Raw genomic sequence first — 72,089 nt, 5'->3', positions numbered from 1 at the left:
CATTGGCGGTACACACCGCCGCGCTCAAAATACACATACATCTCCAAAACACCACCACATTGGACAATTCGAAATACACACACCTGATACACATACACACACCACACCCACACACTCAATACAATATAAAACACACACCCACAAACCCTTACGTCAACAATTGCAACAGAAGGCCGGAGAGAGATACCACCAGAAAGAACAATAGCATCCACAGGCACACAATACCATCACCCACATAACTTCCACGCACCTCACACAACACACCACTACATATCACCCCACTTATCACTACACACACCACCCCACACATCACCCACACCACCCCATGGCACGGCAAAGACACCCCAGGTTCTCGGAGGAGGAGCTCAGGGTCATAGTGGAGGAAATCGTCCGGGTAGAGCCACAGCTATTCGGATCACAGGTGCAGCACACCTCTATAGCTAGGAAGATGGAGCTATGGCGAAGAATAGTGGACAGGGTCAATGCAGTGGGGCAGCACCCAAGAAATAGGGATCACATCAGGAAGAGGTGGAACGACCTATGGGGAAGGTGCGTTCCGTGGTCTCAAGACACCACCTTTCGGTTCAGCGGACTGGCGGCAGACCCCCACCTCCTCACCCACAACTAACAACATGGGAGGAGCAGGTCTTGGCGATTCTGCATCCTGAGGGCCTCGTAGGAGTAGATGGAGGAATGGACTCTGGTAAGTCAAATCTTAACTATTACATCCTCCACCCTACCTGCATGCTATCACATACCCCCACCCTCACCCCCACCCCCATCACTCCAACTCCTCACAAATGTCCCACTATCACAACCCACCCATCCCAACACCAAGCCCTGCATGCAACTACAAAGTATGGACACCCATCACCAATGCATGGCCACTGCACATACCCACACACACCCCTAAAAAATATCACACAAGGTCCCACACAAGAATGCAAGCACTGGGGTACACGGTCACCCACCCATTGCACACCATGCCACACACAGATGTAATAAACATCCTTTTATACCCCTGCAGGACCCCTACCCAACGTCACCGGACAGGAGGGTCCACACATGTCCACACCACCAACAGAAGAGGCCCACAGTGATGACAGCAGCTCTGTCCAACTGGATCTAGATGACCAGCCCGTCCCAGCGGGGACCTCTGGACAGTCGGTTCCCCTGACACAGTCACAGGCCACCACAGAGCTCCCCCCCTCTGGAAACACCAGCACAGCACCCACCCAGCGGGCCCATACCTCTGTCCCCAGGACACGTCAATCAGCAGTGTGTCCACCACTACAGGGAACCCAGGCTAACCCACCACCCCAACAACAACAGGGACCTGGGGGCAGTGGGCACATGGTCCAGGGGACGGAGGCCCAGGAACACAAGGGAACTGGGAGGGCTGCTGTGCGACAGGGGGAGGGCAGGCCATGGGAACCCACTCTCCACGAGGCCCTCTCCAACATTATGGGAGCCTACCACCATTCCCAGGAGACGATGGCAACGGTACTGGCCAAATTTCAGGAGTCCCAGCGCCTTCAGGAGGAACTGTATTTGGGCTTCAGGGAGGAACTCAGATCCATCAATTCCACCCTGGGCACCATCGTAGGGGTGCTGAAGGAAGTACTCAATACCAGGAGGGACACTGTGGCAGAACAAGGGGCCCCTGACACTAGCCTGGACGATGAACTGCCCACCACCTCCGCCGGCGCAAGTGGACAGGAGGCACTGCCACAGGACCACCACACCAGCACCCCACCCCCTGCAGAGGGTGAACCACCCCGCAAACGGTCCCTGAGATCCAGGACAAAGACAGAGAACGATGTCAAGACCCCCGCCAAGAAATGAGACCACCCTGAATGTCATCCTTCTGTCCCATTTTGACACCCTGTCCATCCTCAAACTGCCCCAGCTCCACTTCTTATGCCCATTTGGGCAATGCACCTGTGAGACTAATAGACTGGACTCTGCCATGGACGTTACTCCACCATCACCCCTCACCAATTTACATCCCCCTCCAATATTGAGCACTTAAATAAACACCCTTGAAGCACAAAACAATCTGGAGTCAGTCTGTGAAGTTGAAATAGTGTATTAGCAATTACAGTGTCAAAATGCTCTTTCAAATGTAATGTCAACATACCTATGTCACACAGCTCTAGTCCATGAGGAAACAAAGCAGATGTCACACAGTGGGACCCACATCTGTGAAATTGTAAGGGAAAGTGACAACTCAGTGACCATACACTGGGTGAAAAGGACAGACAGTAGAGAGGTAGTAGTGTAAAGTACATGTAGTAAGCATGTTTGTATTCCTTCCTGTGTCTCACTGGAAATATTGCAGGATCACCGAGTTCCTGTTGTCCATGTCCTCTTCTTCTGCTTCCTCATCTTCACTGTCCACAGGCTCCACAGCTGCAACAACACCACCATCTGGACCATCCTCCTGCAGAAAAGTCACCTGTCGTCGCAAAGCTAAGTTGTGAAGCATACAGCAGGCCACGATGATCTGGCACACCTTCTTTGGTGAGTAGAATAGGGATCCACCTGTCATGTGGAGGCACCGGAACCTGGCCTTCAGGAGGCCGAAGGTCCGCTCTATAATCCGCAGAGTATGACCATGGGCCTCATTGTAGTGTTCCTCTGCTCTTGTCCTGGGATTCCTCACTGGGGTCAGTAGCCATGACAGGTTGGGGTAACCAGAGTCACCTGCAAATGGCGAGGGACAACTGTTAGACACACACTAACCTGTAGGGATATCCCCAGACCCAGACAACCATTCCCACAGACTTGCTTCCAGGTGCTCACCTAATAGCCACACACAGTGCCTCTGGAGTTGACTCATCACATAAGGGATGCTGCTATTCCGCAGGATGTAAGCATCATGCACTGAGCCAGGGAATTTGGCATTCACATGGGAGATGTACTGGTCGGCCAAACACACCATCTGCACATTCATGGAATGATAACTCTTCCGGTTTCTGTACACCTGTTCACTCCTGCGGGGGGGACCAAGGCCACATGTGTCCCATCAATGGCACCTATGATGTTGGGGATATGTCCCAGGGCATAGAAGTCACCTTTCACTGTAAGCAAATCCTCCACCTGAGTGAAAACGACGTAGCTCCGCATGTGTTTCAGCAGGGCAGACAACACTCTGGACAACACGTTGGAAAACATAGGCTGGGACATCCCTGATGCTATGGCCACTGTTGTTTGAAGTGACCCACTTGCAAGGAAATGGAGTACTGACAGCACCTGCACTTGAGGGGGGATTCCTGTGGGATGGCGGATAGCTGATGTGAGGTCTGGCTTCAGCTGGGCACACAGTTCCTGGATTGTGGCACGATCAAGCCTGTCGGTGATGATCACGTCTTTCCTCCATTGTCGACAGGTCCACCAGCGGTCTGTACACCAGAGGATGCCGCAATCTCCTCACATGTCCCAGCAGACGGTGCCTATGAAGGACAACAGCGAGCACAGACTCAACCAACTCAGAGGTACGTACCCACAGCTTACACAGAACACAAATCCTAATCAGAAATGTGCCCTGTATGAGTGTTGAGGCAAGGCCTAGGTATGTGTGACGCAGTTAGAAACTAAGCCATGTGGGCCCCTGAAATGGCGGCTGCCTGACCTGTAAAGTGGGACAATGGGATGTGAGGTAACTGCGCTGGCGTTGTACACCGTTGCGGTAGGCGGTCGCAGACCGCGGCACAATTCTGCATTGGTTAACATTGGACCGTATGGGTCCCAGGGGCACCGCCGCGGACGTGACCGCCATTTTCTATCTGTTCAATCACTCGATACCTGATCTTCGACAGGAGAGGACCTACACTGCAAGTGCTGCTTTGACCTCGGTCTGGAAGAGACAATGGCTCGTGCGTCTGGGGAAAGGGCCCCTGCTTTCACATCGGAGGAGTTGGAGAAACTCGTGGATGGGGTCCTCCCCCAGTACACGCTACTCTACGGTCCTCCAGACAAACAGGTAAGTACACTGGGAGCATGCTGTGTGTGGAGTGGGGTGGATGAAAGTTGGGGGGGGAGATTGAGGCGTGCATGAAACGACAGTGAGTACTTGTACCACATAGCAAGGGTAGGGATGGGGGCCAATGACTTTGACGGTGCAGTTGGTAATAACTTTTCTTTTCTCCCTGTACAATTCATGTAGGTCAGCGCCCACCAGAAAAAGGATATTTGGCGTGCCATCGCCAAGGACGTCCGGACCCTGTGGGTCTACCACAGACGGAGCACCCACTGCCGTAAGAGATGGGAGGACATTCGCAGCTGGAGCAAGAAGACGGCGGAGGCCCAGCTGGGGATGGCCTCCCAACGTGGGAAGGGTGCCCATCGCACCATGACCCCCCTGATGTTCAGGATCCTGGTGGTGACATACCCGGAGTTGGATGGGCGCTTGAGGGCATCACAGCAGCCACAAGGGGGTGAGTACACTCTCATTCTGCTGATTTTGCGCGCAGTGGAGGTGTCTGGGTGGGGGAGGTGGGCTGTGGGGTTCCCTAGGCCAGGGCGAGTTTAGTATGCTAGGTCCCCTTCTTCTGGCAGACCCTGTGGCACCCCACCCCACCCCACCCCACCCCACCCCACCTGTGTACAGTGCCAAGTACACCTAGTCAGGCTCCTGTGTCATCCATGTGTGCAGATGTCGGCCATAGCCTTGTAGGCCATGTCCCAGGGATTGAACAGTGGACTCCAAGTGCGCGGCGTAGTGCAGGGGGCTTCTGTGTCTGTCGTGTCCGCCAACGGTAGCGGTAATGAATGCACTCAACATGTCTTTCTTCTATCGTCCCACCCTTTTTGTGGTCTCCCTGTTCTTGTGTGCATTAGCATCATCAGGCGGAGGAGCAATGGCACCGGAGCAGGAGGGAGCTGCATCCCACATGGCCCTGGAGGGCGAGACAATGGACTCGGAGTTCACCAGGGGGACGGGGGCGAGGGGAACTCCACGGCGGGGACAGGAGCTGAGTCCAGTGCTCCCTTGTGGTGGCAGCAACATCTGTGCCCCCCGCATCTACAGACACAGCCGCCACCCCCCCACTAGCAGCGCCCTCCCAGCAGCCCCTCAGCCTTTGCCCTGTGCCCGCTCACGTAGGAGGGTGGGCATCACCTTCGCCCCAGGCACCTCAGGCCCTGCCCCAGTCACCCCTGCTGCCCTCAGTGAGGAGGCCACTGACCTCCTCAGGTCCCTCACTGTTGGGCAGTCTACCATTCTGAATGCCATCCAGGGTGTAGAGAGGCAGTTGCAACAAACAAATGCATTCCTGGAGGGCATTCATTCTGGTCAGGCGGCCTTTCAGCGAGCTTTTCAGACTCTGGCCGCAGCACTGATGGCAGCCATTGTCCCTGTGTCTAGCCTCCCCCCTCCAACTTCCTCCACCCAGACCCAATCCCCTCTACCTCAGCCTATCCCAAGCACACCTTCAGACCAGCATGCACACACCTCAACACACAAGGGAAGCTCTGGCAAACATAAGCACCACACATCCCACAGGCACTCACGCAAGCATCACACACATGCAGACACACCAACATCCACTGCCTCCACTGTGTCCCCCTCCTCCTCGTCTCCCTCCTCCCTCCCAGTCTCGTCTACACTCACACCTGCATGCATTACATCTACAGCCCCTACTTCCATCACCAACACACATACCACCACACCCCACTCACGTGCAGTCACCACCCCCACTGCCATTCACACGTCCCCTGTGTCTTCTCCCAGTGTGTCTGTGACGCCATCTCCCAAGATACACAAACGCAGGCACACACCCACCCAACAGCCATTCACCTCACGACAGCCTCCAGCGCATGCACCTTCACCCAAAGTCACCAAACGAACACCTCCTACAACCATAACCTCTTCCTCCACTCCCAAACCCCCTCCAGCTACCCGTCCCGGTGTCCCGAAGAAACTTTTCCTCTCCAACCTTGACCTCTTTCCCTCACCTCCCCTACCCCGTCAGTCTCCTAGGGCCCAGCTCTCCAGGTCCCAACCTAGCACCTCAGCCACAACATCTCCGGGACCAGTGGTGCCTGTAGTCACCGGAATCTGGAGTGCACCGGCCACCAGCCAGTGTGGCAAGGAGCCACAGCACGGACAGTCCCCCACCTGTCAAACATCAAAAGTTGGCCAGTGCCCGGCGGGAGAGGGGGAAGACTCCAGCCACCAAAGCCGCTCCCAGGGGCACAGGTGGGAGTGTGGAGTCAGCTGCGACACCTTCCAAGGTGTGGAAGGGCCACAACAAAGTCTGCAAGTCTGGGAAGAGCAGCACGGCGGAGAAGACCGCCATCATCCCCGCTGCCCAGGAGGCCACCGCCATCATCCCCGCTGCCCAGGAGGCCACTACCAGCACCAGCCCAGCTGCCCAGGAGGCCACCGCCAGCACCAGCCCTGCTGCCCTGGAGGCCACCGCCATCATCCCCGCTGCCCAGGAGGCCACCGCCATCATCCTCGCTGCCCAGGAGGCCACCACCATCATCCCCGCTGCCCAGGAGGCCACCGCCCGCACCAGCCCAGCTGCCCAGGAGGCCACCACCAGCACCAGCCCTGCTGCCCAGGAGGCCACCACCAGCACCAACCCTGCTGCCCAGGAGGCCACCGCCAGCACCAGCCCTGCTGCCCAGGAGGCCACCGCCAGCACCTGCCCCGCTGGGACAGACAGGACCACCAGCACCAGCCCCGCTGGGCCAGACAGGACCGCCAGCACCTGACCCGCTGGGACAGACAGGACCGCCAGCACCAGCCTCGCTGGGACAGACAGGACCGCCAGCACCAGCCCCGCTGGGACAGACAGGACCGCCAGCACAAGCCCCTCTGGGACAGACAGGACCGCCAGCACCAGCCCCGCTGGGACAGACAGGACCGCCAGCACCAGCCCCGCTGGGACAGACAGGACCGCCAGCACCAGACCCGCTGGGACAGACAGGACCGCCAGCAGCTGAGTCACTGGCAAGGACACCGCCGCCACAAGCACCGCTGAATAGGACACCGCTGCCACAAGCACCGCTGAACAGGACACCGCCGCAACAAGCACCGCTGCCAAGGACACCGCCACAACAGCAGGATGAAGCACTCTGGGCACAAAGCCCCCTCCAGAACCAGTGGAGAGATCCATCCACTACCTCTGTCCTTGGCAGGATGAAGCACTCTGGCCACAAAGCCCCCTCCAGGACCAGTGGAGAGATCTATCCACTACCTCTGTCCTTGGCAGGATGAAGCACTCTGGGCACAAAGCCCCCTCTAGAACCAGTGGTGATATCCATCCACTACCTCTGTCCTTGGCAGGATGAAGCACTCTGCACAAAGCCCTCTCCAGAACCAGTGGAGAGATACATCCACTACCTCTGTCTTTGGCAGGATGTAGCACTCTGGGCACAAGGACCCCTCCAGAACCAGTGGAGAAAGGCATCCACTACCTCTGTCCTTGGCAGGATGAAGCACTCTGGGCACAAAGCCCCCTCCAGAACCAGTGGAGAGATACATCCACTACCTCTATCCTTGGCAGGATGAAGCACTCTGGGCACAAGGCCCCCTCCAGAACCAGTGGAGAAAGGCATCCACTACCTCTGTCCTTGGCAGGATGAAGCACTCTGGGCACAAGGCCCCCTCCAGAACCAGTGGAGTAAGGCATCCACATGAGAGACTGTGGCTTTGCAATCCCCAGGATATTGCAGTGGGCAACCCACCCACTGTAGAGACTTGTGAGACTGTGGCTTTGCACTACCCAGGATATGGCAGTGGGCAACCCACCCACTGTAGAGACTTGAGAGACTGTGCCTTTGCACTCCCCAGGATTGAACAGTGGGCATGTGGCCCCCTCGTGGATTTGGCGTTGTGCACTCAACCGGCTGAGGTGCCCCCCCTTTCCCTTCCCCCTGAGGTGTCTGTTTTATTGCTATCTGATGCCCCTGCAGTGTTCTCTCCGTCATGGTCGGGGATTGAGTGTGGGCCTCGCCCATGCAGTGTGGGCCCAGTGTTCCACGGACTTCAATGGAGCACTAACTGGACTACTATTCTTGGTGTAAATATTTGTTAATGGTGTATATATATTTTTGCGTCCTGGATTTTAATAGATTACATTGGTTACACTCATTAGCTTTTGTCTTTGCATTCTTCTGGGGGGTTTGGGGGGTGTAACTGTATTGTATGATGCTGTATTAGTGTGTGTGTTGTAGTGGGTGAGGGTGGGGGTGTTGCGTGTGTGTGTCCCTGTTTTTTCCCTCCCCTCCCCTGTGTCGTAGGTGCAGTACTCACCGTTGTCTTCGCCGCCGGCGTTCGTGCTCCTGGTAGAGGAGCCAGAAGATGAGGGCTGGCAGGATGTGGAGCTCATGGCGACCGGATTCCTCGTAGGGTGTGTAGAGGTGAGCGTTTTCCCTTCGGAGTCCTGTTTCCGCCGTGTTTTTGTCCACAGTGAATCCGCCCCGGAAAAGGTGGCGGATTGGTAGGTTGTGATACTGTGGGCGGTACATTGTCCTCCGCCTGTATGTTGGCGGTGACCGCCAAGCTGTTTGTTTGTACCGCCGTGGCGGTCGGAGTGTTAAAGTGGCTGTCTTTGTTGGCTGTTTCCGCCACGGTCGTAATTCCTTTTTTTTTTTACCGCCGGCCTGTTGGCGGTCTTACCGCCGCTTTACACCGTCCGCCAGGGTTGTAATGACCACCTTAGTCTTTCTGTGCGTAATTACGCACCATTGGAATCAATGCACAGTCACCTTTAAAAATGCATTAAAAGTCACACAGTTAAGTTACCAGTCTCTTTTGTTACAGGGTGGCTGGAGCAATCGTGGGCACACTGTGCCAGCTGGAGAGTCTCGGGCGGCTCTCATTTCCGGCAGGAGCAGCGTTGGAGAGGTTCTTGGCACAGGGCCACTTGGAGGGGCCTCTAGGAAAAGGGGCTGGTTTGCAGCTTCAAAGATGGTGCCTTGGGGTTCCCTTGGGCTGTCGAGGTCGCAAGGGGTTGGGGACCCAGGGCACACAGCAGATCCCGCGATACAAGGCCAAGGTTGGCCAGGAGCAGGGCGATTTGGTGGTCCAGGACCTGTGTGCAACGGAGTCCTTTGGAGCTGGAGGTGAGTCACTTTGAGGGCTGCTTACAGGACAACGGTCTGGTCGGAGGTCAGGGGTGTTCCTGAAGTCCCACAACTGGGGCTTCCTCCTGATCCTTTTTCAGCTCTGGGGGAGGTGGTTTTCTATTTGTCCAACGTCAGCTGACCAGTACCCATGGTATTGGCATAACTCGCCCACTTGAGGGCGCAGTGCCACCAAATTTGGCACAATTGTGTATTACATCCGGGCGGTCGTCCGTGTGTCATCGGGTCCGGCTGTGACTTCCGGCCGCGGAGATATTGGTGATTCAGTGAAGTGACTCTCACTGGTTTGTTGGACCTTTGCAGGTTTCTTGATTTTCTTGAGTGGTGCCTCCACTCAGGAGGGATATCTGGGATGATTCTTGAAGCCTATAATTCCCCTGAGTTTCTTGGGGTCGGTCCAGTGTTCAGTTCCTCTGCAGCTGCGATTTTCAGGTCGTGGGTGCAGCAGGGAGGGTTTTGCGCCTTTTCTTGTGCAGCAGATCCTCAGTTCTCTTGCTGTGGTCTTCTTTTGGTGCTGGTCTTCTTTTCTTCTTTGAATCCTTTTCGAATCTAATTTCTTGGTCTAGGGGAACCCACTAAATACCGAATTTAGTGGGCATTTTAGGGAGAACCTGGGAATGTCTAATGGGACACTTACCCTTGGGTGGCTACACCCACTACAGTGACCACTTCCTGTGGGAAGGGTCACTTCCCTAAACCTCATTGGCTATTTTCCTCCATTCCAAAATGGAGAAAAATTAAACAAAGGGTCCACTTCGCCTGCAAGCCCCTTAGGGGTGGTGTAGGCTAGGTGAGGCCACTCCTCCTACCCTTTGTGTGGGTTCCCGTCTTTGTTCCCTTCAGAAATGGGGATTTGCAAAGAGGGTGGGCATCTGCTGCCAGCAGCAGGCCTGGGGGTTGAGTTTCAAGGGCGGTAGCCCTAAGCTCACTGCCAGGGCAGTGCATATTCTTGAGAGAGGGGGTGTTAGCTCCTCCACCCAGGAAGGGCTTTGTTTCACAAACCAGAGAGACAGGGCTCTCCCCTGGGGTTTGTGTATTGGGTGTCTGGATGTGGTGGGCTTGCTGGAACCAGTCAGCAACCATGCCAGGATATTTCGTTTTTGCAGGGACACCTCTAAAGTGACACCTGGGTACATTTTATAATAAATCCAGTACTGGTACCAATTTGGATGTATTATTCTGAGTTGTTTGATACCAAATAACCCATGGTTCAGAGTAGCCATTATGTAGCTGGGAAGCTCCTATTGACCAGTGTCCAGCACTGTCATGCCGCGGGCCTCCGTGGCATCTCCTGCTCGGGCCGCAGTGGGGGCCGCGGTCCCTTTTCTGGAACGCGGGGCCTGCTGCAGCCCTTTTTTCCGGCCCGCTCTGTTTCCTTTACCGTGGCGAGGCCGGAGGCCCAGAATTGGATGTCGGTCCTCGCTGCGCATAATGCATGGCACGGGTGTTGTCGCTGGGTGCCCTCGCCCCCCTCCTCGGTCCTTTCACTTACCTAGTGCCCCATTCTAGGGCCTTCTCTTTTTCCTTCTTCTTCCTGAAGGAGCCATGATTTCTCTTTCCCAGCATACCATTCTCCTTCACCTTCCCTGCATTCATCTGTTCCCCTTACTATAATGATGTCTTTTCCTATCTTGTTCTATAGCCCCTTTCCCAATCCAAGATGGCAGTCGTATTTCTTCCTGTATGTCACTTCCTGTCAAGGGGTATCTCCATAAGGAGATAGATTCTTCTTCTCTTTGCGTTGCAACACTTCTCCTGTGGTGGTCACGCTCTGGCTGGTCTTCTATTTGGACTCCAGTTTTTGCTCCTTTTTTTCATCGGTCTTTCCAGTGATTTTCTAGGCATCGAAGTTCTGATTCTCTTGTGTCCTCCTTTCTGTTCTAGGGAGTTCCTGTCTAAGAGGTTTTTTCCTCTGGGACTCCTTCTGGAGGGCACGGACTGTGGTGGCGTACAACTGTCAGCAGCACCGTGGCTACCCGAAGGGGTCGCCCCTACCTAGGCCAGAGTAGGACTTGCAAGAACCAAGGCTGCACGCCATCCCCATCTGATCTGGGCGGTAAGCCAAAGGTAATACGTGACAAGTACATATATTAAAATGGCTCCTCTGTTCACTCACTATGCCCCAAGTTTGGCAAGGACACAGTGGGGGCATATTGCTCATGCAATTATGCCCTCACATATAGCATGGTGCACCCTGCCTTAGGGTTGGAAGGCCTGCTAGAGGGGTGACTTACCCATAACCTATGCAGTGTAGGGTGGACAGGGTACATGTTGAGTTTTTATTTTAGGTCTACACCAGGACACTCAGCCTGCTATGGCAGTGCTGGGTGCATCTGGATGCATCACCCTTGAGGGTGGCACAGTCAGTGCTGCTGCCCCCAGGGGCTTACCCATAGTACCCCATGCCCTCGGTACCTAAGTACCTTTTACCAGGGACTTATAGTGGTAGCTAAAGGTGTACCCAATCACCTTTACCATGTTTAGGGGAAAGAACACTGGCACCGGGAACCTGGCTAGCAGGATCCCAGTGCAGTCCAGTCCAAGCTGAACCCAGAAACCAGGAAAAAAGTGGGGGTTTACTGCAACAAGATGCCAGTTTCTCACAGGCCAGGAGACTCAGCCAATATCTGGGAGAGGCGTCCTAGTCTGTCAGGCGAGGAAAAGAAGGGAGACTGGCTAGTCAGTTGTAGGGCCTACACTGCCTTACATTCTACTGTTCAGGTCATTACCTCTGGGGATCTGAACTACCTCAACAGTTATAGGACACAATCAGAAATGTCTTATACCTGTACCACAAGTGTCTGTACTTTTCTCTTCTGTCTTGGGGTCAGAGGTGTCCACCTCTGCTATCCTTATTTTAGCCAGGGCAACCCCTAGCATACCCAAAGAGGCTACCCATAACTGGAGTAACCCCACCAGGACCAACAGGGTCAAGGGGCCTAACTTACTATTTGGTATAGGGTCAGACGACCATGCCAAGGACAGTGCAGCCATAAAGGCTAACACCCAGCAGAGGCCACTGACAGCTGTCAGTGCCCAGAACCACACCTTTAGCTCCATACCCAGAGGGGACAGGGCTAACCTACAGGCTTTTTTGGGTTCAGGGTGCCTGTCTCCTGCAAGGGAGTGGGGGATCTCTACATCCTGCCGAGAACACCCTCCTTCCACTCTCTTTTCTGCCAGCTGAGGAGCTACCAACTCAGGCTGAGCAGGTACCTGACTAGTCAGGTTTTCTTGGGTGTCAAGCTGGGCTTCACGAGTTCCAACAGTGGAGTTCTTCCCTAATGGAGTAGAAACCCCTTGGCTTTCTGGTGCCTTAGTTGAAGGTTGCCCACCTTTCCTTTTCTTTTGTTTTCCCTTTTTCTTCTGGGGCCTACTTGCTCTTACTACAGGGGCAGAACCTCCAGAATCCTTGGAAGATGACTGGCACTGGACCAGTTCCTCTTTCGAGCTCTGATCAACCTCTGGATGGTCATTTCCAAGGAGACAGTCAAGGGGAAGGTCTGTACTGTCTACCACCCTTCTCCAGCTAAGGGAGCCATCTATCTCTATAGGCACTACAGCTACTGCCCTAACATTGACTTTCCCTGGGATAACCATTACCCTGGCATTCTCTCCTGGGATGTACTGGTTTAAGAGCACCAGCCTCTCAAGCACAATTGTGTGACTAGAACAGGTGTCTCTCAGGGCAGTGGTTGGGATTCCATTCACCAGTAGGTGGTGGAAGTGGCGACTCCCCTCTGGAATCTGCAACTCACTGGTGGGGCCCACTCTCCAGTTAAAGGCTATGAGGACCTCCTCATCTGAGGAGTCATCCTCAATGGCTGCACTGGCTACCCCTAGGGGCTTACTAGTGGGTCTGTTTTTGGACAAGATGTGTCATTGGTGTGGTGTTCTGTCTTTTGACAGTTGTGGCATTATGCCTTAGTGGCATCCCAATTTTTACCTTTGTACCCACTTTTGTTTTGTGAGGTGTCTTTGGGCCCACCCTCCTGGTCAGATTTGTGGGAGCCTAAGGAGTCCTTTATTTATAGGGTGCTCCATCCTTTTCTTTTGGAGGGGCTTCCCTGACTCTTTCTTTTAGTCACCCCCTCCAGTTCTAGTTTTGGACACCCTTGTTCTCACCCAATGATCAGCCTTCCTCCCAAACTCTTGGGGGAGACTGGCCCCAAATCTACTAGGTACTGGTGCAACTTTTCATGGACACATTCACTCAAAAGGTGTTCTTTCATCATTAAATTGCCCTTCATAATCATGTACCTTCTTGCCTTCTAACAACCACCCAGCATTTTTACTGAGAAGTCCACAAATTCTAACCAGGATTGACTCTGGGATTTTTGAGTTTCCCTGAATTGTATGCAGTATTCCTCAGTGGTAAATCCAAACCCCTCAATTAATGTACCCTTCATGAGGTCATAGGATTTAGCATCTGTTTCACTCAGTGTTAGGAGCCTATCCCTGCACTTTCCTGAGATTAATTCCCATAATAGAGTGTTCCAATTCTTCTTTTGGACATCCCTCCAAATGCAGGCTCTCTCAAAGGAAATGAACCACTCCTGAATATCATCTATTTCTTGGTAGAGGGGAACAACTCCTTTTGGGAGTCTTAGGTTGAAAGGTTTCTCTTCCTCCGTATTTATTAGTATGCTGCCACCAGAGATGGGTCCTAGGCCCAATTCTTTTCTTTGTTTTTCTATTTCCAAAAGCTGTTGTTTTAAAATCAGTCTTTTGGTCAGCCTGTCAAGTTCCAGGTCTGTGAGTGCTCTAGACCTGCTGAGTGAAGAGGAGCTACCCTCATCCCCATTCTCCACACGATCTTCATCCACCTCAGAGGTATCCTCATCACCTGGGGGATGATCTTGTTCATATTGGGCCACCAGAAACCTATGTTTTTCTGTTTTGGGGCTTTTTCCAGTCTGAATTTTGTATAGTCTGCAGAGTCCCCATAATGGTCATAGGTATATGCCTCATAAAGTTCCAGGTTGAGCTCCTGGGTTCTGGACTGTACTTCTGACGTGTTTATCTTAATAAAGTTGGGACCTTTTTGGAATTTAGAGCTCCCCTTTTTGGATAACCAACTGAAGTAAGGACTTTCAAACTTTTTCTAAAATTGTAGGGACCTAACCAGGGCCCTAACAATTACTTTTAGAAATTTTTAAAAATGGTAGTCAATTAGAAAAATCAAAAACAATTAATGAAAAGACAATTTGGAGAGTTATTTGTATGTTAACACAATTGAAAGAGAGGTATCAGCAAACATAAAGCCTTTATCCCACAGCTGCCACAAAATGTTGGAGGCTGGCCCTCTATGCTGTGTACAAAAAAAAGCACACTATGCAGAGGGTTCAGGCAACCTCACGTTGGTTTCCAGAGGTAAAAATCAGACCACCTAATGCTCCAGTTTTTAAGGTAGCTGGTCGAGCAGTTAGGCTAATCCAGGAGATGTGCTAAGCATTTGCTGTACTGACAAATCCAATCATGCACCGCACACACTCAATGACCCGAATTTATAAAAATACTTCAGACTTTTACATAAATTTTAAGACCAAGACCTTTCGAATACATTAAGTACTTTTCAAGTTATGACTTTTTGAAGTTTTAGCAAAGTTAGTGTTTCTGTGCGTAATTACGCACCATTGGAATCAATGCGCAGTCACCTTTAAAAATGCATTAAAAATCATGCAGTTGAGTTACCAGTCTCTTGTCTTGCAGGGTGGTTGGAGCAATGGGTGGGCACACTGTGCCAGCTGGAGAGTCTCGGGCGGCTCCCATTTCCGGCGGGAGCAGCGTTGGAGAGGTTCTTGGCACAGGCACAGGACCACCTGGAGGGGCCTCTAGGAAAAGGGGCTGGTTTGCAGGTTTAAAGATGGTGCCTTGGGGTTCCCTTGGGCTGTTGAGGTTGCAAGGGGTTGGGGACCCAGGACACACAGCAGATCCTGCGATACAAGGCCCAGGGTGGCCAGGTGCAGGGCGATTTGGAGGTCCAAGAGCTGTGTGCAACGGAGTCCTTTGGAGCTGGAGTTGAGTCACTTTGAGGGCTGCTTACAGGACAACGAGGGAACTCTGGTCAGAAGTCCAGGGTGTTCCTGAAGTCCCTCAACTGGGGCTTCCTCCTGATCCTTTTTCAGAACTGATTTTCTACTTGTCCGCTGTTAGCTGACCAGTACCCCAGGGTATTGGCATAACTCGGCCACTAGAGGGCGCAGTGCCACCAAACTTGGCACCTATGTGAGTTACATCCGGGTGGTCGTCCGTGTGTCATCGGGTCCAGCTGTGACATCCGGTCGTGGAGATATTGGCAATTCAGTGAAGTGACTCTTACTGGTTTGTTGGACCTTTGCAGGTTTCTTGACTTTCTTGAGTGGTGCCTCCACTCAGGAGGGAGGTATGGGATGATTCTTGAAGCATGGAGGTCTCCTGTGTTTCTTGGGATCTGTCAAGTGTCCAGCTCCTACGCAGCGGTGATTTTCAGGTCCTGAGTGCAACAGGGAGCGTTTTGCGCCTTTTCTTGTGCAGCAAGTCCTCAGTTCTCTTGCTGTGGTCTTCTTTTGGTGCTGGTATTCTTTTCTTCCTCGAATCCTTTTCAAATCTAATTTCTTGGTCTAGGGGAGCCCACTAAATACTGAATTTAGTGTGCGTTTTAGGGAGAACCTGGTAGTGTCCAATGGGACACTTACCCTTGGGTGGCTACACCCACTCCAGTGACCACTTCCTGTGGGAAGGGTCACTTCCCTAAACCTCATTGGCTATTTTCTTCTGTTCCAAGATGGAGAAAAATTAAACGAAGGGTCCACTTTGCCTGCAAGCCCCCTAGGGGTGGTGTATGCTAGATGAGCCCACTCCTCCTACCCTTAGTTTGGTTTCCCACCTTTACTCCCTCCAGAAGTGTGGGTTTGCAAAGGGGGAGGCCATCTGGTGCTAGGAGCAGGCCTGGGGGTCGAGTTTCAAGGACGTTAGCCCTTTGAAGCTCACTGCCAGGGCAGTGCACATTCTTGAGGGATGGGGTGTTAGCTCCTCCACCCAGGAAGGGCTTTGTTTCACAAACCAGAGAGACAGGGTTCTCCCCTAGGGTTTGTGTATTGGCTGTCTGGATGTGGCGGGCTTGCTGGAACAAGTCAGCAACCATACCAAGATAGTTAGTTTTTGCAGGGGCATCTCTAAGGTAACACCTGGGTACATTTTATAATAAATCCAGTACTGGTAGTAGTTTGGATATATTATTCTGAGTTGTTTGATACCAAATAACCCAGGGTTCAGAGTAGCCATTATGTAGCTGGGAAACTCGTATTGACCAGTGTCCAGCACATATATAACAAGCATTTGCAATGCAACGGGTCTCGCGTTTGCTCGTGTTAGAGCTGATAGCATTGTAAACTCCTAACCCGACTTTTCACTGGTAATGAAACCTATCGGCAAAAGTGCATTCATGTACATAACCGGAAAAAGTGCAATTAACTGTGTAACAGGGTCGATATTATGTAAATCGCTTGACTTCTGTCAAGCCATATCGTGCTGGGAAAATAGAGAAAAAGTAGTCCACGAGCTCCCCCCCCGCCTAGCGCCTCGAAACCCTTACGGGTACATAGCGCGCTTTATAAATTTTTGATTGATTGATTGATTGATTGACAGAAGACAGCGAGCCTCGCATGTTTTCTGTACTTGGTCGATGCACTCGAGGAGGGCTATCCACCGGAAAAGGCATGACGTATGCATGCCTTCCACTAATTAAATCAAGCAGATTCTAACAGGCAAGCCCACAAGCCAATGACAGACACTGACGTGACGTGGACAGGGCTCCGAGCCCTTTTTAATGACTAAAGCGTCTCGCTTAGCGAAACGCATGCGCAAGCGCATGCGACACTGGCTCAACCCTAAAAATGGCTGCTCTAGTCACTCACTGTGTCCCAGGTTTGGCAAGGACACAGTGGGGGCATATTGCTCATAGAATTATGCCCTCACATATAGTATGGTGCACCCTGCCTTAGGGCTGGAAGGCCTGCTAGAGGGGTGACTTACCCATAACGTATGCAGTGTAGAGTGGACAGGGCACACAGAGATTGTGCCACGTCGAGTTTGTATTTTAGGTTTGCACCAGGACACTCAGCCTGCCATGGCAGTGCTGGGTGCATCTGGATGCATCGCCTTTGAGTGTGGTACAGTCAATGCTGCTGCCCCATGCCCTGGGTACCTAAGTTCCTTTTACTATGGACCTATAGTGGTAGCTAAAGGTGTATCCAATCACTTTTACCATGTTTTATGGAAAGAACACTGTCACTGGGAACCTGGCTAGCAGGATCCCAGTGCACTCCAGTCCAAGCTGCACCCAGAAACCAGGCAAAAAGTGGGGGTACTGCAACAAGATGCCAGTTTCTCTCAGTGCCCCTTCCTCTCCTAGAGGCACCACTAGTAACAAAATATGACCCTTCAAAATACGCCTAGGGCATTAAGGGGCGCTCCATTGTAGGAGCAGTGAATAATAAATGAGGGGCTCATTTATTGTTCAATTTTTCTTTCATTTTTTTGGGGGGGTGAAGGGTGTCCGAGCCCCACACGGCCCTGCCAGCTCCCTGCAAGCGGCACCATTGCATGGGGTCACAGGGGAGCTCACAATTTTTTTAAATGTTTATTTTCGGGTGCCCTGGTGTCCACCACCCCACAGCATATTTAACTTTGGGGGCAGCATGGGTGCCCCAAGGCCATGCAGCCCAAGGCCATGCAGCCCCGCCGACTCCCTTGCTTGCACCCATCACACCACTGCTCCCACCCTGCATGAGTAGTTCTGTTTTGCTCCTGCCAGGTGAGAGCAATTCTCTGTTTTTACTTGCCCAATGGTACGGGCAGGAAAAAAGTTTCCTGCTCCCAGTTCGCGGGAGCAGCTTACACTTTCCCCGGATGTCCCGAGAATTTGGGCACCTGCGACACCATCATGGATGGGGTCCCCGGAGATATAGAATGGCTCTGGGATGTATTGGGCGCTCCTCCCTGTGTAAAAAAAAAATATTGGACCCAGAGATGGGGTCTCTGGGGCATCAAAAGGCTCAGGGAGGAGGACTGCGCTCCTCTCTTCCTTTAAAAAAAAATATTGACCCGAGGGGATGATGGGGTCATAGAGCCTTAGGGGGGGGGGGGGGCACCAGTTCTGATGAAGCCTGTGGTTCTATAGAGGCCGAAACGCGTTGACCTGTTATTCTTTTGGAGGGGCCAACAAAGGGTTAACTTTCAAAATAATGTTTTCACTGGAAAAGCCCAAAACTTGTTCTAAAAAGACGATTTGTACCTTTCCTTTGTTATCTCTGGGTGGATTACGGACTTTTGATGTGCATTCATAAATCCAATTAATGTTTTCAAATAATTGCGGTTTGGGCAAGCAAAAAATAACCACTCTGTACATGTTTTTTGTTAACTTGTTTGTAAATATTACTTTTGTTTATTTGTGATTGTTTAGCTGTATTTTCATAATTCCATATGATTGAAACACCCCCTAATGCATAATGCAAATTAAAGGCACTCGGGGTTGTGCACAAAGGTATGTGGTAATTGACGGTTACTCTAATATTTCTGATGGATACAACTACCTGTGGATTCCTCACCTGATGAATACTCCCTTGGCGCCAGCATTTGACGGAAATCTTCTTACTAGTCTCTGCACGTCGACGAGGACGTCACTCTAGCCCACGCGACGCCGTCTGACGTCATACAGGCAATAAGAAGTCCTCGCCGACGTGCCGATGACAGTTCCCTTTTTTCCGTGCATTCGAAACGGTTATCTTCGAGGGAGTTACTGTTACCTTCGTGGTTACAGTGTATTGTCTGCTGCGTAGTCTTCTCTGCGGTAACAATGTCTCAGAGGAAGTCGGGTTTCAAGCCCTGTCGAGAGTGTGGGGGCAAGATGTCAGTTACAGATCCTCACTCCGACTGTCTATGGTGTTTGAGCTCCGACCACGACGTCTCGACTTGCGATTCATGTCAACACATGAATCCGAAGGCCCTCAAAGAGCGCGAGGCCAAGTTATTCATGGCAAAGTCAAAGAAGAAGGAGAAACATCATAAGAAGTCTTCTTCGCCAAGGTCTCACCGGCGTCATCGAGACTCCCGGCGCCGTAGAGACTCACGACGTCACTCCAGCAAGGAGTCTCGTTCGAGGTCACCTTCGGCTCGGCGTCGGAGGACTTGGGAGGTCAGCCCCACGGTCACGCCGCATCCATCGACGCCGTTGCCCTCTCCGGCGTCACCGACTTCACCTGGTCAGGCGTCAGTGATTGAGGTGGTGCAGCCTCTTGTGTTTTCTCCGGCGTCGCAGACGTCGAGGCCGGCGTCGGGGTCGCCCTCGATCCAGGCACCCCAGTATCCGGCTTTTCCCACTCCTGGAGCCGATAGTACCGCGTTTCTTAATGCGATGTATACCATCTTTCAGCAGATGGCTCCAGGAGCTGCTCCGGCTGGTCCTTCGGGGCCCTTGGCCTTTTCGTTGGGTGATCCTGCGCCTCTTCGGCCGGCACCCTTTATGCCCTTTCTCCCTTTTGGGAATGTGGGCTCGGCGCCGGTGCCGGCGTCGGTGGCCGCTCCGGTGGCTTCGGATGTTTCGGCCCCGGAGGTTGCCCCTCCGTCGAAGTCAGGATTTTGCCCTGTGACTCCGGTTGGTCCATCGGCTCCAAGACCTCGTCCTCCGGCTCCTGCCTCGGCGCCGAAGCTGCCTGTGGCGCCGGACGCGGCGTCAGATGCTTCTGGAGATCGGCGCCGTTCTTCGACGTCGGCGGAGGCCATGTCGACTCCGCGTATCGAGGAGAGACTTCATTCGAGGAGGCGTGCTCTCCGTCTTTTAGAAGAGCAAGAGTACCAGCGAGTCCTAGAGGAGGGAGAGATTGAGGACTCTGGAGACGGACTGCATGGTCTGGATACAGCCAGTGGGCTGGACACTTCCCCTGAGTGGGACCTTTCATCTCCAGGGGAATATACGGAGGAGGCTGCTTCCTTTCATGCTGTGGTGAGGAAGGCAGCAAGCTTTTTGGACCTGCCTTTGCCGGTGGCAGAGGCAAAGCAGAATTTGCTGACAGAGGTATTGCATCCGGCCTCTGCTGCAGCTGAGCCTCTCTTGCCATTTAATGAGGCTTTGCTGGATCCGGTGTTGGAGGTGTGGAAGAAGCCGGTGTCTTCCTCGGCCGTTCATAGGGCTGTGGCCAGGAGGTATCGAGCTGCACCATCTGACCCTGGCTTTCTCTCTAGACACCCTACGCCGGAGAGCTTGGTGGTGCAAGCCTCCTGTTCCTCAAAGTCAGCGCCTGGTTCCTTCCCGACGGTGCCTGGAGACAGAGACTCCAAGAAACTGGATGCGCAGTCCAAGAAAATATTTTCGTCATGCAGTTTGGCGTTGAAGGCCACCAACGCCACGTGCATTCTGGGGAGGTACATCCATGCGCTGATGGATGATATTTCGTCTTCATTCACGGAGCTTCCCCAGGGTCTTTTGGATGTGGTCTCGGACGCCCAGGCTGCCGCGACCCAGATTATCCAGTCTGGGCTGGACACGACCGACTCGGTGGCCAGGGCGATGGGCACGGCTGTGGTGGCAAGAAGACAGGCCTGGCTCCGAAACTCAGGGTTCTCTGCGGATGTGCAGTCGACCCTGCTGGACCTCCCGTTTGATGGGGACAGACTGTTTGGAGCCAAGGCAGATTCAGCCTTGGAACGATTTAAGGAGAGCAGAGCCAAATCGTTAGGACTGCAAGCTCCTTCTTCCTCTGCCTCTTCTAGAATTTTCAGGAGGTTTCGGGGATTTGGGCGTGGCTCTTATTCCTCTTCCTTTCGGGGGAGGTTCCAGCAACCCGCCTCTTCCCTCCCCTATAGGTCATTTAGAGGGAGGGGGAGGGGTGGGGTCCGTACCAGAGGAGCCTCTCAACAGCACTCTGCCTCTTCCTCGTCCTCTGGAGGGGTGCAGCAGGGGAAGCAGCCTTAGGCTTCCACCGTTTCCCACTCACTCTTCTCCTGTAGGGGGAAGATTACAGCGTTTTCTCCACAAGTGGAAGTCTATCACAACGGACACTTGGGTTCTCGGCATTGTGGGAAAAGGCTACGCCCTTCCCTTTCGGGAGTTCCCGCCCCTCATCCCGCCCCGCCCATCTTATTGTTCAGAAGAACACCTCCTGTTGCTAGAACAGGAGGTTCAAGTCCTCCTTTCAAAGGGCGCGGTAGAGTTGGTCCCAGAGCAGGAAAAGGGTCGAGGTTGTTACTCAAGATACTTCCTGATTCCCAAAAAGGATGGTCAGTTGAGACCAATCCTGGATCTGAGGATCTTGAATTGGTTCCTCAAACAGGAAAAGTTCAAGATGCTGACCCTAGCACAGGTGCTTTTGGCGTTGAACAAGGAAGATTGGATGGTGTCTGTCGACTTGCAGGATGCTTACTTTCATATCCCGATACTCAAGTCGCACAGGAAGTATCTCCGGTTTGTGGTAGGGTCGCAGCACTATCAGTTTGCGGTTCTCCCGTTTGGTCTTACTTCAGCACCTCGAGTCTTCACAAAGGTGATGTCAGTGGTTGCGGCGGAGCTCAGAAGGAAGGGGATAGCAGTATTCCCTTACTTGGACGACTGGTTGATCAAAGCCAAGTCCCCGGAGCTTGTGTCGCATCATCTGCAGTCAACAACCCAGTTGTTGTTCGACCTGGGCTTTTCGGTGAACGTGCCCAAATCTCACCTGGAGCCCTCTCAGCGCCTCCTGTTCATAGGGGCAGTACTGGATACAACATTGAGTCGAGCCTTTCCTCCGCCTCAGCGGATTCAAGATATTCAGGAATTGGTTCCAATGTTTCGAAATGGAGCGGTAGTTCCAGTCCTCAAGGTCCTTCGTCTGCTCGGTCTGTTCGCCTCCTGCATTCTGTTGGTCACGCATGCTCGCTGGCACATGAGGGCTCTTCAGTGGTGCCTCCGAAGGCAGTGGTCTCAACACAAGGGAGATTTAGAAGGTACTGTCAAGATCTCCAGAGATGCTGCTGTGGAATTGAAGTGGTGGATTGCGGGCAACAATCTTTCACAGGGGAAGCCGTTCGCGCAGTCGCCACCAGTGGCCACGGTAATAACGGATGCCTCCACCCTAGGATGGGGAGCTCATCTGGGGGATCTGGAGATCAAAGGGCTTTGGTCTCCAGAGGAACAGGTGTTTCATATCAATCTGTTGGAGTTACGGGCTGTACGTTTGGCTCTCAAGGCCTTCCTCCCATCCCTTCGTGGTCAGTCGGTACAGGTCCTGACGGACAATACTACCACGATGTGGTACATAAACAAACAGGGAGGAGTAGGGTCGTACCTTCTCTGCAGAGAAGCTCTTCGGCTATGGTCCTGGGCAAAGGACCATCAGATTTGCTTGGTGGCAAATCATCTGGCCGGGGTCTTGAATGTACGTGCGGACAGTCTCAGTCGCCAATTCTCGGCAGACCACGAGTGGCGTCTCCATCCAGATCAAGTCTGTTTAATCTTCCAGATATGGGGGTTTCCTCGGATAGATCTGTTTGCCACTCGGGAGAACGCGCATTGCCCGTTATTCTGCAGCCTCCAGTATCCGATGCAGGGAGCGTTGGGGGACGCGTTTCAGATAACCTGGTGCGACCAGTTGCTTTACGCGTTTCCCCCCATACCCTTGATTCCTCGAGTGTTGAGGAAAATTCGCCAAGACCGGGCCCAAGTCATCTTAATAGCTCCGGATTGGCCAAGGAGGGTATGGTACTCCGACCTTCTCCAACTCTCACTGTGCCCTCCGCTCCGTCTCCCTCTCAGGGCAGACCTCCTCTCGCAGTCGCAGGGGCAGGTTTTACACCCCAACCTCCAGAGTCTGCACCTACATGCTTGGAGATTGAACGGGGCAACCTGAGTTCCTTCTCTCTCCCGCCTGATGTAGTGGATGTTATCTTAGCGGCCAGGCGACACTCCACTAAATCTATCTACGCTAATAGGTGGTCTAAATTTGTTATGTGGTGTGGAGAGAGACAGATTGATCCCTTACATGCTCATCTGTCACATGTTTTGTCTTTTGCACTGTCTCTAGCGCAGAAAGGTTGTGCAGTAGCTACCATTAAGGGTTATTTGTCGGCCTTGTCAGCCTTCATTTGTCTTCCAGACCAACCATCGTTATTTAAATCCCCTATTGTTCTCAGATTCTTGAAAGGTCTTCTGAATCAATATCCTCCAAAACCATTCGTTATGCCTCAATGGGATTTGTCCTTGGTCCTGACTTTCCTTATGGGGTCCCCTTTTGAGCCTATGCATTCTTGCCCCTTAAGGTATTTGGTTATTAAAACAGTATTCCTGGTAGCTATAACATCTGCAAGGAGAGTGAGTGAGTTGCAGGCCTTATCGGTTAAACCCCCTTATATAACGTTTTATGGGGATAAGGTGGTGTTGAGGACCAAGGCTGCTTTCCTTCCGAAGGTTGTTTCACCCTTCCATTTGGCTCAGACAATCACTTTGTCCACGTTTTATCCTCCGCCTCATCCTTCAAAGGAGGAAGAAAGACTACATCGCCTGGACCCAAAAAGGGCGTTGAGCTTCTATATCGACAGAATGAAGGATATCAGTCTGGAGGATCAGCTGTTTGTCGGATACGTGGGCAAGAGGAGAGGAAAGGCAGTCCACAAGAGAACACTCTCCAGGTGGGTTGTTCTTTGCATTAAAATCTGTTACTCTTTGGCAAAGAAGGATCCGCCTGAGGGCATTAGAGCTCACTCCACCAGAGCTAAGTCGGCCTCTTCGGCCTTGGCCAGGGGTGTTCCTGTGGTCGACATCTGCAAGGCTGCAACTTGGTCGTCCCTTCACACTTTTGTGAAACATTACTGTTTGGACTCTGAGGTCAGAAGGGACGGTCATTTTGCACGGTCAGTGCTGCAGGATTTCTTGGTTTGACCATTTAGCCACCCACCGCCGGGCGTGGTACTGCTTTGGGACTCTATTCATCAGGTGAGGAATCCACAGGTAGTTGTATCCATCAGAAGAACGAGTTACTTACCTTCGGTAACGACTTTTCTGGTGGATACATTAGCTACCTGTGGATTCCTCACGGTCCCACCCGCCTCCCCGTTGCCTTTTTGGTCTCTCCAAGCAATCCTTGAGTGTGCTCCTTTTGGTCTTCAAAGTTGCAATACATTTTGCATGTATGATATTTGTATATATGTGTATATTTATATATAAATCTATATATATATTGGGTATATACATGATTCGTATGTATAAATATATTTATTTGTTTAAAAAAAAAAGGTTATATTAAATCTACAGCTATTTTATTGCAATGTTGTGTGATTTACAATATTAAGAGATGGTGCTTTGCTCTTTCATTGCATTGGGTTATTATTATTCTCATGCACGTAAAAAATGTTGGTACTGTCATCGGCACGTCGGCGAGGACTTCTTATTGCCTGTATGACGTCAGACGGCGTCGCGTGGGCTAGAGTGACGTCCTCGTCGACGTGCAGAGACTAGTAAGAAGATTTCCGTCAAATGCTGGCGCCATGGGAGTATTCATCAGGTGAGGAATCCACAGGTAGCTAATGTATCCACCAGAAAAGTCGTTACCGAAGGTAAGTAACTCGTTCTTTTAGCCTTACGAAATTTAATTTTATAAGCTGCAAACAAATACATGTTGTTTTGCACCTGAGAGCTATTGGTATAAACTGATTCCTGCGTTTCCCATTTTTCATGGGCAGTTCTACATAAGGCACATTTTTTTCAGGTCTGCAGTTTAGAGAAAAAGCTTTTGGTCAAATACTTATTGTAACCTTATAGCCCAGTGTTGCTGTCTGTACGAGCCACGGAAGGCTTCCTCCAGCATCGTAGGCCCAAGCCAAAGGCAAGGGCCTGTAACAAGAGAGGGGACCTTTAAAGACCGGTATAGTTCCCCAAGGAGGGCTATCAGGCTATGAGAACGTTCTGCCCCTTGTCACACTCTCCTAATAAATGAGTTATCCAGTTGCTAGTTGGGCCCAAGGACTCTGAGTTGGGTTCAGCAGTGTCTCTGTTGGGGTTCTGTTGTGAAGAAATCCTACAAAGTCAAGCGAGTCCTAGAAAGTGAGAACACCGCAGGAGGGAAAGGCTCACCAGCAGGAGAGATTACTACAGCTTGCTTTGGGCTCATAAACACCCTTGGCACAGGCAAATCTCCCTCATTACCTGTGGGAAGCTTCTTTACGCCAGCACCTCCTTCCCACACACCATTTGACAAGGTTAAACAAAGACGGTTAGTAGGCTGCACTGAAGGCTGATTAGGGGTGTGTGAAATTCGTGTAATTACACAACATTTTCGGATAATTACTCAAAAACACAAACTCAAAAACACAATTTCCATAGCTATAGTTGCTCATGTTCTGGTTGTTTGCTTTGTTCCAGTGCGTCTGCACTATAATTTTACTGTAAATGACTGAGTAATTCTGCAATGTGGCAAAATTGTGGGAATTTCGCATAATGGGCAATTTAAAATTCTCAAAATAATGCTGTAATTCTTATTTCGCCAGGGCCCAGGTCTAGTAACTCTAATATGATCTGATGAAGAGAACCCCTTCGATATGTAAACCTGCTTCTCACCCTTCTAGCCCTAAGAGATGAACTTTTCAGCTGTCTGTTTTTTGATCGGGTACTTGGCGTCTTGCAGGCTATGTTAAAACATATAGGGGCATATTTAAGAGCCCCTAGCGCCATACTAACACCACATTACGTAATGTATTTTTACGCTAATGTGGCGTTAGAAGGGCAAAAACCCCACACCATATTTACAAAGTGCGCAATGCATGCATTGCGCCACTTTGTAACTCTTTGCGCTACATTATGCCTGCGCCAGGCATAGCGCATGAAAAGGGGGTGTTCATCTTTAGGGGGGCTGAAAAAATGGTGCTTAGAGCAGGCGTTAAAAGGAGGCTTCCATTAGTTACAGTGGGCCTCTGGGTGCTTTGCAGGATTATTTTCTAATCCTGCAAAGCGCTGGACTAAAATTCTGCCGCTAGTCCCCTAACTACCGCCATGGTGGCATTAGGGGGTCACTAAGGGCCGCAAGAAAAGTGGCTCTGCACGAGGTGCAGCGCTATAAATCAGGCTCCATGTTGGGAAAGGAGAAACAAGATTAAATACCAACGGTCCCCAGTTCACTGGGTCTTTGTTTATGGGAGCGGACAGTTGTGGATTGGTTGAGCAAGAAAAAGGTGCACAATATCCCTCTTTGTACTTTTATTCTATATAGAGGAAAGTAGTGAATGTACCAAGAAGTAGACGCCTTCCATATTTATCTTCGTTTCCACCAAGATAATCCTGACTTTCAGGCTTCTACTTTTTAATGCACGTGTTTTTTCTTTAAAAATGCATTCTAATTACCCACTGATTCCTGTGACACCTCCCCCCCCCCACCAGTAATTAAATTGTAATAAATGAGCACCAGGGTCCTCGTCAGGAGGCCAATGCAGCTTGCCTCAGCCTGCTGCCAATAACAGCGCCAACACAACCACTAACCGTTACACTCCTACAAGTGCGGCACTTCAGACTATTCCACGCCTCTAAAGCTATTAGAATGACATGGGTGGTGGGTATTTGTTATTATAATGTAGACTGTATTAATAAACAACTGTTGCTTTACTCATGTCTAAATTAGACAGACAGCGCCGCCATGTGGCAGACTATCATAAGCACCGGTGTTGACAATTTCTGTTTACTGGACTCCCCACTGTTTTTGAACAGCACATATTCAGGCTTGAGATGTTCATGCTGGTATGAAAATGTTCTCTGCATGGCACCTCACTGTTCCTTGCAGTTAGTTTCATTCTAAATATAAAATACATAATAAAAAATAAGAATAGCCTCGGGGTTGTACTCACGTCCACCAACACACAAAACACAAACTCATACACATACAAGGGGCATTAACTTCTCAAACTGTCTCCCCACATTGGAACCTTTTGGCCTCATTTATAAGAATCTGATGCATCAGCTGTGATGTGTCAGTTTTCTTGCGCTACTTGCGACCCCCTAACGACGCCATGGATGCTCTCTTTTTACAATAAAGAGCTCCATGGCTCATGTTTTCACAAATCCGTCAGCAATTCTGATGCATTTGTGGCACTAAACTCCTGCATAGCTGGAGTAGGGTAAAAAAAATTGGCACTACTCCAGCAATGCAAGGAGGCCTCTATTGAGAAAAGCCCTGTGTCAGTTTTACATCTGCTCTGATCAGGTGGTAAAATTCTGAAGTCACAGTGAAATGTTGTAAATTTCACTGCGTCAGTTTTGCGTGTTTTTTCCTGTGGGAACGTATACCTTCCCATACGTTATACCTGGTGCAGGTATAATGTGACGCAAGTCTTCACAAACTGACGGATTGGGCCCAATGCGTCAGTTTGTAAACGTGAAGCAGTGTAGGGCACTGCTTGCACCAATGTTGCGGCAAGAAGGCCTTGTAAATGAGGCCCCTTGATATTAAAGTTACAAAAAAATTACTGCAGCAGATGCTCAAGCTTGTGAATTGTGTCATTGGGACTGGAAAATGTAAACTGCACGTGACACAGTTTCCAAGAGGATGCGCCCACCTCACACATTTTCTGCCAGATGTTATCATCGCAGGTTCTTTTGCAGCACACAATAATTGCACGGACTTGAAGGGCTTCATGAATTTTCATTACTTTCTCTAGAGGCAGGGACTTTGGATTGGTACTTTGTAATGTTGAGAGCAGTGGACCCACACCAGCTTTTATAGGCCACTGCTGCTCTGCTACACTGCTCCATTGCTGCCAATTGCCTCAGGTGGAGCTCTCAACATTCCAATGTTCTAATGACTCTTACAATTAGATGACCCTCAGCTGCCTCCTCTGATAAGGCCTGATCTATCTTGCTAGACTGTTGGACTGGAAATAAAGTTCAACTCAACTCACTTGACACGATCAAACAAGGACATTGTTATTTCTGGCAGATTTAATGCATATACCAATAGTCACACTGAGTCACTCTATCCAAATGAACACAGCACTCGCAAGTTAATGCCATCATTATTTTATTAAGGAGCTTTGTTTCACATTACAGGGAGGCTGCTCATTGGTGATCTACAGTGTGCTGCAGACATGACCGGCTCTACCGGTAAACATTCAGTAGATCATGGCAGGTTGCAATCATGTGAGATCAGATCCCTGAGCCTAAAGCAGCTTGAACATGCTGGAGTAATCTGCTTTTCTGCTGCAGAAACGTTGACTCACTCAGCCCAGACTTGTTCTTTGATGGAATGCATGAGGCAACTCCATAAGCTGTTAAAATGATCAAAATGAGGTTATGGTATGGACTTAATAAGATGTTGATGGGTGCCAAACAGGCAGCAACTGTGTCAACCTGTGTGTGAGCAGCAGCAGGATAATTGTGCATGCCTGGCACAACAACCGGCATTGTAGAGGGCGCTGGGAGGAGCGAAGCAACTTCAGGATAAAATGTTGTGTCAAACCCATAGTTTGGAGCGGCCCCGACTTCCTAATACCTTAAGGCCATCGCTGGTACTGGGAGAAGGTTGAGCTTGCTAGTATTGCTATACATTGAGGCCCCCATTGGAAAGTCCACCTCATGCATGTATTATTCTATGTACAACATTGTAATCCTGACCATAATGTACATTTCTGTTGGAAATGGTAATGGTTGCTGGAAATATAAAAATAGTTAGATAATATAAAGAAAAAATAATGCCTTGAAAATCATGAGGCAATGGGCAACATAGATCTCAGGTGGAGGAACAACAGTAGGTTGGGAATCTCTCACTCATTAGACAATGAAAATCCAAAACAGGAGAACCATGAACACAGGAAAAGAGTGGCCACCTCCAGATTATGAGACACTAGAACATGCAAAATATGAGGATCATAGACTCAATCTACAGACCATGAGACAGTAGATGACTTAAAGCAGAAGGATCATGGACACAACACAGTGAGAACCTTGGGATCATGAGACAAAATAACACACAGAACTAAGACAACAGACTCAATCTATACACCATGAGACAATGGAGAACATGAGGGCATGGAGAACATGAGGGCCTTGGACTTAACCTACAGATCATGAGACAATAGAAGATTCAAAGCAAGAGGACTTCCACATCATGGGACAGCAGACTATGAGACTGTGGACTGAACCTACAGATCAAGAGACAGTAGAAAACATGAGGACCTGTGCAACCTAGAGATCATGAGACAATGGGACTTTCAAAACATGAGAATCATCGAGAGAGGGAACTTCCACAGCAAGAGACAGCAGAACATACAGAGAGTGAGGATCATGAACTCACCCTGTATATCATGTGACTGTAGAGAATAAAGGGACCAGGGAGCTAGTCCCTCTCAGTGCTGAGCCAAATGGATGAACTGAAGATCCAGAACCTGTCAATGATGAGTCTGTAGGCCACACTGGACATGGGTATCATTGTCACAATAACAGGGTTAGAAACTGTATCATTATACATCGGAGCTTATAGAACAACAGGACTGACCATGGCCACAAGATCAGATTCTGGACAGCTTGATCACAGGACGATTAAGAACATAGAAGAGGGAACAAAAACATGTGGCCTAGAACTGGCAAATGGAAATAAAAGTGCTCAAGCATCAGACAGTAGGACACAAAACAAACTGAGAAACACTCATCATCAATCATTAGAAGATGGAAAATTAAAGAGCACTGACCAGCAGCACATTGAGAACTCCTCAGTCATGAGACCTAGAAACACACAGAGTATAAAGAGCATAGGCCAGCAACAGTTTGAAAACCTCTTGATCATGAGACTGTAAAACACGTGGAACAAGATGAGCATAGAGTAGTAACAGACTAAGAACCTCTCCATCATGAGACTTTAGAAGACACAGAACATAAAGAGAACAGAGTAGCAACAGACTGAGAACCTCTCCATCGTGAGACTTTAGAAGAAACAGAACATAAAGACAACAGAATAGCAACAGACTGAGAACCTCTCCATCGTGAGACTTTAGAAGATACAGAACATAAACAGAACAAAGTAGCAACAAACTGAGAACCTCTCCATTGTGAGACTTTAGAAGATACAGAACATAAACAGAACAGAGTAGCAATAGACTTAGAACCTCTCCATTGTGAGGCTGTGGGGCACGCACAGTACGAAGTAAGTACAAGGATCAGCAACTGATTGAGAAGCTCTCCAGCATGTGGCAATGGAGCACACACAAACTAAAGACCACAGAGCAGACAAACGAACGTGCAAAATAAATGGATCACGGACCGACAACAAACTGATAACCTGCCCGTCACAAGACTCTAGAATAAAAAGAACGTAGAAAGCATATTTAGCAACATAATAAGAACATATCCACCATGAGCCATTGGATCAAATAAAATCTGACGATCATGAATCTACAAAAGACAGTAACCTCTCCATCATAACACAATACAACATAGTGAATTTGAAGGGTGTTGGCCAACCTCAGATTGGGAACTACTCCATCACAAAATAACCAAACATGGAGAACACACAGATCATGGATGAAAAACATATTGAGAACCTCTCCATCAAGAGGCTTTAGAATATACAAAACACGAAGAGCATGGGACGACAACAGATTGAGAACCTTCTACCAGAGGTCATTATAGCATACAGAGCAGAGAGGCCATGAAGATAAAAAACACTAAGCGATCGGACAGTAGAGTATACAGAACATGGTAGGAACCGCTCAACATTACAAAAAACACGTAACATTTATCATTGAATATCAGAACAGAAACAAAATGGAGACAAGTAGATAAAATGTGGACAAGTAACCACCAAGTAAACAAAATGGGGTCAGGTAATAAATAACAGATTGAGAATCTCACCATACTGAGAACCTCATTATGGACCGTTTGAAAACGTGTCCGTCATGAGATAATTGGACATGAAGAAAACATGTTATAAACCGATAACATGCCGACATCCTCTCCGTTATAAGTCACACGGACATGTGGATCACATGGGTCATGGACCAACAACAGATTGTGAGCATCTCTATCATGGGGCATAACAGCATACAGAACCTGGAAAGCATAGACCAACAACAGGCTGAGAAGAGGGATCATGGCTGGAAAACAAATGTAAAAATGCTTCAATGTACTAGAAGCGAACAATCACAGTAATATCTAGAACATGGTGACTAATGAGCACAGAACCATCTCTCAGTTAAATGGGTAACATGGACAAACATCAGATTTGAAAACTCTTGATCCCAGACCTCATTTGTGGTATCCCCCATGGCTGTCCGCTATCCTTACTTCTTTTTAATCTTCATAGTCTCTCTCTCTATTCTCTATTATTTATGAAACAGGGGGGCATTTGCCAGTGGTATGCTAACTGCACCCCGCTCTACCTACATGCTTTAAACTAGCCCAATAATTTTAACATTTCATCAGACTGTCTAAATACCATGAGAACTGAGATGTCAAATAGCTGATCCAGCTCAAGCTTGAAACAATAGATGTGCTGATTGTTGGACCACCCAAGCTTGTGAGACTCCAGTCTAATTTCATTTTCCTTCCCCACTTTTTATTCACACTTACACCTAAGAATATATTGTGTTATCTTCCTTGGGCACTAGTCCTACCCTTACTGTGCACATCAAGGTGTTCTACCAAATATCTAGGTTTTTTATAGCCAACCGCACTTCTGTTCATTTCACAATAGGGACTACACACATATTGTCAATGTAAGTAAATGCAGAGTCGAAATAGTAAATCTGCTGTCCTCAGTGTATGCTTTCCTTGACAATATGTTGAAAGTTGACATTTCTGCAGTTGATGTAAGTGCCGCTGATATCCCTGACCTAGACATTTTGAAACCAAACTGTACAGCAGCGATGTCACTTTTACTTGCTACTTTCAATAGAAATGAAGAGACTCAAACACTCTTCTCCTAACCCATCGAGATAATCTTTTTCTGTTAGGTCATAAAGAGAATGGAAGAGTTCTTCTTCTATTAGACTATACAGATCCCTCAATACTTCTAGGATTGACTGTGTTGACTCCCTATAATCTGGTATCCTGGCCAATGCTGTCATTAAACCTCCAGAACACGACTCTGGGCCAGATTTAGATTTCTGCAGATGACAGCACATCCGCCAAAACCTAAATCCCATAGTATATAATGGGATTTAGAGTTCAGCGGACGGCCTATCCATCACTGTTGTGATGGAGTAAGCTATCTGCAGAAATCTAAATCAGGCCCTCTGTGTTTGATGTGTGGCCTGAAAAAGTACCACTTATATCCTTGATTAGCATTGTTTCCAGGTGGCTCTTAAGATTCAAATTAAGGAGTATGTATTGGTGTACAGACACCTCTTTCCCCTCTTGTCTATCAGACAAAATCAAACAATGGACAGCACAGATCCCTTAACAAGTTTACACTTTGGTTCCCCTACATCAGAAGTACTACAAAAGGTGCTAGATCCTGAGGACCTCTGACTCTCATTTATGGAATCCCCCGACTCATAAAGCAGATTTCTGTAACCAATCATTTTCACTTCTGAGTCCATCTGAAAATGCACGTTTCAATTTGGTGTTCCTCATTCATTTTCCCCAGTTGTAGAGTATTATCAATGCTAAGACGTGGTCCACCCCATAGTGACCCTTTCAAATAATGCTGCATAGATAAAGTCAGAACTTTTGCACCGTTAAACATTACTAGATAGAAGGCCAAGACGCTTTAAGTGAAAACTCCTAACAACAGACATTGTGGTTTAGGACAAGCTGCAATGGTACTAGATATTGACTGCCAGTGAGACAAGTGCATACATGGTGTGCAACATTTCCTAGATGAGGCACTCTGTAAGGTCTACTTTCTCTATGTCCATGTTATGTGACCTATTGTTTCGTCATCTCGTAGAAGGCCAAAGACTTCTCAATATGGAAGGAGTTGTAGACGAGGGCTGTGCTGAACTACTGAAAGAAACAATGGACATCAAATAACTTAAAGATGCAGACAACTAAGTTGTGACATATTGATGAGTGGAACAAAACTGTATGACCTGAAATGTTTTCTGAGAGGATGGAGACCTAGATGTGACCTAAGCATGGATCCCAACGACCTTGAAGACCAATTTTTTATCAGGATCTTCTGCACCAGCAGCTCATAGCACCACAGTAAGAGGGTGATTCACAGCTGAACGACCTGAGGAGGTCAGATTATTGGTCCCATCAGCCAATATCTGCAGCACACATAGGTTTCTCAACAGGTTGGGGTGATGCCAGTGGGAACAAGGGAAAAGTGTGAGTGGAGCGGACATGTACATGTTAAATGGAACTGATATTGGTTGGGCAGGGGAAGGGCAGTTCTTCAACGCCTTTAGCTGAACCCAGGAAAGGAGGTGTAACTCAGTCGGATCTCTTCCCCTTCCAGCAGTTTCCTGAAAAGCGAAACATAGATACAAGCGTAGTTTAGAAACATTCTGTGGTCTTGGAGGGTTTCATAATACTACACTGAAAATGTGCAGTTCCAACAATCCTATTCCGAATGATATATGAAATGCTGCCCTCTATCTGTAAATTTCTACTAATTTTGAAAAACAAGTCTAAGGTTCAGTGTTTTTTAGATATTACTGTCTTCCGAGATGTATTTCTCACCACAACATTTGATTGTTAATCTGCACGATAATTGTAAAAACTCACCAATGTGCATTTGGAACCAGTTCTTCTCTTGGGTCATAGAGAGGATGGAACCAGTTCTTCTGTAAGGTCATACATTCAATGGGAAACAGTGTTTTGTTGGGTCACGGAGAGAATGGAACCAGTTCTTCTCTTGGGTCATAAAGAGAATGGAACCAGTTCTTCTCTTGGGTCGTAGAGAGAATGGAACCAGTTATTCTGTTGGGTCATAGAGAGAATGGAACCAGTTCTTCTCATGGGTCATAGAGAGAATGGAACCAGTTTGTCTGTAAGGTCATAGAGAGAATGGAACCAGTTCTTTTGTAAGGTCATACAGACAATGGGAGACAGTGTTTTGTTGGGTCATAGAGAAAATGGAACCAGTTTGTCTGTAAGGTCATAGAGAGAATGGAACCAGTTCTTGTGTAAGGTCATACAGACAATGGGAACCAGTGTTTTGTTGGGTCATGGAGAGAATGGAACCAGTTCTTCTCTTGGGTCATGGAGAGAATGTAACCAGTTCTTCTGTAAGGTCATAGAGAGAATGGAACCAGTTCTTCTGTAAGGTCATACAGACAATGGGAAGCTGTGTTTTGTTGGGTCATGGAGAGAATGGAACCAGTTCTTCTCTTGGGTCATAGAGAGAATGGAACCAGTTCTTCTCTTGGGTCATGGACAGAATGAAACTAGTTCTTCTGTTGGGTCATAAAGATAATGGAACCAGTTCTTTTGTTGGGTCATAGAGAGTATGGAACCAAGGTAAACTAAGCTGCAGACTGACACAGCCTACTGCACAGTGCCAGGGCTCTGTTCTATTCCTCTGTCTGGGTGAAAAGACCTCACTAGTTTATAACACCAGTATTTCATTCAATGCTGTCAACAGTATAAATCTACAACAGACTTTTAATTACTAATTTCAATAAAAGGCAGTACTTTTATTAACCTTTCATTCAAATTAACCCAGGTTCATGACCTATCAGTTCAGTTTATCATATCAATAGTTTCATACTTTCTAAGTCTTGCTCCTTCCCAGGTAATGACAATGTTTGACTATCCCACCCCATCATTGTTTGATCATCACTGCAATTGGTACCACCATGTCTTTATAATTGTTCCCTTACCGGTATGCAGCAATCTCAATATCTAGTGCCATTTTCACATTGAGCAGTTCCTGGTATTCACGCAAGTACCGTGACATCTCCTGTTTAGCATCTGCGATGTCATTCTCAAGTTCATTTATTTTTTCCTGTGAAGGAAGAACAGAATTAGATACATCACAATCAAAATCCTGCACAGCTGCTCAGTCCAAGTGATTTCAAGGAAGACAAAATTCCATAATGACTTTGACACCTTAGGATAAGGTCTCTGGTCTTTGCTGCTGCTTCCCATCTGCTGTGATCTAGATATTGGTTCTCACCAAGTACCACTTTCTTTCTTTACTTTCAAAGGGTATGCTGACCCGGTAAGATAGGTGTGGGTATTCTGTGGATTGATAATGTCCCTGGAATTGAGATAAAACAAGTGCTAACAGTGCACTGATGTTTGTGTAGTATTTAGAGTGGCCTGCTTCACCATCACTAGCCCATTCTGTGCTTTTCTCTGAAAAGCTCATCACAGGTGTGGGTGGGGAGTGAAGTGCAAACTGGTTGAGTTAGAATCTCAGAAGATTATCTCGAGGGTTGAATGTAAGCTGGGAGGCAGGAGGACGGAGTTAAGTGTAAACATGTTGAAAGATCTATCCTGCATTTTTCTCAGAAGGGATTCTCATGGGTTGAATGAAAAATGGTTGACGTAGAGTCTTTCACATAAGAGTTCCTCAGAGGCAGGAGGAGGGGTTTGAGTGTAAACATGTTGACTTAGTGGTACGTAGACTGGTTGATTTCATTCCCGAAGAGTTCTTCAGGGTTGAGTGCAGTGTAAACAAGTTGACTTAGACCTATTTTACGTCTTTCTGAGAAAAGCTCATGGTGAGGGATAGGGGGAGAGTGTACACAGTTTGATGTATGCCAATCCTACATCTTTCTCAGAAGAGTTCCTTAGTGAGAGAGAATTGGTGTGTAAACCAGTGTAATAGACCCAACCTATATTTGTTTCTCAGAAGAGTTTCTTAGGGAGAGGGAAGTGAAGTGATAACCAGTTCCCATAGACCCATCCTATATGTTTCTTAAAAGAGTTTCTTAGAGAGAGGGAAGTGGTGTGTTAACCAGTTGCCATAGACCCATCCTATATATGTTTCTTACAAGAGTTCTTCACAGGGGAGAATGTAAACACCTTTATAAAGTGCAATATAAACAGGTTGACTTAGACCCATCCACTGCCTTTCTCTGAAGAGTCCCTTGGGGAATTTTGGATGGCAAATGGAGTGTACATTTGTTGACTTAGAGCTAGTCTACATCTTTCTCGGAAGAGTCTCTCAGAGAAAATAGAGTGTAAACTGGTTTACTTAGACCCAAGCTACGTCTTTCTCAGAAAAGTCCCTTGAGGGGAATTAGAGTGTAAACTGATTGACTTAGAGCTAGGCTATATCTTTCTCAGAAAATCCCCCTGAGGGGAAATAGAGTATAAACTGGTTTACTTAGGCCCATGCTACATCTTTCTCAAGAGAGTTCCTTGGGGCAGAGAGTAGAGTGTAAACTGGTTGACTTAGACCATTGCTATGTCTTTCTCAGAAGAGTCCTTTGAGGGACATGGAATGTAAACTGATTTATTTAGACCTATAGTATGTCTTTCCCAGTAGAGTCCTTCAGAGGGAAATAGAGTATAAGCTGCTTGACTTAGACCTATGCTACATTTTTCTCAGAAGAGTCCTTTGGGGGAAATAGAGAGTAAACTAGTTTACTTAGACTATGCCACATCTTTCTCAAGAGCGTTCCTCGGGGCAGGGAGTAGAGTGTAAATTGGTTGACTTAGACCATTGCTATGTCTTTCTCAGAAAAGTCCTTCGGGGGAAATGTAATGTAAACTGATTTATTTAGACCTATATTATGTTTTTCCCAGTAGAGTCCTTCAGAGGGAAATACAGTGTAAACTTCTTGACTTAGACCTAAGCTGCATCTTTCTCAGAAGAGTCTTTTGGGGGAAATAGAGTGTAAACTGGTTTACTTACACCCATATTACGTCTTTCCCAATAGTGCCCATTGGAGGGAAATAGATTGTAAACTGGTTTACTTAGACCCATGCTATGTCTTTCTCAGAAGAGTTCCTTGGTGGGAGTAGAGTGTAAATTGGTTCAGTTAGACCCGTGCTATGTCTTTCTCAGAAGAGTTCCTCAGGGGGAAGTAAAGTATAAACTGGTTGACTTAGACCCATGCTACGTTTTTCTCAGAAGAGTTCCTTGGAGGGGAAGTTGAGTGTAAACTGGTTTAGTTAGACCCTTGCTACGTCTTTATCAGAGGAGTTCCTGTGGGGAAGTAGAGTGTAAACTGGTTTACTTATACCATGTTACATCTTTCTCAGAAGAGTCCCTCGGGGGAAAGAGAGTGTAAACATATTTATTTAGACCCATGAAACGTGCTTCTCAGAATAGTTCCACAGGGGAAGTAGAGTGTAAACTGATTTACTTAGACCAATGCTATGTCTTTCTCAGAAGAGTCCCTTGGGGAGAAGTAGAGTGTTTACTGGTTTACTTTGAATCATGCTACGCCTTTTTTCAGACAAGTCCCTCGGGGGAGTAGAGTGTAAACTGGTTTACTTAACCTATGCAATGCCTTTCTCAGAAGATGTCCTCAGTGGAGGGGGGGGTAGAATGTAAGCTGGTTCACTTAGACCAATACTACGCCTTTCTCAGAAGAGTCCATCAGGGCGAGTAGAGTGTAAACTGTCCGACTTCGACCCATCCTGTATTCTTCTCAGATCCATTACTGAGGAGGGAGGAGAGTTGAAACAGGTTACCTTAGCACCATCCTACCATCCTACATCTTTCTCAGAAGAATTCACCAGGGGAGGAGGAAGTGCAGTTTAGCCGGATTTACCCGTCTTATGTCTTTCTCACAAGAGATCCTCGTGGAGTAGGGTAGGGGGGCACAAGTGGATTGTAAACTGGTTGTCTTAGCTTTTCTCACAGGAGCTCCCCAAGATGGAATTGGAGTGAACACTGGCTGATCTAGACCCATCCTCTGTCTTTCTCATAAGGGTGCAAGTGCAGCCAGTCACCATCAGCTGAAATTGATCCAACAGCCCCAATTCGCCATCAGCGACCCTACTATAGTCACCATCAGCACAAATGCCCCAATCTCCATTGATGCAACTGCCCCCAATCACTATCAGTGCCACTGCCCAAGTAACCATCAGTCCCACTGGGCCAGTCACTATCAGTGCAAATGCCCCAATCTTCATTAATGCAGCTGCCCTGGTCAAAATCAATGCCACTGCAAAACATCAGTGCAAATGCCCGAACACCATAAGTGCCAGTGCCTCATTCCCTTTCAGTGCCTCTGCCCTAGTCATCATCAGTGCCACAGCCCCAGTACCATCAGTGCAAATGCTCCAGTCTCCATTGATGTCCATTCCCCCGGTCACCATTAGTGTCTCTATCCCAGTCACCACCAGTGCAAATGCCCCAATATTCATGAATGCAACTACCCCCAGTCAACTTCAATACCACTGCCCCAGTCACCATCCTTCAAAATGCCCCCAGACCCCATAGGTGCCATTGCCTCATTCCCTTTCAGTGCCTGTGCCCTAGTCACCATCAGTACAACAGCCCTGAGCCACCATGAGTGCCAAAGCCCCCATCAGTGCCAGAGCGTGAGCCCCCATCAGTGCCGGAGCCCCCATTAGTGCCAGAGCCTGAGCCACCATCAGTGCCAGATCCCCCATCAGTGTCACTATCCCAGGCACCATCAGTGCTAGAGCCCCAATCAGTGCCACTATCCCAGCACCATCAGTGCTAGAGCCCCCATCAGTGCCAGAGCCTGAGCCACCATCAGTGCCAGAGCGTGAGCCACCATCAGTGCTAGAGCCCTGTAAGGAAATGGCTCCCTGTTGCAATTACCCCCCACTTTTTGCCTGATACTGATGCTGACTTGACTGAGAAGTGTGCTGGGACCCTGCTAACCAGGCCCCAGCACCAGTGTTCTTTCACCTAAAATGTACCATTGTCTCCACAATTGGCACAACCCTGGCACCCAGGTAAGTCCCTTGTAACTGGTACCCCTGGTACCAAGGGCCCTAATGCCAGGGGAGGTCTCTAAGGGCTGCAGCATGTCTTATGCCACCCTAGGGACCCCTCACTCAGCACAGACACACTGCTTGCCAGCTTGTGTGTGCTGGTGGGGAGAAAATGACTAAGTCGACATGGCACTCCCCTCAGGGTGCCATGCCAACCTCACACTACCTATGGCATAGGTAAGTCACCCCTCTAACAGGCCTTACAGCCCTAAGGCAGGGTGCACTATACCACAGGTGAGGGCATAGGTGCATGAGCACTATGCCCCTACAGTGTCCAAGCAAAACCTTAGACATTGTAAGTGCAGGGTAGCCATAAGAGTATATGGTCTGGGAGTCTGTCAAAAACGATCTCCACAGCTCCATAATGGCTACACTGAATACTGGGAAGTTTGGTATCAAACTTCTCTGAATAATAAACCCACACTGATGTCAGTGTTGGATTTATTAAAAAATGCACACAGAGGGCATCTTAGAGATGCCCCCTGTATTTTACCCAATTGTTCAGTGCAGGACTGACTGGTCTGTGCCAGCCTGCTCCTGAGAGACGAGTTTCTGACCCCATGTGGTGAGGGCCTTTGTGCTCTCTGAGGACAGAAACAAAGGCCTGCTCTGGGTGGAGGTGCTTCACACCCCCCCCTGCAGGAACTGTAACACCTAGCAGTGAGCCTCAAAGGCTCAGGCTTCGTGTTACAATGCCCCAGGGCACTCCAGCTAGTGGAGATGCCCGCCCCCTGGACACAGTCCCCACTTTTGGTGGCAAGTCCAGGGGAGATAATGAGAAAAACAAGGAGGAGTCACCCACCAGTCAGGACAGCCCCTAAGGTGTCCTGAGCTGAGGTGACCCCTGTCTTTCGAAATCCTCCATCTTGATTTTGGAGGATTCCCCCAATAGGAATAGGGATGTGCCCCCCTCCCCTCAGGGAGGAGGCACAAAGAGGGTGTAGCCAACCTCAAGGACAGTAGCCATTGGCTACTGCCCTCCCAGACCTAAACACACCCCTAAATTCAGTATTAAGGGGCTCCCCAGAACCTAGGAAACTAGATTCCTGCAACCTAAGACGAAGAAGGACTGCTGAACTGAAAAACCTGCAGAGAAGACGGAGACACCAACTGCTTTGGCCCCAGCTCTATCGGCCTGTCTCCCCACTTCTAAAGAACTGCTCCAGCGACGAGTTCCAGAGGGTCCAGCGACCTCTGAAGCCTCAGAGGAATACCCTGCATCTAGAAGGACCAAGAACTCCCGAGGACAGCGACTCTGCTCCACAAAGACTGCAACTTTGCAACAAAGAAGCAACTTTGAAACAACACACGTTTCCCGCCGGAAGCGTGAGACTTTGCACTCTGCACCCGACGCCCCCGGCTCGACTTGTGAAGAACAAACACTACAGGGAGGACACCCCGGCGACTGCGAGCCCATGAGTAGCCAGAGTTGACCCCCCTGAGCCCCCAAAGCGACGCCTGCAGAGGGAATCCCGAGGCTCCCCCTGACCGCGACTGCCTGCTTCAAAGACCCGACGCCTGGTAAAGACACTGCACCCGCAGCCCCCAGGACCTGAAGGATCCGACCTCCAGTGCAGGAGCGACCCCCAGGTGGCCCTCTCCCTTGCCCAGGTGGTGGCTACCCCGAGGAGCACCCCCCTTGCCTGCCTGCATCGCTGAAGAGACCCCTAGGTCTCCCATTGGATTACATTGCGAACCCGAAGCCTGTTTGCACACTGTACCCGGCCGCCCCCGTGCCGCTGAGGGTGTACTTTCTGTGCTGACTTGTGTCCCTCCCGGTGCCCTACAAAATCCCCCTGGTCTGCCCTCCGAAGACGCGGGTACTTACCTGCTGGCAGACTGGAACCGGGGCACCCCCCTTCTCCATTGAAGCCTATGCGTTTTGGGCACCACTTTGACCTCTGCACCTGACCGCCCCTGAGCTGCTGGTGTGGTAACTTTGGGGTTGCTCTGAACCCCCAACGGTGGGCTACCTTGGACCCAACTTTGAACCCTGTAGGTGGTTTACTTACCTGCAAAACTAACAAACACTTACCTCCCCAGGAACTGTTGAAAATTACACTGTCTAGTTTTAAAACAGCTATTTGCCATTTGTGTGAAAACTGTATATGCTATTTTGCTAATTCAAAGTTCCTAAAGTTCCTAAGTGAAATACCTTTCATTTAAAGTATTGTTTGTGAATCTTGAACCTGTGGTTCTTAAAATAAACTAAGAAAATATATTTTTCTATATAAAAACCTATTGGCCTGGAATTGTCTTTGAGTGTGTGTTCCTCATTTATTGCCTGTGTGTGTACAACAAATGCTTAACACTACCCTCTGATAAGCCTACTGCTCGACCACACTACCACAAAATAGAGCATTAGAATTATCTCTTTTTGCCACTATCTTACCTCTAAGGGGAACCCTTGGACTCTGTGCATGCTATTTCTTACTTTGAAATAGTGCATACAGAGCCAGCTTCCTACAAGCCCCCATCAGTGCCAAAGCCTGAGCCCTCATCAGTGCCAGAGCCCCCATCCGTGCCAGAGCCCCTATCAGTGTCAGAGCCTGAGCGGCCATGAGTGCTAAAGCCTCCATCAGTGCCCCTATCCCAGGCACCATCAGTGCTGCTGTACCTGTCAGAATCTAAGTAAAGGTTGTTGCCCCATAACTGCTGCCAAGTAAGGAACAGACGCAAGGTCTTATGTGGCACTGCAGCCAAGAGGTGACTCAAGCCTTAGTTCCACTCACACTACAGCTACGAAAGTAAGCACATCCCCTTTTCGGCACACCACAAAGTGCCTTGAATTGTATTCTCTGGCCAACTGAGAGCCAATGAAGCTTCTACCAATGGGTGAGTGGTGAGGATGCAGCGTGACCAATGACCGGGTGAGAGGAGCAATTTTGGGACCACTGCAGTTGTACTAATTAATGCTGAGGATGACCTTGCAGTGGCCTAGCATAACTATACTAACCTTCTACAATTGTGTATTTAGCCGCTCAAGGTGCAGCGGCTCAGTATAAGGATACTTTCATTGTACTGATGTAGTTTTTAGCTGCTTGAGGTACAGCAACCCAGTGTAAGGATACTTCATTGCACTTATGTAGTCTTTAGATGCTCAAGGTGCAGCGGCTCAGTGTAAGGATACAGTGTGCGGCTGGAACTGTGTGGGGTGTAGCCAGTAGTGTGCAAAATGCTCCTGGGCACTGAAAAAGTATATGTCCATATCAGATGCCCTCAGCCCACCCTGCTCGAAGGGAAGCATGAGAATATTACAGGTCTCTCCTGGTTGTTTGCCAGTCCATGCCAGAGATAGAAGGTGAGACCAGAGTTTCTTAGGAAAGAACATAGGTAGAGGGAGTGGCAAGTTAATAAACAAATATAGGAATTTGGAGGAGGAACACAACTTTAGGGGCTCAAATCAGAACTATCACTGTGCAATTTCAAATGATCAGGTTTTCTTTCTGAACCCCGTTCCACTGCACCTTGAGCAGCTAAACACAGAATGGTACAAACAAAGTATCCTTACACTGGGCCGCCGCACCTTGAACAGGTAAACACAGAATGGTACAATCTAAGTATCTTTACACTGGGCCGCTGCACATTGAGCAGCTAAAGATACAATGGTGCAATGGAAGTATCCCTACACTGGGCCGCTGCACCTTCAGCAGCTAATGGAACAGTGGTGCAATGGAAGTACCCTTACACTGGGCTGCTGCACCTTGAGCAGCTAAAGGTACAGTGGTGCAATGAAAGTATCCTTACACTGGGCCACTGCACCTTGAGCAGCTAAAGATACAATGGTGCAATGGAAGTACCCTTACACTGGGCCGCTGCACCTTGAGCAGCTAAAGGTACAATGGTGCAATGGAAGTATCCCTACACTGGGCCGCTGCACCTTGAGCAGCTAAAGATACAATGGTGCAATGGAAGTATCCCTACACTGGGTCGCTGCACCTTGAGCAGCTAAAGATACAGTGGTGCAATGGAAGTAAACCTACACTGGGCCGCTGCACCATGAGCAGTTAAAGATACAGTGGTGCAATGGAAGTAAACCTACACTGGGTCGCTGCACCGTGAGCAGCTAAAGATACAGTGGTGCAATGAAAGTATCCTTACACTGGGCCGCTGCACCTTGAGCAGCTAAAGATACAATGGTGCAATGGAAGTATCCCTACACTGGGTCGCTGCACCTTGAGCAGCTAAAGATACAGTGGTGCAATGGAAGTATCCCTGCACTGGTTCGCTGCACCTTGAGCAGTGGTACGGATGGTAACTGGGGACAGTAGCACCGATAGTGACTGGGGCAACGGCTTTGGTGGTGACTGAGGGCAGTAGCACATATGGTGACTTTGGACGGTGACACTGATGGTGACTAAGGGCAGTGGCACAGATTGCGACTGGGGCAGTAACATTGATGGTGACTCCAGCGCTCACACTGATGATGGCTGCGGTATTTGTGGATGGTCACTGAGTGCAGTGGCACAGATAGTGACTCAAGGGCAGTAGCACTAATTGAGACTGAGGGCAGTAGCACTGATCTTGACTGGGGCACTGGTAGCAATGGTGACTGAAGGCAGTGGAAATGATGATGACTGGGGCAGTGGCAGTAATGGTGACCGTGGCTAGTAGCACTGATGGTGACTGAGGGCAGTAGCACAGATAGTGACTGAGGGCAGTGGCACCAATAGTGACTGGGGCAGTGGCACCAATAGTGACTGAGGGCAGATGACTGATGGTGACTAAGCACACTAGTACTTATGATGAGTGACAAAGTGCCACTGATTGTAACTGATTGTACCTGGGAGCACTGATGCTGACTTAGGGCTGTGGCACATATATTGACTGGGGGCAGTGGTGCGGATGGTAACTGGGGACAGTGGCACTAGTGGTGACTGGGGCAGTAACACTGATGGTGACTTCAGCGCTCACACTGATGGTGGCCGCAGTATTTGCGGATGGTCACTGAGGGAAGTAGCACTGATTGTGACTGAGGGCAGTAGCACTGATTGTGACTGGGGCACTGGTAACAAAGGTGACTGAAGGCAGTGTCACTGGTGGTCACAGATAGTAACTGAGGGCAGTAGCACTGATAGTGACTGGGGCACTGGTAGCAATGGTGACTGAAGGAACTGGTACCGATAGGGACTGGGACAATGGTACTGATGGTGACTATGGCTAGTAGCACTGATGGTGACTGAGGGCAGATGAGTGATGGTGACTAGGCACACTAGTACTGATGATGAGTGATGGTGACTGGGACAGTGGCACCGATGTAGACTGAGGGCAGTTTCACTGATGGTGACTAAGCACACTAGTACTTATGATGAGTGATGAAGTGCCACTGATTGTAACTGGGAGCACTGATGCTGACTTAGGGCTATGGCACATATATTGACTGGGGGCAGTGGTGCGGATGGTAACTGGGGACAGTGGCACTAGTGGTGACTGGGGCAGTGGCACTGATGGTGACTGAGGGCAGTAGCACTGATGGTGACTGAGGGCAGTGGCACAGATGGTGACTGGGGCAGTGACACTGATGGTGACTTCAGCGCTCGCACTGATGGTGGCCGCAGTATTTGCGGATGGTCACTGAGGGAAGTAGCACTGATTGTGACTGAGGGCAACGGCTTTGATGGTGACTGAGGGCAGTAGCACATATGGTCACTTTGGACGGTGACACTGATGGTGACTAAGGGCAGTTGCACAGATGGCGACTGGGGCAGTAACATTGATGGTGACTCCAGCGCTCACACTGATGATGGCTGCGGTATTTGTGGATGGTCACTGAGTGCAGTGGCACAGATAGTGACTCAAGGGCAGTAGCACTAATTGAGACTGAGGGCAGTAGCACTGATCTTGACTGGGGCACTGGTAGCAATGGTGACTGAAGGCAGTGGAAACGATGATGACTGGGGCAGTGGCAGTAATGGTGACCGTGGCTAGTAGCACTGATGGTGACTGAGGGCAGTAGCACAGATAGTGACTGAGGGCAGTGGCACCAATAGTGACTGGGGCAGTGGCACCAATAGTGACTAAGGGCAGATGACTAATGGTGACTAAGCACACTAGTACTTATGATGAGTGACAAGTGCCACTGATTGTAACTGATTGTACCTGGGAGCACTGATGCTGACTTAGGGCTGTGGAACATATATTGACTCGGGGCAGTGGTGCGGATGGTAACTGGGGACAGTGGCACTAGTGGTGACTGAGGCAGTAACACTGATGGTGACTTCAGCGCTCGCACTGATGGTGGCCGCAGTATTTGCGGATGGTCACTGAGGGAAGTAGCACTGATTGTGACTGAGGGCAGTAGCACTGATTGTGACTGGGGCACTGGTAACAAAGGTGACTGAAGGCAGTGTCTCTGGTGGTCACAGATGGTAACTGAGGGCAGTAGCACTGATAGTGACTGGGGCACTGGTAGCAATGGTGACTGAAGGAACTGGTACCGATAGGGACTGGGACAATGGTACTGATGGTGACTATGGCTAGTAGCACTGATGGTGACTGAGGGCAGATGAGTGATGGTGACTAGGCACACTAGTACTGATGATGAGTGATGGTGACTGGGACAGTGGCACCGATGTAGACTGAGGGCAGTTTCACTGATGGTGACTAAGCACACTAGTACTGATGATGAGTGATGAAGTGCCACTGATTGTAACTGGGAGCACTGATGCTGACTTAGGGCTGTGGCACATATATTGACTGGGGGCAGTGGTGTGGATGGTAACCGGGGACAGTGGCACTAGTGGTGACTGGGGCAGTGGCACTGATGGTGACTGAGGGCAGTAGCACTGATGGTGACTGGGGGCAGTGGCACAGATGGTGACTGGGGCAGTGACACTGATGGTGACTTCAGCGCTCACACTGATGGTGGCCGCATTATTTGCGGATGGTCATCGAGGGAAGTAGCACTGATTGTGACTGAGGGCAGTAGCACTGATAGTGACTGGGGCACTGGTAGCAATGGTGACTGAAGGAACTGGTACCGATAGGGTCTGGGACAATGGTACTGATGGTGACTATGGCTAGTAGCACTGATGGTGACTGAGGGCAGATGAGTGATGGTGACTAGGCACACTAGTACTGATGATGAGTGATGGTTACTGGGACAGTGGCACCGATGTAGACTGAGGGCAGTTTCACTGATGGTGACTAAGCACACTAGTACAGATGATGAGTGATGAAGTGCCACTGATTGTAACTGGGAGCACTGATACTGACAGGGCTGTGGTACGTATATTGACTCAGGCAGTGGCACGGATGGTGACTGGGGCAATGGCTTTGATGGTTACTGAGGACAGTTGCACTGATTGTGACTGAGGGCAGCACTACAGATGGTGACTGAGGCAATGGCATGCATGGTGGCTGGGGGCAGTAGCACTGATTATGATTGTGTAAGTGGTAGCAATGGTGACTGAGGTCAGTGGCACCAATTGTGACTTAGGCATTGGCACTTATGTAGGGCAATAGCACTGATTGTGACTGAGGGCAGTAGCACTGCTAGTGACTGAGAGCAGTGGCACCAGTGGTGACTGAGGGCAGCGGTACAAATGGTGACTGAGACAGTTGCACCAATGGTGACTGAGGGCATTAGAACCAGTGGTGACTGAGGCAGTGGCACTGATGGTGACTGAAGGCAGTGGCACTGATGGCGACTGGGGCAGTGGCACCGACGGTGACTGAGGGCAGTTTCACTGATGGTGACTAAGTGCACTGCTATTTACTATTGATGATCAGTGATGAAGTGCCGCTGATTGTAACTGGGAGCCCTGGTACTGGTGCTGATTTATGGCAGTGGCACAAATAGTGATGGGGCAATGGCACTGATGGTGACTGAGGGCAGTAGCACTGATTGTGGCTGGGGCACTGGTAGCGATGGTGACTCAAGACAGTGTCACTGATGGTGACGGGGCAGTGACACTGATGGTGACTGTGGCTAGTATCACTGATGGTGACTGAGGGCAGTAGCACTGATGGTGACTGAGGGCAGTGGCACCAATGGTGACTGTGGCTAAAAGCACTGATGGTGACTGAGGGCAGTAGCATTGATGGTGGCTGAGGGCAGTGGCACTAATGGTGACTGGGGCAGAGGCACCAATAGTGACTGAGGTCAGATGACTGATGGTGACTAGGCACACTAGTACTGATGATGAGTGATGGTGACTGGGACAGTGGCACCGATGTAGACTAAGGGCAGTTTCACTGATGGTGACTAAGCACACTAGTACTGATGGTGAGTGATGAAGTGCCACTGATTGTACCTGGGAGCACTGATACAGACAGGGCTGTGGTACGTATATTGACTGGGGGCAGTGGCACAGATGGTGACTGGGGCAGTGACACTGATGGTGACTGTGGCTAGTATCACTGATGGTGACTGAGGGCAGTAGTACTGATGGTGACTGAGGGCAGTGGCACTAATGTTGACTGTGGCTAAAAGCACTGATGGTGACTGAGGGCAGTAGCACTGATGGTGGCTGAGGACAGTGGTACCAATGGTGACTGGGGCAGAGGCACCAGTAGTGACTGAGGTCAGATGACTGATGGTGACTAGGCACACTAGTACTGATGATGAGTGATGGTAACTGGGACAGTGGCACCGATGTAGACTGAGGGCAGTTTCACTGATAGTGACTAAGCACACTAGTACTGATGATGAGTGATGAAGTGCCACTGATTGTAACTGGGAGCACTGATACTGACAGGGCTGTGGTACGTATATTGACTGGGGGCAATGGCACGGATGGTAACTGGGCACAGTAGCACTGATGGTGACTGAGGGCAGTAGCACTGATGGTGACTGAGGCCAGGAGCACTGGTTGTGATTGAGGGCAGCGCCACCAATGATGAGTGGGGCAATGGCACTGATGGGGAACAGTAGCACTGATTGTGACTGAGGGCAGTAGCACCGATGGTGACTGGGGCACTGGTAGCAATGGTCACTGAAGGCAGTTGTACCGATAGGGACTGGGGCAATGGTACTGATGGTGACTGTGGCTAGTAGCACTGATGGTGACTGAGGGCAGTAGCACTGATGGTGACTGAGGGCAGTGGCACCAATGGTGACTGGGGCAGAGGCACCAATAGTGACTGAGGGCAGATGACAGATGGTGACTAGGCACACTAGTACTGATGATGATTGATGGTGACTGGGATAGTGGCACTGATGTAGACTGAGAGCAGTTTCACTGATGGTGACTAAGCACACTAGTACTGATGATGAGTGATGAAGTGCCACTGATTGTAACTGGGATCACTGATACTGGCAGGGCTATGGTACGTATTTTGACTGGGGACAGTGGCACGGATGGTAACTGGGGACAGTAGCACTGATGGTGACTGAGGCCAGTAGCACTGGTTTTGATTGAGGGCAGCGCCGCCAATGGTCATTGGGGCAATGGCACTGATGGGGGAACAGTAGCACTGATTGTGACTGAGGGCAGTAGCACCGATGGTGACTGGGGCACTGGCAACAATGGTGACTGAAGGCAGTTTCAATGATGGTGACTAAGCACACTAGAACTGATGATGAGTGATGAAGTGCCACTGATTGTAACTGGGAGCACTGATACTGACAGGGCTGTGGTACGTATATTGACTGGGGGCAGTGGCACGGATGGTAACTGCGGACAGTATCACTGATGGTGACTGGGGCAATGGCTTTGATGGTGACTGGGGGCAGTTGCACTGATTGTGACTGAGGCAGTTGCACCAATGGTCACAGATGGTAACTGAGGGCAGTAGCACTGATAGTGACTGGGTCACTGGTAGCAATCGTGACTGAAGGCAGTGGTACCGATAGGGACTGGGGCAGGGGTACCGATGGTGACTGTGGCTAGTAGCACTGATGGTGACTGAGGGCAGATGACTGATGGTGACTAGGCACACTAGTACTGATGATGAGTGATGGTGACTGGGACAGTGGCACCGATGTAGACTGAGGGCAGTTTCACTGATGGTCACTAAACACACTAGTACTGATGATGAGTGATGAAGTGCCACTGATTGTACCTGGGAGCACTGATACTGACAGGGCTGTGGTACGTATATTGACTGGGGGCAGTGGCACGGATGGTGACTGGGGCAATGGCTTTGATGGTGACTGAGGGCAGTGGCACTGATGGTGACTGAAGCAATGGTACTGATGGTGACTAAGGGCAGCACCACTGAAGGTGACTGAGGCAATGGCATGGATGGTGGCTGAGGGCAGTAGCACTGATTGTGACTGTGTAAGTGGTAGCGATGGTGACTGAGGTCAGTGGCACCAATTGTGACTGAGGCAATGGCACTGATATAGAGCAATAGCACTGACTGTGACTGAGGGCAGTAGCACTGCTAGTGACTGAGAGCAGTGGCACCAATGGTGACTGAGGGCAGCGGTACCAATGGTGACTGAGACAGTGGTACCAATGGTGACTGAAGGCATTAGAACCAGTGGTGACTGAGGCAGTGGCACTGATGGTGACTGAAGGCAGTGGCACTGTGATGGCGACTGGGGCATTGGTACCGGCGGTGACTGAGGGCAGTTTCACTGATGGTGACTAAGTGCACTACTATCTACTATTGATGATCAGTGATGAAGTGCCGCTGATTGTAACTGGGAGCCCTGGTACTGGTGCTGATATATGGCAACGGCACAAATAGTGACGGGGCAATGGCACTGATGGTGACTGAGGGCAGTAGCACTGATTGTGGCTGGGGCACTGGTAGCGATGGTGACTCAAGGCAGTGACACTGATGTGACACTGATGGTGACTGGGGCAGTGACACTGATGGTGACTGTGGCTAATATCACTGATGGTGACTGAGGGCAGTAGCACTGATGGTGACTGAGGGCAGTGGCACCAATGGTGACTGTAGCTAAAAGCACTGATGGTGACTGAGGGCAGGGCACTGATTGTGGCTGGGGCACTGGTAGTGATGGTGACTCAAGGCAGTGCCACTGATGGTGACTGGGGCAGTGACACTGATAGTGACTGTGGCTAGTATCACTGATGGTGACTGAGGGCAGTAGTACTTATGGTGACTGAGGGCAGTGGCACCAGTGGTGACTGCGGCTAAAAGCACTGATTGTGACTGAGGGCAGTGGCAGCAATAGTGACTGAGGGCAGATGACTGATGGTGACTAGGCACACTAGTACTGATGATGAGTGATGGTGACTGGGACAGTGGCACCGATGTAGACTAAGGGCAGTTTCACTGATGGTGACTAAGTACGCTAGTACAGATGATGAGTGATGAAGTGCCACTGATTGTAATTGGGAGCACTGATATTGACAGGGCTGTGGTACATATATTGACTGGGGGCAGTGGCACGGATGGTAACTGGGGACAGTAGCACTGATGGTGACTGAGGGCAGTAGCACTGATGGTGACTGAGGCCAGGAGCTATGATTTTGACTGAGGGCAGTAGAACCAATGGTGACTGAGGGCATTGGCACCAATGGTGACTGGGAAAGTGGCACCGAAGGTGACTGAAGGCAGTTTAACTGATGGTGACTAAGCACACTAGTACTGATGATGAGTGATGAAGTGCCACTGATTGTAACTGGGAGCAGTTGCACTTGCACTAAATGTGCCGGGCAAGTGGCACTGATGATGACTGAGGACAATGGCACTAATAGTGACTTGGCAACGGCACCGATGGTGACTGAGGGCAGTGGCACTGATGGTGACTGGGGCAGTGGCACTGGTAGCGATGGTGACTCAAGGCAGTGACACTGATGGTGACGGGGCAGTGACACTGATGGTGACTGTGGCTAGTATCACTGATGGTGACTGAGGGCAGTAGCACTGATGGTGACTGAGGGCAGTGGCACCAATGGTGACTGGGGCAGAGGCACCAATAGTGACTGAGGGCAGATGACTGATGGTGACAAGGCACACTAGTACTGATGATGAGTGATGGTGACTGGGACAGTGGCACCGATGTAGACTGAGGGCAGTTTCACTGATGGTGACTAAGCACACTAGTACTGATGATGAGTGATGAAGTGCCACTGATTGTAACTGGGAGCACTGATACTGACAGGGCTGTGGTACGTAGATTGATTGATAGCACTGATGGTGACTGAGGCCAATAGCACTGGTTGTGATTGAGGGCAGCGCCACCAATGGTGACTGGGGCAATGGCACTGATGGCGGAACAGGAGCACTGATTGTGACTGAGGGCAGTAGCACCGATGGTGACTGAGGGCAGTGGCACCAATGGTGACTGGGAAAGTGGCACCGAAGGTGACTGAGGGCAGTTTCACTGATGGTGACTAAGCACACTGATACTGATGATGAGTGATGAAGTGCCACTGATTGTAACTGGGAGCATTTGCACCTGCACTGAATGTGCCTGGCCGAGTGGCACTGATGATGACTGAGGGCAATGGCACTAATAGTGACTTGGCAACGGCACTGATGGTGACTAAGGGCAGTGGCACTGATGGGGACAGGGGCATTGGCACTGATGTTGACTGAGGGCAGTGGCACTGATTGTGACTGAGGGCAGTTGCACTGAATGTGACTGGGCAATTGGAACTGATGATGACTGAGGGCAGTGGCACCGATAGTGACTAAGGGCAGTGACACAGATGGTGACTGAGGGCAGTGGCTCTAATGGTGACTGAGGGCAGTAGCTCTGATGGTGACTGAAGGCAGGTTCACTGATGGTGATTCAGGGCAGTGGCACCAGTGGTGACTGAGGGCAGTAGCACTGATGGTGACTGAGGGCAGTAGCACAGATGGTGACTGAGGGTAGTGGCACCAGTGGTGACTGGTCCTAATGGTGACCAGGGATAGTATCAATGACTGTGACTGTGGCACTCTTAGCGATGGTGACTGAGGGCAGTTTCACTGATGGTAAATAAGTTCACTACAACTGATGATCAGTGATGAAGTGCCACTGATTGTAACCGGGAGCACTGGTACTGATGCTGATTGTGATTGAGGGCAGTAGCACTGATGGTGACTGAAGGCAGTGGCACGGATGGCAACTGGGGCAGTGGCTCTGATGTTGGCTGAGGGAAGTGGCACTGATTGTGACTGAGGCACTGGTAGCAATGGTGACTAAGGGCAGTGACACTGAGTGTGACTGAAGGCAGTGGCACTGATAGTGGCTGAGGCCAGTAGCACTTATTGTGACTGAAGGCAGTGCCACCGATAGTGACTGAGGGCAGTGCACTGATGGTGACTAAGGGCAGTGGCACTGATTGTGACTGTGGGGAGTGGCAAAGATGGTGACTGAGGACAAAAGCACTGATTGTAACTGCTGATGTGGCACAGAGGGTGACTGAAGGCAGGGGCACTGGTAGTGACTGAGGGCAATAGCACGCATGGGATTAAGGGCAGCGGCACTGATGGTGACTAAGGGCAGTGGCACTGATGGTGACTGAGGGCAGTAACACTGATGCTCGAATTGTGACAGGAATTGTGACAGAGAGCAGCGCCACTGATGGTAACTGAGAAAACGGCACAGAGGGTGACTGAGGGCAGTGGCACTGGTAGTGACTGAGGGCAGTAACACAGATCGGACTGAGGGCAGTGGCACTGATGCTTACTGAGGGCAGTGGCATTGATGGTGACTGAGGGCTGTGTCAAAGATGGTGACTGAGGACAATAGCATTGATTGTGAATGGGGAAGTGGCACTGATGCTGACTGAGTGCAGTAGCACAGATGGTGACTGAGGGCAGTAACATTGATGGTGACTGGGGCTGTGGCACTGATGGTGACTGGGGCAATGGCACTGATGGTGACTGAGGGCAGTAGCACTGATTGTGACTGGGGCACTGGTAGCAATGGTGACTGAGGGCAGTGATATTGATGGTGACTGAGGGTGGTAGCACTGATTGTGACTGAGGCCAGTAGCACTTATTGTAACTGAAGGAAGTGCCACCGATGGTGACTGAGGGCAGTGGCAAAGATGGTGACTGAGGGCAGTAGCACTGATTGTAACTGCTGATGTGGCACAGAGAGTGACTGAAGGCAGGGGCACTGGTAGTGACTGAGGGCAGTAGCACGGATGGGACTGAGGGCAGCGGCACTGATGGTGACAGAGGGAAGTGGCAAAGATGTGGCTGAGGGCAGTAGCACTGATTGTGAAAGGGAATGTGGCACAGAGGGTGGGTGAAGACAGGGGCACTGGTAGTGACTGAAGGCAGTAGCATGGATGGGACTGAGGGCAGAGGCACTGATGGTGACTGAGGGCACACAGCTCTTATTGTGCATGAGAGCAGTGCCACTGATGGTGACAGAGACAACAGCATTGATAGTGATTGATGGCAGTGGCACTAATGGTGACTGAGGGCAGCGGCACTGATTGTGACTGGGGGCACTAGCATTAATTGTGAATGGGGAAGTGGCACTGGTGCTGACTGAGCGCAGTAGCACAGATGGTGACTGAGGGCAGTGGTTCTAATGGTGACTGAGGGCAGTAGCACTGATGGTGGCTGAGGTCACTGGCACGGATGGTGAGTGGGGAAGTGGCACTGATGGTGAAGGGGGACAGTGGCAGGGAAGGTGACTGAGGGCAATAACGCTAATGGTGAATGGGGCAGTGACACAGATGGTGAATGGGGCAGTAGCACTGATGGTGACTGGGGGCAGTAGCACTGATGGTGACTGGGGGCAGTAGCAGCGATGGTGAGTGAGGGCAGTGGCACAGATGGTGTCTGGGACAGTAGCACTGATGGTGTCTAAGGGCAGTGGCACAGGTGGTAAATGGGCCAGTGACACTGATGGTAACTGGGGCAGTGACACATATGATACCTGGGGGCAGTGACACTGATGGTGACTGGGGCAGTGGCACTGATGGTGACTGAGTGCACAGTCTCATGTTTTGCAGGGCGCATTGCGCACGCAGTGGCTCCTATGGTGACTGAGGGCAGTGGCACTGATGGTGATGAGGGCAGTGGCACTGATGGTGACTGGGGGCAGTAGCAGCGATGATGAGTGAGGGCAGTGGCATAGATGGTGAGTGGGGCAGTGACACAGATGATGACTGGGGGCAGTGACACAGATGATAACTGGGGGCAGTGACACTGATGGTGACTGGGGCAGTGGCACTGATGGTGACTGAGTGCACAGTCTCGTGTTTTGCAGGGCGCATTGCGCACGCAGTGACCCCTATGGTGACTGAGGGCAGTGGCACTGATGGTGATGAGGGCAGTCGCACTGATGGTGAATGAGTGCACATTCGTGTGTTTTGTGGGGCACTTTGTCAGCACAGACCGTCGATAGTTCGCTTGTTTTTAATGAAATCTGGATTTCAGACGCCAGCCTGGAAAGGGCTATAGCACAAACACAGCATTTAGCACGCCTGGAGCTTTATTCGCGGAAAACAAGGTAGGTTGAGGAAGTGAGATAGCTTAGTGGGTTCATGTGCCTGAGTGCGGACTACCCTGCAGGTCGTGACGTCAAACACTCGAAGATACTTCAAGAAGCGTGAGGCTGGCCTGACCCCCGGAGGGCACTCAGGCTTTCAGGAGAGAAGATGTGATGTCACGGCCAGAGCTGCCGATCTGGGAGCTAAGGAACCGGCTTCGAGTCTCGGCGTCGGCTCAGCATCCTGAGATTCTGGGCACATCGCTCTGTCTCCCCGTGCCTAGAATTAAGCGCCGTGAAACCCTCACGGGTGATTTACAGCGCTTTACAAATTCTGGATTTATTGGTGTGTTCATTCAGCACTGCGAGGAGAGATAGCAACTGGTCTCTGCTTAAGGGGAGTAGGGGGTCACATAAGGGGCTGGGTTCTCCTAACACCACCCCTTCCAATGCTTGGTCTCACCGGACACAAGGCTTGTTCTATGGGAGCTGTGTTAAAAAAGAGAGTCACGGGGGGGGGGAGTGGGGGGAGGGGTGTTTACCTCATGGTACAGGGCTTAGGATGTAGTACATCTCGCCTGCAGGAATGTTTAACTCTCTATCCTAACCCCTGCTGTCCAGTGTTTTAAAGATGAATAGCCTCAAAGGCCTGCCTAGTGCCTCGGCGTGAGTCAGTGAATGAGTGTCTCGTTTTAGATGTGGCGTGGACGGCGGTCTCTTTAGGGCAGAGACCCTGGATCCCTCGATGTCTCTTTTGGGCAGTGGCAGACTCGCCCCTATCCCTAAGTGGTGGCTTGGGGATTGGGTAGCAAGGGGATGGCAGTGAGACTTGGAAATTAAATAAATGAGATCTTCCTCAAAGAATGATGAAAGGCTGGGCTGGCCCTGCTGAGATTGAAACCAATCACCTGCAGATTAAACACAGATATCAGCAGCATGCTTACTAACCCCACGAGTTAATTAGTTTGAGTGCTTTCTCCTTGCTTTTCCCACATTTTTTCTGTCTTCTTACTTTTTGAGCGCCTTGAAACACTCAGGGGTAATTTGTTGCGCTTTATAAATTCTTGATTAATTTAATTATCAAAATGCAATATACGAACTCCATATATAGAAACTGGACTGTTCACTAACTAGTGTTATTATTATCCATCTCAGTGATGATTTTCTTGATTTCAAGAGGGTGAAAGGCTGAGCTGGCCCAGAGGGATTGAAATGCATTACAGGCCGGTTACACTTAGTGCTCAGCAGAGGATGCTTCATGAACTGAGACCTGATGGCCACCATTTGACCACTCTTAGAGCTCACCTGATATTTTGCCACCTCCTTGGACTGTTTGTCTTCCATGTTCTCCAGCTGCTTGTTGAGGGAGTCGATGAGGTTCCTCATGGCCTCAATCTCCAGGGACCTGGACTGCAGGAGGCGCCGGTACTCGGATGTCTCTTCTCGGATGGTCCTCACGGCTTCGTTGTTCTTACTGGTCAGCTCGGCCACGGAGGCAAACTTGGAGCGGTACCAGTCCTCGGCGGCCTGCATGTTCTTGTTGGCCAACTTCTCATACTGCGAGCGCACGTCCTTGAGGGCCAGCGAGAGGTCCGGCTTGGCCACCTCCACCTCGACACTGAGGCTGGCCGACTGGATCTGGGCCACAAGGTCAGCGTTCTCCTCGCCGAAGGCCTTCTTCAGGAAGACAATCTCATCCACCAGGGAGTTGATGCTGCCCTCAACGTCACTGTTGGCCAACAGTGCCTTGTCGGTCTCCTGGCGGACTTTCTGCAGGACATCTTCCGCCTCCATCCTCAAGCGCGCCTCCTCCTCGTACCTGTCCTTCATCTGGCCACAGATGTCCCGCAGGTTCTCCCTCTCGCCCTCCATCCTCATCTTCTCGTTGTTCTCGGCGTCGAGCTGGGCCCGGAGGTTCCTCAGCTCCTGCTCATAGACCATGTGTAGTCTGGAGGGGTCAGCCTGCCGGTGCCTCAGGGCCTCCAGCTCCACCATCAGCAGCTTGTTCTGCTGCTCCAGATGGTGGACCTTCTCGATGTACCCGATGAAGCGGTCGTTGAGGTCCACCAGCTGCTCCTTCTCCTGAGCCCGGAGGCCCAGGAGCTCAGTGTTGAGGGTGCTGACCTGGGCGACATCGATCTTCTCAAGGTAGCTAGGAGTGGCCATCCTCGCTGAGCGCTTGGCGGGCACCGTGGACCTGTGCATGGCATAGCTGGAGGACAGGGCTGGCTTGGAGGTGCGTGTGCACCGGTACTCATCCCAGGGCTTGCGGTGGCTGAAGAGGTCGTAGCTCATGGTTGCAGAGGGCTGAGGGTACCTGGGCGCTACACAGCAGCAAGGGATGCTCGGCTCGGATACTGCGGTACTCCAGGATTGGTGCAGTGCCAGCCCTTTTATACCGCCCCCACCCCCAGGGGGTACCGATCAATCACATTGATCACCAAGAGGTCCAATCAGGGCCCGCTGCAGCGAGAAGCAGAGGTTGGTTTTATGTTTCTCGGATCATGAAAACCCACGCCAGGGAAGCTGGAGGGCGAGCGCCCGTCTCTCTCACCACCCACTTTATTACTACAAACCAGTCTCCTAAATAGACATCTAACGTCATTAATTAGCTCGGGCTTTTTGCGTAGAAATGGTAATAATTTAAAAAAGACTTCTCGCTCTTCATTAGTCTACATAATGCAGAGACAAGCGCCACTGACAGCTGCCGTCCAGGCGCACTGATGGCGGCCGCCCAGGACCCCTTTCAAGGAACACTTCGCGTCCTCTGGCCGGTGGCATGAAACACTGCTTGGCAATTCACGTACTAAATCTGCCCCCTCCATGGTCACTTATTTCATCTCTGTACACGAAACGTGAAGATCTATTCGAAAACAACAGATTTGTACACACGACGAAGAGCACGTTTTTCATTTTATTTTGCAGCGCCTTAGTGCAGATATCAGGAGGCTTGAGGGCCCCGGATGTCCCCTTCAGCAGAGGTAAACATGCAGAGAAAGAAGTCTCGGGAGGGGAAAGCGATTGGGTAAATACAGTATAGCTCCTCGAAGCACTAACAGATAAATAGTAACCTGTCCGCCGGATGGTGTAGCTGGCGCAGAGATGGTTCAAGTTCAGCTGGTCCTGGTGCAGAATCCACCCCAGGAGGTTGTGAGAACAGAGCCCTGAACCAAAGGTTGTGAAAACAGAGTCCTGAACCAGAGGCTGTGAGAATAGAGTCCTGAACCAGAGGCTGTGAGAATAGAGTCCTGAACCAGAGGCTGTGAGGACAGAGTCCTGAACCAGAGGCTGTGAGAATAGAGTCCTGAACCAGAGGCTTTGAGAACAGAGCCCTGAACCAGAGGCTGTGAGGACAGAGTCCTGAACCAGAGGCTGTGAGGACAGAGCCCTGAACCAAAGGTTGTGAAAACAGAGTCCTGAACCAGAGGCTGTGAGAACAGAGTCCTGAACCAGAGGCTGTGAGAATAGAGTCCTGAACCAGAGGCTGTGAGGACAGAGTCCTGAACCAGAGGCTGTGAGAATAGAGTCCTGAACCAGAGGCTTTGAGAACAGAGCCCTGAACCAGAGGCTGTGAGGACAGAGTCCTGAACCAGAGGCTGTGAGGACAGAGTCCTGAACCAGAGGCTGTGAGAACAGAGCCCTGAACCAGAGGCTGTGAGAATAGAGTGCTGAACCAGAGGCTTTGAGGACAGAGTCCTGAACCAGAGGCTGTGAGGACAGAGTCCTGAACCAGAGGCTGTGAGAACAGAGCCCTGAACCAGAGGCTGTGAGAATAGAGTCCTGAACCAAAGGTTGTGAAAACAGAGTCCTGAACCAGAGGCTGTGAGAATAGAGTCCTGAACCAGAGGCTGTGAGAATAGAGTCCTGAACCAGAGGCTGTGAGAATAGAGTCCTGAACCAGAGGCTTTGAGAACAGAGCCCTGAACCAGAGGCTGTGAGGACAGAGTCCTGAACCAGAGGCTGTGAGAATAGAGTCCTGAACCAGAGGCTGTGAGAATAGAGTCCTGAACCAGAGGCTGTGAGAATAGAGTCCTGAACCAGAGGCTGTGAGAATAGTCCTAAAACAGAGGTTGTGAGAATAGAAACCTGAACCAGAGGTTGTTAGAACAGAGTCCTAAACAAGAGATTGTGAGAATAGAGTCCTGGACCAGAGGTTGTTTGAATATAATGCCGAACTAGAGGCTTTGAGAACAGAGCCCTGAGCCAGAGGTTGTGAGAATAGAGTCCTGAACCAGAGGCTGTGAGAACAGAGTCCTGAACCAGAGGCTGGGAGAACAGAGTCCTGAACCAGAGGCTGTGAGAACAGAGTCCTGAACCAGAGGCTGTGAGAACAGAGTCCTGAGACAGAGGTTGAGAACAGAGCCCTGAACCAGAGGCTGTGAGAACAGAGTCCTGAACCAGAGGCTGTGAAAACAGAGCCCTGAACCAGAGGCTGTGAGGACAGAGCCCTGAACCAGAGGCTGTGAAAACAGAGTCCTGAACCAGAGGCTGTGAGGACAGAGCCCTGAACCAGAGGCTGTGAGAACAGAGTCCTGAGCCAGAGGTTGTGAAAATAGAGTCCTAAACAAGAGATTGTGAGAACACAGCCCTGAACCAGAGGTTGTTTGAATAGAATGCCGAACTAGAGGCTTTGAGAACAGAGCCCTGAGCCAGAGGTTGTGAGAACAGAGTCCTGAACCAGAGGCTGTGAGAATAGAGTCCTGAACCAGAGGTGTGAGAATAGAGCCCTGAACCAGAGGCTGTGAGAATAGTCCTAAAACAGAGGTTGTGAGAATAGAAACCTGAACCAGAGGTTGTTAGAACAGAGTCCTAAACAAGAGATTGTGAGAACACAGCCCTGAACCAGAGGTTGTTTGAATAGAATGCCGAACTAGAGGCTTTGAGAACAGAGCCCTGAGCCAGAGGTTGTGAGAATAGAGTCCTGAGCCAGAGGTTGTGAAAATAGAGTCCTGAACCAGAGGCTGTGAGGACAGAGTCCTGAACCAGAGGCTGTGAAACCAGAGTCCTGAACCAGAGGCTGTGAGAACAGAGTCCTGAACCAGAGGTTGAGAACAGAGCCCTGAACTAGGGGTTGTGAGAGTAGAGTCCTGAACAAGATGGTGTCAGAATCGAGGACTCAACCCGAGGTTGTGTGAAGCGAGCCCTCAACCTGAGGTTAGAACAGAGTCCTGAACCAGAGGTTGTGAGAATAGAGCCCTGAACCAGAGGTTTTGAGAATAGAGTCCTAAACAAGAATTTGTTGGAATAGAGCCCTAAAGCAGCGGTGAACCAGAGGTTGTGAGAATAGAGTCTTGAACCAGAGATTGTTAGAATCGAGTGCGGAACCCGAGTTTGTGAGAATCGAGGCGTCAACCCGAGGTTGTGTGAAGCGAGCCCTTAGCCTGAGGTTGTTAGAATCGAGCCCTCAACCTGAGGTTAGAACAGAGTCCTGAACTAGGGGTTGTGAGAGTCGAGCTCTCAAACTGAGGTTGTTACAAAAGAGCCCTCAGCTAGAGGTTGTAAGAATGGAGCCCTCAACCCGAGGTAGTGAGAACCGAGATCTCTAGAAGGAGTTGTGAGAATCAAGCTCTTAACCCGAGGTTATTAAAATCGAGCCCTCAAGGTTGTGAGAATCGAGCCTGAACCCGAGGCTGTGAGAATTGAGCCCCAAGCCCCTGAGGTTTTCAGAATCGAGCCCTCAGATGTTGCCAAATCCTCCCTGAGATGCTGCCGTAAATAACATTGCTAGTGCTTAGCAGGTACCCAAGAGGCAGCGCTATCTGCCCCGGAGATGCCGCAGATCCGACCCCGAGGCTCTGTGTTCCCCCTGAGAAGCAACGCTCGCACCCAGGAGTAACCCTGGAAGTCCTGTAAGGGCAGCCTGGCCTGCAGGGCAACCAGCAGAGCGGATGGGCTGACCTGACCTGACCTGATGGGCTGGGTCAGGGGGTTTGTGGGCCTGTTCTAGGGTCTGCTGGGCCAGGTTGTACTACTGGTGTCCCCGATATCACCACAAACACTGCCTGCAGCGAGCACACGTGCGTACAGTGTGCATACAGTGCCACATCCTGCAACACTCCTGGGCGACGTGACGTCACACGCTGAAAACTGCCTATGCTCAAGATGCCCCACTTCTGTCGAGCTCTGGTTCGCTAATGGGGGCACTTTCACTTCGGCGCCCGGGTCATCTTCTTGTCCTAGTCCGGCCCTAAGTGCTGTCCAAGCTGCTCGCGAGTTGTGAGTGAATAGACACCACAGAAGCTGCCCACGGAGGCTGGGAGGGTCCCCACGACCCCAGCCTGCAGCGAGTACCGTGAAATTCAGCGCCTTTGGTGTTAAATGAACAGAACATGAGCGAACCTGTCCAAGGATTGCAGAATGGATGCTAACTTTTATTCAGGTATGCATTTACATAATTGGCAGTGACAAAACATTTCCGCCACAATGTGTATTACAGCACCCAGGTAATGAATGCTGTGTTGCCTAGGCACTCGGTGGATAGAGCAGTTTCACTCATTATGAAACATGTCAAAGGCTGAATGTGGCTGGCGATGACAAAACACTCAAGAAAGGAATTTATGCAGGTGCCAGCTAAATGTTCAAATAAACACGTAAGAAGGCCCAAATGCGTCTATTGCAAAAAAAGTAGAAAATGTATGCAACAATTGTCATTTCCACCGACCAGAGCTATCACTCACACAGCCAGTGGGATCATGTAATGCTAAATTGCAAGTCATTTCCAACTTTTCTACACACTCTTCACTCATTACAGGCCTATGGAACATAAACATGCGACATAAACTCTTACTTTAATGAAACCATCTTGTCAACAGGAGACAGGATCTTTTCTCAGAGATCCTGAGAGAAGTTCTTGAAATGGAGATTAAGATACTGCTGAATTCACCAGGTTCCTAAAATAACCCTCCTGTTGGCCAACATAGAAAGTAAAGCTATACTCAGGGCCGCTGGAATTATGCGATGGGCGGGCGTGGCGTTTCTTGCAGAATTATAAATTTGCCACATAATCCTTCATCTGCCGCATAATCTGCAAATTTTAGGAGCAAAAAAATGATTGCTACTTCAAAGAGTCGAACAGTCACTAAAAATGCGGCGTCACGTGTTGCCGCGCAGTGGAAGTCGCCAAGTCACCTTTCTGTTTCTTATTGCTATATATGGGTGTGAAACTGGTACTAATAAGGTGCAGCCAATGCCCAGTGTGCACAAGTGTAAAAATGACAAAATAATATAGTGATACCAGTGTAAAATGTGCCTCATCATGATGCATAATTTCCCTTTTTCTGTCACATAATTTACTGAACCCTGCCGCATAATTTGGCCTCCCCTGCTGCATAATTCCAGTCACGCTGGCTGCACTTTACTGAGAGATGCAGATGCTCTACCTCAGACAAAATGGCTTCTAGCCCTACGGGAGTGATGACACGTAGGGGGATATTTACAAGCCTCTTGCGCAACATTAGCGTAATTTTTTTAAAGCTGTTTCATTAAGGAAGCATTTTCGTCGTGCTATATTTGCAAAGTGACGCAACGCAAGCATTGCGCCGCTTTGCAACCCCTTGCATCACATTAAACCTGCACCAGGCATAATATATGTAAGGAGGATGTTCCCCCATTAGGAGGCCCAGAAAATGGTGCAGTGAAATTTACGAGATTTCACTGCGCCATTTTTAGCGTCATTTTTAACGCCTGCCACAGGAAGGTGTGACAGTGACGCTCCCATTGTATTCAGTGGGCCTCCTCACGCATTGCTGGACTAGTGCCATAATTTTTATCGCTAATCCACCAAAGCACTACAATAGCGTCAACATTTTTGTCGCTATTGGCCTATCGTGTGCCATGATGCGCCGTATTGTTAATATGGCACGCCCATGGTGTCATTAGGGGAATGCAATGGGGCACAAGATATGATGCGCCAGTTTTTTGCAAATATGCCCCTTAGCATGCATGTTAAAGCTGATGAACACTTCAGGTAAACAAAAGAACAGTATCCAGATTTGGAATATATAATATAGCAGAGGCTCATTATTTTCATAGCACTATCCCTAACGTGGTTTATTTGCCTGTGTATGCTGATGGAGGTGTTGAGAAGATGGGTGTGGCATCCACAATATACACCAGTACAAACTCCAAAATGTAATTAATGCCATCCTATCTCAGTCAGTATCCTGTAATATGCGTCTGACTGATCTATCTAAGGAAATGGCTATTTTTGTATGGTCACCCACAAAGCTTTGGACTGAGGCTGCTGGTTTTTCGACTCTGAGAGTGCACTGAGGCCTTCTAACCCGAATTCTGTGCCTATGACCTGACCTTAAAGTGTGTATGGTTGATTGCTTATACCCCATTGGCATACGCTAACTTACCTATAAGTCCCTACTATATGGTACGTAGGGCACAAGGGCCTGTAAATTAGAGGGTCACCCCAGAGATTTCAGCACTGGTTGTGCCACTCGGGGTGTGACAAAGGTGAGACATGGATCCAGCCTGCCACTGGAGATTGGAAGGGCAGTTTTAAACTGCTATCTCAACTTTGCTTCCCTTTTTAGGTTGAGTGCTCAAGCACTCTGGCCTGTTGTAATCTACCTATGGTGTTTTAACCACGCTCACCGCACCCCCATCACTACCACTTGTTCATGGGCTTGCCTTTCAAAAATTCTCTCTTATTGTTGGTAAATGCTTTACATTTGTCCCTCTGTGGGCCAGTTTTGCTACCACCTTGGACACCGACCCTGTTACATGGATAATTGCAGTGTTACGTTATGTTTGACTGCAAGCAAAATTCTTTTTCCTTTTGTGTCTCTCCTTCGCGCTCATGCTCATGGCGGCCGTGGCACTTTGAATCAGCTCGCTTATGTCAACTTTTTTCTTGTTATTTTCAATTTATGTGGCAAGAAAAGTCCAGTTAGGAATTTACAACGCTGATAGCTCTAACTCTAACAAACGCGAGATCCATTGCAGTGCAAATGCTTGTTGTTATGTTAATCACTCCTAAGGTAGGCCTAGTGAGCCCTAAGGCAGGGTGCTCTATATTGAGAAGTGGACATATGTTTAACATGTTCCGACAGTAAAACCCAGAGTTGTCATTTTAACTGTTGGAAAGGCTAGCAGCCCCATTGGAGCACAGAATTGCAGGCTGCTACAGCAGCCCTGCTAACATGTGAATGTGACCACTAATGAAGATACTGTAAAATATCAAACAATTTGTTACATTAAGTCTGACTTGATGCCCAAGTTGAAGTTAATATAACTTGCTGCATTGTAAAACGTTCACAAAGTTGCCACTTTGTTGCCCGAAATCCCATGTGCTCATCCACGGTTGCACACAGGTTCTTTTCCTGAGACAGTTTTCTTCCCACCTGTAGTGACGTGCAAACAACTCCCAGGAAAGGAGACATTAGAAGACTACACAGGAGAGAGGTGATATCTCTCTCTGGCAGCAAGCCACACAGGTGTTAGCCCAAAAGATGAGCTTTAAAGGAGAAACTGGCTTTGAAGGGCAAATAGTGAACACTTGGGAGAAGGGCTGCTCTATCGTTTGGGTAGGCAGGCTGGCACTTGGGAGTGAGAGGGGAAATCAGTTGTGAAACTTTTTTTTCAGGGACATGCAGCCCCCTTGGTATCCACCCCTCTGGGTTAGGCTAGGGAGGTCTATACCCCAAGTGAAGGTTTCTGCCATATGCAAAGTGGGCAGAACGGAGGTCTCTGGGACAGCCAGATACCACACTTCACAGGAAGTGGTCATCAGGAAGGAAAGAACCTAGTAGCTCATTGGCTCTTGACCAGGTCTACCGCTAGAGCATTTTCTGGGCCTAAACAGAGCACTCCTGTCACCCAGGATTCAAATCTCAACACACTGGAGAAGAAGGCAGAAGAAGGACTGCTGTGCTACACCAAGGACCCGGTGTAGCGGGGCTGCACCGGGGTGGACTGCATCTACTGAACCTTGTGGCTAGCAAAGGAGAAGGAACTGTGCCTACTGCTCATGGAGAAGTCATTCTCAACCCCAGGCAAAGCCAAAGACTCCAAGGTTCAGTTGGCTGACCTCCTGTTCACAGCAGTGGGACACAACAGCTGAAGAAACATGCCGGGAGTTGCTAGCCCAGAACTTCTCTTCGCTGCTCCTTGTCGCTGTGCAGCACCAAGGACCAGGAACAGCAGCTGAAAGTTGCACCTAGTGGGCTAGACCTGGGAGAATCTTCAGCATGCAGCTTAATCACCCAGAAGGCGAGTTGCCACCCAAGGAAGGGTTGGCCTGTGACTGCAGTACTGGATGACTGGTAGCTCAGTGGCAACTGGACTCCTGCCAAGGTCGAGGGAGCTTCGAGGGATGTCGACCCCCATGACCAGGATCGCCTCACCAAGTCGCAGACGAATGAGTAGCCACAGGAAGATCCCCATCGGCCACATCACATCCATAGCTTTCTTGAGCATCTTCAGCATTCTGTATCCCTTGCATCAGGACCACTTTCATAGATGTCAATGGCAAGGTGATAAAAGTGCCTGGAACTGACTGAAGACTGCTTCTTCTTCTGCGGCAACTGTTTTGAGGACCTTGCTGGTCCCTGTGACTTGCTTCCTGCCAGAGTTGGATACCTAAAGTAATTTCAAAGTAACCAATTTGATACTTTATGTAGTGTTCCCTTAGAACGTTTTCTAAGTGTCAAATTTGTTGAATTAGCTAATATTAGGGTCATATTTACAAGGCACTAGCGCCTGCTTGTGCCACATTAGCATAATTTTCTATGCTAATGTGGCTCAACGACGCAAAAATCGCTGCGCCATATGTAAATGCATTGTGCCTCTTTGTGACCCCTTGCACCACACAGCAGGCATTAAAAGGACATACCCATTGAAATCGGTGGGCCTCCTTGCACTTTGCTCCACTAGCATCAACATTTTTGACGCTAATAGAGCAAAGCGCCACAATAGCATCAACCATTTTGAAGCTATCGGCCTAACTTACGCCATGGTGCGCCATATTGTAGATATGGCACACCCATGGTGTCCTTAGATTGCATGGGGAGGGGGGCACAAGACATCTGGCACATCAGTACTGATGCGCAAAATTCCTGTAAATCGGGGCCTTAGTCCTCATTTGAGTGAAAAAATGCATATTCACTATACCTTGTAATTGCTGTATCTTTGGAACCCTTTGGTGGATCTACAGTCTATGTTTATAAATTGGTTCTGGGATTCTTGGATGACCAGTGAAATTCTTCTGAAGTTGTTTTGATGTTGTTTAAAAGCTTTGAACATGTTTCTTTATATAAGCCTGACTACTCAGAGCCACAGATACCCAGGGTTTCACAAACAAAGGTTGTGGTCCTAAAAGTGTTGGTAAGTGTATTTCACAGTGAGATCGAAGAACCACACCATACATTACACCCATACCCTCACAATCTGTCACTTATCCTAAAGCTAATGTGGTACACTAAGCAATCTCTTTCTTGATTTCTGCATTTTGTCTGGTTTCATCTACAACATCCATTATACCATACATTACAATTAAACTAGAAAATAATCTAGTTGTGGAAACAGCCCGCATGCCCCACCTCTGCTGTAAAGGATGGTCATCAAAGTGTCTTACTGCAGGAATTACATTTCTGACAGACACTTCTCCTTGCAGAGGCATCAGAATGGATCCAGAAATTTCAAAGCCTGTCACATCTCCTGTAACAGGCACTGGCTTTGGGTTGATGCTGGAAGTGGTGTTAAATGTTGTCACCAAAGCCATAGCGTCCACTCCGGCATGACAACATCAGTTTCCTGTTTTCTGCACCTTTGTTGCAGATTCAGAGCTTGCTGTCTTTGAGAGTTGTGAGTTTTCCTCACAGAAAACCTTTCTATGCCAGTACTGTCTCCTTCTGAGCACTCAGACTTTAAGCCCTGTAGGGAGTGTGAGGGACAAATGCCTACCAATGACCCCTATTCGATGCCTCTGGTGTCTTGGGTCAGACCAGGACTCGCACTTGTGAGTACTGTTTGCTCATGCATCCAAAGGCCACTAAAGTACACAAGGCCACAGTCTTCATGGCCCAGGCCAGAGATGAGAGGCACAACTGTCGCAGTTCGAAGGACGCACTCAAGGTCACCATCATCGTACTCTTCAGGTAAGTGGAGAAAGCATAAAAAACATGCCAAAGGCAAGTCACCTAGATGCAGTCTGTCTCCCACAGAATCCTCATCTTTGTAGCCAAAGTTGGTTGTCGGGGAGCTGGGACATTCTCCTCCGAATGGACCCGCACCAGTGATCCCACATGACCTCGCCCCGGAACAACCCCAGACTCCACCACCAGAACACGTGAGGCCGGCGCCCTCCTATCCGGTGTTCCAGAATCCAGACTCAGACACGGCTGTGTTTCTCAGCACTATGGGGCATATTTAAGAGCCCCTAGTGCCATTCTAACACCACATTAGCATCTTTTTTTTTATGCTAATGTGGCTTTAGATGGCCAAAAACGTTGCACTATATTTCCATAGTGGCGCAATGCATGCATTGCGCTACTTTATAATCCTTTGAGCTACATTATGCCTGTGCCAGGCATAATGAATGCAAAGGGGGCGTTCCCCTGTTAGGGGGTGGTCAACATAATGGTGCAGAGAAATCGAACAGATAACTTTGCGTAATTTTTTTGGCACTTTTAATGCCTGCTCAGAGCAGTGTTAAAAAGAGGCTTCCATTGGTTACATTGGGCCTCTGGGTGCTTTGCAGGATTAGTGTCAAAATATTTGATGCTAATCCTGCAAAGCACCCGACTAGCCTTTAAAAATTCTGACGCTAGTCCCCTAACTACCGCAACGGTGCGCCATATTTTAAATACGGCACATGGTGGCATTAGGGGGGCACAAAGGGGCGCAAGAAAAGTGGCGCTGCACTGTATGCAGCGCTGCTTCTCTTAAATATGCCCCTATACACTCTATCTTTGCCTAAGGCACACTCCACCTGGTGCACCTTTGAAGTCAATGGCATCCTATGGATTCCCGAAGTTCATTCCCTTGACTCCAATGTCATTCATCTCTGTTCCTCCAAGACCATCGCCAGTGCCTCCGTCATTCTCTCCGGCATGGCGTTGGAGGATGCCGAACGCTTCTGCATCGTGGCTGGCCCCGCCAACATCAATGCCATCACCAACACTACCTTCGGTGCCAGATGTGGTGCCATTGGTGCCACCACCAGAGCCCACACCTCAGAACAGGTTGCATAAGGACGCACAGAGGCTATTGGAAGAGGACTACATACAAAGAATCCATCACCTGTTTGGATCGGGCTCAGATCCCTTAAACCTCTGTGCATTTGGCAACAATGGCAGGGAAAGTCAGACTCATGAACTAACAGGCATCTCTTCAACCAGTAGGATGGACACTTCCCCAGAAATGGAAATGGAGTTTCCAAAAGAACCCACTACTCTGGAGGTGATGTCCTTCCATTCAGTGGTGAAGAAGGTGGCTGACATTCTTAATCTGCAGCTCCCAACAGTGGAACCGAAGACAAACGTCCTCACTGAAGTCTTCCTTACAGCAGCAGCGCCTTCACTACCCTTCAATGAAGCCTTGCTGAACCCGATCATGACAGCTGGGAAAAGCCCACTTCCACCACAGCAGTCCCTAGGATGGTGGGTAGAAAATACCTGCCACGGGAGATCCAGCATTCTTGTCTACACCCCCATTGCTGGGGGGTCTAGTGATTCAAGTCTCCTCAGAACAGTCAGCTGGTACCGTCCTGTCTGTCCCTTAGGGTAGAGAATCCAAGTTCTTAAAGGCTTTTATTTAAAGAAGACCTTGTCTGCAGGGAGAATGGACCTTAATGCTACGGTCTTCTGACACACTACACCCATACTTTGTGGGACATGGCACAGATGGTGATACCACATGTCTCAGAGGAAATGAGCTACACTTTCTTAAGGTGGCTCAGGATGGACAAAATGCATCACACTACATCATTAACTTGGGATTAGATATCTCTGATGCTGTGGCTTGTGCAATGTGTATATCTGTCTACATAAGGCAACAAGCATGGGCGTAAACGTCTGGCTTTTCATCTGATGTTCTCAGCTAATTGAATGGACCTCTCATTCGATGGACCACGCCTCTTCTGGGAAACATCATATCTCTTTGGAAAGGTTCAAGTGGAGCAAAGCTCCTTGGGAATCCAGTTACCTCCACCTGCAAGAGACCATCGCCAGTTTTGGTGAACTCTCAAGTGGGTTCTCCTACGGACAGCACCAGCCCTCCCCCATCTTCCTCCCCTCTTTGGACCACCTTTTAATCCTCCAACCAGAAGTGGCAGCACTCCTGCAGAAAGGAGCTGTGGACTTAGTGCGAGAGCAGAGACTGGGACAGGGATGCTAATCCCATTATTTTTCTTGTTCCTAGGCTTCAGGGCCTGAAATGTTTCCTCAGAAAAAAGAGAGTCTCAAGATGCTGACCAAGGCTCGGGTGCTATGGACATTGGAACCTGGAGAGTGGATGGTGTCACTTGACCCTCAGCATGTGAACTGTCACACTACAGTTCTGCAGTCTCATCAGAAGTATTTGCGCTTTGTGGTGGGTTCTAGGCACTACCATTTGCAGTACTCTTATTTGGCTTAACATCAGGACCTTAAGACTTCAACAGAGGTGATGACAGTGATTGTAGCCCATCTCAGAATGTCGGGCATCCCAATCTTCCTGGACTATTGGCTTATTCAAGCTGAGTCGCCAGTGGTGGTTTGCGTCACCTGTAGTCGACAGTCTCGCTGCTGCTCTACCTGGGCTTTTCAATCAACGAGCCCAATGTCACCTGCAGCCCTCACAACATCCCCAGTGCATAGAGTCAGTTCTGAACACCACCCTACTTCATGTCTTTCCTCCACATCAGATATTGCAGACATCCAGGAAATGGTCTCATCCTTCTAGCAAGGCACAAGAGTTCCAGTTATGAAGGTGTTACATCAGCTAGGTCTCCTAGCTTCCTGCATTATCTTAGCTCGTCATGCGCGTTGACATGCGAGGGCCCTGCAATGGTGCCTCTGCAGGCAGTGGCGTTACTACGGGGGAGACCTATCAGATTCCATCGGAATACAGACAGAATATCGAGGACAAAAATATTGTGTGGACAGAATATCATGTCAATTATATTGAGGACCAAAATATTGAGAAGATAAGTGCAAATAGGTAAGCATAGATTTAATTATTTAACTCCACATCTACGTACCATAAAGATACATATATATACCATCAAGGTACATATATGTGGAGTTAAGCATAGTAAAACTTTGCTTTCCCATAGAAACCTAACTTCACGATAGTCGTGTCCTCGGTGTGTGTCCACACGATATTTTGAACTCAATATTTTGTTCAAACACTGTTTCCATTATAATCTGCCCCAGTACTGTAGCGGACTTCCATTGGTGGGAAAACGAGGTCAACATGTATTGTGAAATGACCTTCACTCCCTCTCTGATGGTGGATGTGGTAGTGATGGATGCCTCATTTTTCAGGTGGGGAGGGTCATCTGGAGGATCCGGAGATCAGAGGGCTGAGGGGCCCATCTGAAGGATCTGGAGATCAACGAGATCTGGTACTTAGAACAGAAAAGGCTTCACATGAACCTGCTGGACCTTCGGACAATTCAGCTCAGTTCATCCAGATCTTGACAGACAGCATGACAGCGATGTGGTACGTGAACAAGCATGGGGAAGTCGGATCTCACCTCCTTTGCCTGAAAGCTCTGAGTCTGTAGTCTTGTGCACACCACAAACGGTCTGGTTAATAGTCAGTCACCTGGCGGGGTCTCTGAATGGTAGAACGAGAACTTGAGTAAGTATTATCTTGAAGATCATGAGTGATGTCTTCTACTGGAGGTATCCCAGGTTATCTTTGCACAGTGGAGCACTCCTCAGGGAGACTTGTTCGTTTCCTGTGAAAATGCTCAAAGCCTGGAGTCCTGTGCCCTCCAGTTTTCATTGAAGGATGCCTTGGAGGACATGTTTAGTTGAAGTTGAACTTTCAGTTGCATTACGTGTTTCCCCCACATAACCTTGATTCCTCGAGTTCTGAGGAAGATCCACCAAGACAAGCACATGTCATTTTCATTGCCCTGGATTGGCAAAGGAGGGTGTGGTATGCCCCCCTTCAGCACTTCTCCCTGTGCCCCCTGGTAAAGCTGCCATTCAGGCCTGACCTTCTCTCCCAGTCAGGAGGAGGAGGGAACAGTGCTGCACCGCAATATCCGAGACCTCCACCTTCATGCCTTGAGCTGAGTCACCTGAGCTCCTTTCAGCTGCCCCTGATGGTGGTAGACGTTATCTTGTCAGCTCGTCCTCCCTCCACTACATGGGTTTACTCTGGGAGATGGGGAAAGTTTGTTGAATGGTGCACAAACAACGTAGATCGAATGCAAACTAGGCTATCCCATGGTTTACAGTTCACACTGTCCCTGGTGCAGAGGGGGTGTGTGGTCGGGACTGTTAAGGGGAACTTAACTGCATTGTCAGCATTCCTCTGTCTACCAGACAAGCCTTCCCTGTTCAAATCTCATATAGTTATTGAAAAAACACTACTAGAACAGTTGTGGTGAATGTCACAACACTCTGTGCAGTTCCCAATAGAGAAGTGCTCACTCCCAGGGCCGACCTTCCAAAATTCCCTAATAGTTACAAACAGAAAACAGGAGGGAGAAGCTCTCCTAGAAACATATTAAGCAAAGGAGTCCAATAAGGGTCTAAACTAAAGACTGAATACATGCGCCCCGAAGAAGCCCCAATATCGCAGGACGAAATGTGTTGGCTATGTCCTTGTCCATTCTTTTAAAGTTGAAGCAAAGAAACAAAGAATTAAATATCTTCAATATATGTAGTTTGTGATGTCTATAGCCAGTGATTTGAATCCAATTTAACTCTGACCCTTTGACTCTTATTCACCGCTTCCGGCTTTAATTTAGATACCTACTGGACTTTTGCTTAATACCTTTTTCGGAGTGCTTTGCCCTCCTGTTTGCCAAATCTCGTGCAGTGATACATTTTTAAGGGGGTAGACTAAACTGTATCCACCTACTTTCTTCGTTATACCCTAGTGGGACCTTCACCTTGTTTTGACTTCTCTGATGAGGACTCAGTTTGAGCTCTTTCCTATTTGTCAGTTAAATATGTCAACCCTCACAACTGTATATTTGGTAGCAATCACCTCAGCCAGATGGGTCGTTGAATTGCAGACCTAGAGTTATCGTCCCCCATTCACCTCCTGTTGCCCTGACAAACTGGTGCTGTGAACCAGGGCTGCCTTCCATCCTAAGTTGGTGCCTCCCTTCCACTTGAGTCATTCCATCGCCCTTCTGACTTTCTATCTCTTGCCCCATCCTACAAAGTAGAATTAGCGGTTGCATAGGTAGGGCCCACTCTTCGTTGGGTACTGTTGTGCCAAGAAATGGAAAGCAGTTCAGAAGTAGATGCTGTCTTGATGGATCATTATCTTTCCTCACATAACCATCCATCAACCTTCTTCCAGGTAAGTTTACTACTTTGGAATCTGTTCTACAGGTTAAGAATCTGCAGGTTGAAGGATCCATCAGAAGAAAACATTACTTCCCTACAGTAGCAATCTTTCTGGTGGATTCTTTCTCTACCTCCAGATTCCTCATTGACCTGCCCACTTCCACTTGTAATGTATGTGTTATAGGGAAAGTTATTAAAAGCCCAAGATTAAATTTGGTGCTGCACCTCTTAATGTTGATTCCAGTCCATCAGATTGCCTTGAAAGCCTGGAAAAGAATAGATGGAATCTGACGGCCATAAATGGCTTCAGTGATGTCATCTGATGCCATTTGTGGCATTGGCACAAACCTAGTGCCCCCTTCAAGTGATGTGAAAACTTTGAAGCTTCCAGATCCAGTCTGATGCCTGGGATAATTCC

General features: G+C 49.5%; 1 protein-coding gene across 1 annotated transcript; it reads right to left on the bottom strand.

The window, feature by feature from the left end:
* Window positions 1-28,092: 28,092 nt before the first annotated feature.
* Window positions 28,093-56,610, bottom strand: LOC138254942 (neurofilament light polypeptide-like). The gene is made up of 3 exons (XM_069205826.1): window positions 55,509-56,610; window positions 34,852-34,976; window positions 28,093-33,492 (listed from the first exon to the last, which is right to left on the bottom strand). The coding sequence occupies exons 1-3, from the start codon at window positions 56,496-56,498 to the stop codon at window positions 33,432-33,434; spliced, it is 1,176 nt and encodes a 391-aa protein (XP_069061927.1). The 5' UTR covers window positions 56,499-56,610; the 3' UTR covers window positions 28,093-33,431.
* Window positions 56,611-72,089: the final 15,479 nt, after the last annotated feature.

This window comes from Pleurodeles waltl, chromosome 1_1, assembly GCF_031143425.1.
Source record: "Pleurodeles waltl isolate 20211129_DDA chromosome 1_1, aPleWal1.hap1.20221129, whole genome shotgun sequence".
Classification (NCBI taxonomy): domain Eukaryota; kingdom Metazoa; phylum Chordata; class Amphibia; order Caudata; family Salamandridae; genus Pleurodeles; species Pleurodeles waltl.
Note: the sequence above shows the minus strand (reverse complement) of the source record. Positions and strands in the feature narration are given on the sequence as shown.

What these genes read in the sequence shown, in the direction of transcription:
- LOC138254942 (XM_069205826.1), bottom strand. Translation starts at nt 56,498, where the DNA reads ATGAGCTACGACCTCTTCAGCCACCGCAAGCCCTGGGATGAGTACCGG. An exon ending in AGGAGGTGGCAAAATATCAG is followed by an intron (nt 34,977 to 55,508) that starts GTGAGCTCTAAG and finishes CTTCCTTCACAG; the next exon opens with GAAAAAATAAATGAACTTGA. An exon ending in ATTGAGATTGCTGCATACCG is followed by an intron (nt 33,493 to 34,851) that starts GTAAGGGAACAA and finishes TTCGCTTTTCAG; the next exon opens with GAAACTGCTGGAAGGGGAAG.